This window comes from Carettochelys insculpta, chromosome 11, assembly GCF_033958435.1.
Source record: "Carettochelys insculpta isolate YL-2023 chromosome 11, ASM3395843v1, whole genome shotgun sequence".
Taxonomy (NCBI): Eukaryota; Metazoa; Chordata; order Testudines; family Carettochelyidae; genus Carettochelys; species Carettochelys insculpta.
Window position 1 is genome coordinate 18,196,465 of NC_134147.1, and position 66,715 is coordinate 18,263,179.

The 66,715-nt window shown below is 57.3% G+C and overlaps 6 protein-coding genes across 10 annotated transcripts in view; 5 read left to right on the top strand and 1 right to left on the bottom strand.

Annotated features, from left to right (window-relative positions):
• Positions 1–1,756: 1,756 nt before the first annotated feature.
• Positions 1,757–8,447, top strand: LOC142018949 (uncharacterized). 4 transcript variants are annotated; one of them, XR_012646964.1, is made up of 5 exons: positions 1,757–1,858; positions 3,011–4,207; positions 5,314–5,435; positions 5,977–6,086; positions 6,838–8,447. XR_012646964.1 is itself a non-coding variant. In XM_075005221.1 (2 exons), the coding sequence occupies exon 2, from the start codon at positions 3,069–3,071 to the stop codon at positions 4,005–4,007; it is 939 nt and encodes a 312-aa protein (XP_074861322.1). In that variant the 5' UTR covers positions 1,757–1,858; positions 3,011–3,068; the 3' UTR covers positions 4,008–5,296. The 4 variants fall into 4 exon arrangements, 2 of the variants coding, with proteins under 2 accessions (XP_074861322.1, XP_074861323.1); XR_012646965.1 differs by having other exon boundaries at positions 5,977–6,046; XM_075005221.1 differs by lacking the exons at positions 5,314–5,435; positions 5,977–6,086; positions 6,838–8,447 and having other exon boundaries at positions 3,011–5,296.
• A 7,098-nt stretch (positions 8,448–15,545) lies between these two features.
• Positions 15,546–20,151, top strand: ARL2 (ARF like GTPase 2). The gene is made up of 5 exons (XM_075005213.1): positions 15,546–15,658; positions 16,345–16,455; positions 18,111–18,273; positions 18,771–18,851; positions 19,504–20,151. The coding sequence occupies exons 1-5, from the start codon at positions 15,594–15,596 to the stop codon at positions 19,636–19,638; spliced, it is 555 nt and encodes a 184-aa protein (XP_074861314.1). The 5' UTR covers positions 15,546–15,593; the 3' UTR covers positions 19,639–20,151.
• A 3,026-nt stretch (positions 20,152–23,177) lies between these two features.
• SNX15 (sorting nexin 15) lies at positions 23,178–31,968 on the top strand. The gene is made up of 8 exons (XM_075005211.1): positions 23,178–23,316; positions 24,624–24,659; positions 25,133–25,253; positions 26,009–26,124; positions 26,640–26,883; positions 29,052–29,198; positions 29,477–29,752; positions 31,617–31,968. The coding sequence occupies exons 1-8, from the start codon at positions 23,218–23,220 to the stop codon at positions 31,721–31,723; spliced, it is 1,146 nt and encodes a 381-aa protein (XP_074861312.1). The 5' UTR covers positions 23,178–23,217; the 3' UTR covers positions 31,724–31,968.
• Positions 31,969–38,977: 7,009 nt separating this feature from the next.
• On the top strand, positions 38,978–42,893 carry SAC3D1 (SAC3 domain containing 1). Its single transcript, XM_075005292.1, has 2 exons — positions 38,978–39,883; positions 40,872–42,893. Exons 1-2 carry the CDS (start codon positions 39,085–39,087, stop codon positions 41,333–41,335), a joined length of 1,263 nt encoding a protein of 420 aa, XP_074861393.1. The 5' UTR covers positions 38,978–39,084; the 3' UTR covers positions 41,336–42,893.
• A 3,800-nt stretch (positions 42,894–46,693) lies between these two features.
• On the top strand, positions 46,694–54,803 carry LOC142019075 (prospero homeobox protein 1-like). 2 transcript variants are annotated; one of them, XM_075005454.1, is made up of 6 exons: positions 46,695–46,952; positions 47,745–48,022; positions 49,673–50,684; positions 53,058–53,159; positions 53,570–53,764; positions 54,032–54,803. In XM_075005454.1, exons 3-6 carry the CDS (start codon positions 49,686–49,688, stop codon positions 54,215–54,217), a joined length of 1,482 nt encoding a protein of 493 aa, XP_074861555.1. In that variant the 5' UTR covers positions 46,695–46,952; positions 47,745–48,022; positions 49,673–49,685; the 3' UTR covers positions 54,218–54,803. The 2 variants fall into 2 exon arrangements, with proteins under 2 accessions (XP_074861556.1, XP_074861555.1); XM_075005455.1 differs by lacking the exon at positions 47,745–48,022 and having other exon boundaries at positions 46,694–46,952.
• Positions 54,804–60,909: 6,106 nt separating this feature from the next.
• NAALADL1 (N-acetylated alpha-linked acidic dipeptidase like 1) overlaps positions 60,910–66,715 on the bottom strand; it is an 11,517-nt gene continuing 5,711 nt past the window's right edge. The window contains exons 8-19 of the mRNA XM_075005584.1: positions 66,469–66,554; positions 65,319–65,438; positions 65,065–65,150; positions 64,747–64,810; positions 64,127–64,194; positions 63,931–64,022; positions 63,464–63,554; positions 62,756–62,837; positions 62,473–62,651; positions 61,956–62,044; positions 61,433–61,525; positions 60,910–61,078 (exon numbers count right to left, since the gene is read on the bottom strand). Coding sequence (XP_074861685.1) covers positions 60,910–61,078; positions 61,433–61,525; positions 61,956–62,044; positions 62,473–62,651; positions 62,756–62,837; positions 63,464–63,554; positions 63,931–64,022; positions 64,127–64,194; positions 64,747–64,810; positions 65,065–65,150; positions 65,319–65,438; positions 66,469–66,554 — 1,219 coding nt within the window. The remainder of the gene's footprint in view (positions 61,079–61,432; positions 61,526–61,955; positions 62,045–62,472; positions 62,652–62,755; positions 62,838–63,463; positions 63,555–63,930; positions 64,023–64,126; positions 64,195–64,746; positions 64,811–65,064; positions 65,151–65,318; positions 65,439–66,468; positions 66,555–66,715) is intronic.

Consider the following 66,715-nt stretch of genomic DNA (forward strand, 5'->3'; position numbering starts at 1 on the left):
TACTGTGATGTATTTAACACTGCTCTTGCTATGAATCAGTGATTCGGCTCATGATGCTTATGAGCAGTGAAAAATTTCACACCATCCTCATTCTCGAGTGGAGACCTATTTCACTTGGGGCAAAGAGGTGACATTAAAACTGTTGGTCTGGTCTTCTCCAGCCTTGCCCACATTTTGCACTGTAGGGCTATAAGCCAATTACTTATTTCATATCACATGGGTGACAGGTGCTGATGTATTTCATACGGTGATGCTGTAAATCAGTGACTTATTTCATACACCCTTGAGGCTGCGAGGTGCCTTATTTCACACTGTGGTGCTCTATGCCAGAGGCTTACCTCACACATCCAGGGCTGGAGAGACATGGCCAGGAAAGGCACAGAGCTGGAGGGGACCAGGAGGCTGGGGGCAGGAGCAGTAAGGGATGGGCTGGGGGAGCCTGGAGGTGTGACAGCAGATGAATTGTGGGCAGGGGTGTGGAACTAGTACAGGGAAAAGGTGGAGAATAAGAGGAGACCTTGGGCAGACTAACCTGGCCTCAAGTCTATGTATGACCTCATGTTGTGGTTCAATTCCCATTTCCTGGGGAAGGGGAATAAAGGGACCAATATCACATCTTTTGCAAAGGTCCCTTTGCTGTCCTTAGAGCTTCACAATGCAATCCATTTGGAAAAGTGTGACTGGGTGAAACCCAGGGAATCCACAGGAGAGGACTCAGTCCTTGAAGCTGGGTTGTTCATAAGCTTAAGAGCCAGGGAAAACTTCTAAGTAGAGAACAAAACTCAGCCCTTTCTCAACCAATCACATTGCTGCTCTTTCTCTTACCTCTGTTTTTAAAAACACTATTATTAGGTACACATCAAACACTTCAAGGGGTTTACTATAGCTAACCCTCCATTGTACACAGCCCAGGTACTGGCTCTAACGAATGAGACATGTCTGAGTGTTGTGAAGGATGCTGAAAACTTTCCCGAGCTCACAGGTGAACTCCAGGCCTGTGGTTACTGGAAGAATATGTTCAATTATAGGCATTTCAGTTGTTTGAAGATAAATCAAAACTCTCTCTCTGCTAACGTTGCGCTGAGAGGACAGCTTCTGGGTACTCACGCTGTCTTTGTGTTTTACCCCAAGGCGGCAGCTTTCCTTCTTTGCTGCTCCACCTTTGACTGGAGGCGTCAAAAAAAAGTGGTGGTTTTGCAGCTGCTTGCTTCTGGCAACGAAAGGAGCAATTCTGACCAGCCCTCCACCTGGAGCAGACAGGGGCTAAGCAGCCTTGCTTGTTTACGCTCCCTCTCACTGGACGAAACGCATCCACAACCACAGCCTGGGCCTAGTCTGCTGCTGGCCGTTGGAGCAGGGCATGTGCTGGTACGGCTCCCTCCCCAGGCCATGCTGCCTCGGTAACTGCCCCTCAAGCCACCTGCCTCGTCCAACGCTTCCGCAGCGCGGCCCAGGGCGGCGGCAGTGAAGTGGGCAAAGGCGGGTCTGCCTGACGCACAACCTGCGCCCAGATCCTGCCCTAGCCTAGGAGCGGGCGGGCTGGCGCCTGCAGCCCGCACGAGACCACGATGGCCCCAGCTCGCTCGGCTTCAGCTGAAGGGGCGGGAGCCCGGACTCAAGGGCTGACTGCGCCTGAATCCCGCAGGCACGCGCCGCCCCTTCCCTGTGCGCCCGCGTGTCAGGAGAATGATCACGTGTCCCGAATATGGCGGCGCCCAAATCGCTTCCGCCCCCAGAGCTGGACTTCCGGCGGTGGCCGGAAGTGAGCGCCTCCATCTTGTTTCTGTGGCTTCGGTGGAACAGGCAGTCGGGTGCCGCGGCTGCTTTCGTCTCCCCGGCTCTTCCGCCCTCTCCCGCGGTGAGTCCTAGGCCAGCGGAGAGGAAAGGGGCCGGGGAGATCGTGGTCCTGCCGCTGCTCGCGCGTGAGGGCTGATGGAGCGGGTTTGTGCTCGCTGCGCATGCGCGGGTAGTGTCATCGGGAGAGCCGGGCTTGGGGGTGTGAGTGGCACAGCTGGGATGGGAGCGGCGAGGGAGCCCCGGAGGGCGGAACCATTGAGTGGCGGGGGGGGGGGAGGAGGAGAACCCTAGACTGCAGGGTCCCCTGCGTCGAGCCACGCCCCCTGACTCGGCTCCTGGAGGGGCTGAGATCTCTCCAGGGAAGGTCTGGGGTCCTGCCTGGGCCTGGCGCACCCATTGCTCGAGCACCCACCCCGGGCTGGGTGTCCCCGTAGAGCAGGGCAGATGCTACCAAAGCGAAGCACCTGCCTGCTGGGGAACAGACTTCCTCCTTGGCATTGGGTGCCCTTTCCCGCCCCAAACGCAGTGTTTCCTGATGTGTGGGGCGCAAAAGGATTTCAAGGGGTCCCTGGCAGGACATAAGTGACTGAATACCAGGATCAGAGGAGTAGCCGAGTTAGTCTGTAGCTTCAAAAGGAAGGAGAAGTCCTGCGGCACCTTATAGACTGACGGACGTTTTGGAGCATGAGCTTTCGTGGGGAAAGACCAAGCTTTGTCAGTTGAAACGGGTCTTTCCCCACAAAACTCTGGGCTCCAAAATATCTGTTTGTCTGTAAGATGCCCCAGGACTTCTTGTTGTTTATAAAAATCAGGAGATAAGCCGTGGGAGAAGGGATACGCTGATACGGCTGAAATCCCAAAAGGGGCATGCAAATTTTTTAAGTTTGGGAAACACTGCCCCACAGGCAGCCTGCTTCCACGAGCAACTGTGACTGTAACCAGAGGACTCCAAATCCAACTTTGGCCTGCCAGCCTCACCCAGGCAGCTGTATTTTCTGCTGGTCACTAGTACATCCGTGTTGTTGCAGGGTATTAGGTTTAAGGCCGTACATTTATGATGTATCAATCAGACGTGTCCCCTGCTGGTGGGAGCTTGGTCTAGGAGAGCTTAGAGAGCACAAATTGAGACCATCCCCGTCACTAGAGAGCTTGGTAACATTGTGGGTTGCTTGAATGTAGGCAGGAAGTTAATCTTCTTCTCTCTGTTTCTCAGTGGAGTTTGCGTGGGCGATTCCCAAGTACATTGCAGGCTGGAAGTGCAGCCCCCTGCCATGGTGAAGATCTTTGTGGGAGGGGTCTCCCCTTCCGTAACTGTGGATGAGCTGAAGAAGCTCTTTGAGCAGTACGGACAGGTGAATGAGTGTGACATCCTGAAGAACTTTGCATTCGTGCACATGGAGAAGGAAGACGAGGCCCACAAAGCCATCAGCGAGCTGCACAAGCAGGAGTTCTACGGGGCCAACCTGACGGTGGAGTATGCCACCTCCAAGATTCGCAACGCCACCAAGATCTATGTGGGCAATGTCTCCAGCAAGGCCACCACAGCCCAGATCAAAGAACTCTTTGAGAAGTTTGGTAAGGTCGTGGAGTGTGATATTGTCAAGAATTACGCCTTTGTCCACATGGCCAAGGAGAGGGAAGCCATGGACGCCATCTTGAACCTCAACGACATGCCTCTGGAGGATCAGAAGATCTTTGTAACATTGTCCAAGAGCAACAACTCACTCAAGACCACCAAGGGGACCTCTGTCACTGCTACATCACCCGCACTGTCCAGCTACTACTTCCCCAGGGGGCGCCTTCCCCTGCCATCGCTTCCTTACACCCCCTATGCTCCCCGATCTTGGTATGACCGGGAATATTATAACCAATATGCCTATGAGCTCTATGACCGGGCGATGACCACCAGGACAGCGTACGAGAGGGCCCTGACACCTGTGCCCTCCACCCCCACTGCTTACAGAGAGAGGAGTCCCGTTGGCAGGCGGACAACTGCTGTGGTGGCCCAGTATACTGACCCCTACGCTGCCGTGGCTGCCACCCAGACGTACAGCCAAATGTACAACCAAACAGGTTATGCGGCCGTGGCAGCTGCGGCAGCAGCAGCTGCTACTTACTCCCAATACAGCCTAGGTGCCACCTACAGTGCAGGGGAGTACTATGAAAAATACAGCAATGGGTATGCCACGCAATATACTCAGACCTACTAATCTCACTGTGCTCACAGTAGTAAGTAACCAGAGATCATAGCTTCCATTGGGGGAAGGCAGTGGCATGAGTTGGGAGTAACTAGCCCTAGAACTCTTCATCGGCGCTGTTTTTTATGTGATAAGAGAGTGCCACTCATTCCTAAGTTAGCTCGCCGATGCTACCTACAGTGGATGGAAGCTAGCATGCCTCCTGAAAAGCAGTAAGTAGGGTCCTGTGAACTAGAGAAATGTGTGTGTATGAGAGAGAGGGAGAGAGCGAGCGAGCGCCTAGGTTTCCTTGGAAGGTCACATAGCACTGATGGGAAGTGAGTTTGCCTCACCCCCTCCCTATTAAGAAATTTACCTGCTTTCTTGTTCCCTTCTGCTTGTCAAGGCTTGTTAGGCTACATCTTTCCTCTGTCTCCCCCTGCCCTTTCCCTCCTGCTTTCCCTTCCTCGTGTTTTATATTGTTTTGATTCGGTTGCTAAGAAAATAATCCCAGTTGGCAAGACTTGTTACCTGCCCGGACAAACCAGCCCCTCGTAAGCTTGCGCTGAAAGTTAAGACGATTCTGCTCACAGCTCAGAGCTGATTTGTAATTCCTCTCCCTCTCATCGGTTTTAACCATTGTAACTTGCAATACCCTTTTTATTTTTTTGCTGGCTTATTCCTGGGCGTGGTCTGCTGAGCGGAGCAGGGGTTTGAAATGTGTCTCTCTAGATCTGTAGCTAGGACCTGGGGGTGGGAGGACGGGCTGGCGTATGCTCTGTTTCTGTACCTCAGTATCCCCAAAGGAAGTGCGTTTGCTTGTGCGTCCGACGTCCGTCTGTGTCATGGCTTCTTCCCCCCCCCTTTTTCGTTTTTTACCTTGACGATTAAACGGCTTGTACAGAACTTCCCGGCGTCTCGTCGTCCAATCAGCTGCTGCGTCGCTTTCACTGTGCCCGGCCCTCCGCGTGGCTCTTTGGTCTCTGCCCCTGCCCTCTGTGCCTGCAGAACGGCAAAGCTGGCGCCCTGATTTCGCTCGACCATCTCGCGCTGCCTGTTCTGCTGCCGTTGCTTTGGTCAGTGCGGCGACTCTCTTTCCTTACCATCCCCCTGCGCCCTCCCCATGGAGAAAACCTTGTTAGCAATTCCATGGGCTGCCTGAGGTTCCCTTCTGGCTACAGCGTTCCTCCGCTCAAACTCTGCCAGTGCGCCTGTGACTCTGACATGTGGCAAGTCCTGTGTTGCCCTCTCCTCAACACCCCTTTCCTCACTTGGCAGGTTTCTAACATTTTAACCCTTTCTCCCCACCACTGATTTTTTTTTTTTTCTTCATACGCAGCCCAGTGGTCGGAGGTGTAAGGGGGCAAGGGATCTCGGCTGGAAAGGTGCAGGCAGAGCTGATTCAGGACAGCGCAATGCCTTTAACCACCACCCTGCTGAAGGAAGTGTGAAGCCTCCACTGTGAGCTTGAGTGAATATACCACCCCTCCCTTGCCTCCTCCCTGCGCTGCTTCCTCGTCTGGCTAGCCCCTCGGCAGTCCAGAGGGCACCCTCTGGTGGGAGTATGAGGCTAGCAGGACTCATGAGCTGTACTCCCAGCAGTTTCCTTCCCCTCCCTGTGCCTCAGTTTCCCATGGCAGAGATTGCATTGAAATCTTTGGGTGAGCTCATATTAGCAAAGAAATCTTGGCTTCTTGCTGGGGATGCTGTCTCCCTCCATCTAACGTGCTCCACCTTTTGCTCCCTGTCCCGGTGATGTCCTCTGGCTCATGTTCCTGCCTTGGCTGGGTTTGAAGTTCTAGGAAGAGACCCGCTCCTTAGCACATGCATGTCTCAGTGAGGGGATCGTTTTGATCATTCCAGATCCCCCTGCATGCATCCAGGTAGGGCTAGCACACCTCCACCTCCATTTGCTTGTTAGTAGCTGTAGTTAAGTGCCGGACAATAGCATAGGAATCCGCTGTGCTGCCGAATGGTCAGCTTGAGCTGCTTTCTCTCCTAGGAGCAAACCCAGGGCAGAACGTACTCATCGTCTGGGGCCAGGAATTGCATCCCCGTTGGTACAGCGTTGGGTAATGACGGCTGTTGGCGTACTGGGGGATACACAACCAGGTGTGTGAGAGGAGGGCTAGAGAGACCCTTTTGTTTCCCCCGGAGCACATCCGGAAGGTGAAGTGGGGGTGTTGTTAAAAAGAGCCACCCGGGTTACCATCTCACCCTGGAGCTGTCTGTAAGCAGAACAACCTCCACAGTGAGCGTTTGAGCTGTTTATTGAAGAGGAGGCCATGAGCAGGGGAGTGGGGTATGCGGGGGGGGGCGGGCAGGGGATGACGCAGTTGCTAGAGCAGGGGGATTGTCCCACCTCTCCATCCTTCAGTTTCCCTGTGTTTGACAGCAGGGGAACCTCTGGTGCGCAGGGCCGTAGAAGCACCTTTGCCATTCAGCTGGGCTCTGAGGACTGACTCCTCCCATTCCCTCACCAAGGGCTGTTCGGGGATGTGCCCCAAGTATAGAAGTTAGAAGAGCCATGCAGCTCAGGATCTGACCATAGGGGAGCATTAGGGAGAAACTATTAGTCCTGTAAGCATCCGAAGAGGGGGTGAGGTATCTGTGCTCAGCATAGTTCACCGTCATCTTGACTTGTGGGCCATGCTGTTGGACTGTCAAGGCTCCTTTGGAACTGGCAGCCCAGCACCATCTCATCTCTGTGTTTCAATCTGTGCTTTCCACGCTGAAGGCCAGCAGTTAACTCAAGCTTCTCCAGGCCAAGGGGAAACCAAAGGGCAGGGTGCAAAGCCCGTAGATCCTGGGAGACGCTCGGGAAAGGAGGAGCTCGTGACTTTAACTTGCCCATCTATTCTAGATTGACTCTATCCCAAAGAGACCTTACATCAAGGTACTCCCCTGGCCAGGAACTCTTTTGGCCTCAGCTGCAGTATCAGGGGAAGAGCAGGATTTCTGGAGGACCCACGCAGCATCTTGCTAGCAGAGGAGAGAGATGACTTGAGGGATTTCCTGAAGATCTCCCAGTTTCTCCTTTGTTACCATTATGAGCCTTAAACGCCCATGGGAAATCCAGGCTGAGATGAAGCAGGAGGTAAGCACTCTTCTCCCCCGCTTCCCTTTCTCTCTTCCCCACCTGAGAGGAAGGAACAGGTGTGTGCTTCCGTCACAGACAGCACAGGATCTGGAATCTGTTCCCTGGTGACCTAAAGGCAAGTCTGGAGATCTCCTCTATAAAAAGGGGAAGGGTCGATCCATGTTTGTTTGAGCTCTTGGCGTGGCACCGGCCAGTGGAGTGGTAGAAATCCCTTCTGCGGAACAGGTCTGGTCTGAAAGCACGTGCCTCCCGCTTTCCTGTGATCATCTAGGTTTGGGCTTTCCGTGGTCCCCACAGTGACTCGGGTGGGGAGGAGATTTGCGAGGAGAGAAAGTCTTTCATCTCACAGGCAAAGACCGAGCAAGAGCCAGTCACTGCATGTTTAAGGGAGACAAATTCTAATAGGAAATGAGGCAGATTTTTAACCCCAAGGGGAATTAGCCTGACGTTGTGGCTCCTCCATCAGTTGGAGTCTCTAATCAAGGCTGGCTGCACTCTAGCTGACGTCAGTTACAGGCTTGAGGTGGGAGTAGGAATTCTCTGACCTGGCATACACAGGATGTGAGCCTAGATGATCAGAATGGGGCCTTCCGGTCTTAAAAGCTGGTCTTGTTGCCTGTACGTGAGCACCCCAGTCGATGGATTTATCTTCCCAGTGCCTCTGAGGCAGGGCAGCGCTGGTCTCCATATTGCGCAAGCGGGGAAACCGAGGCACACAATGACTATGTGACTTGGCCATTTCAGCCAGGCAGGCTGTGGCAGAGCATGGACTCAAACCAGGTCTCCTGACTCCCGGTCTAGTACAGTTTGCCGTAAGGCCATCCTTTGCCGGAACACGAGGGTTGGCTGCCTGAAGAAATACATTGGATGAGCAGGGCGAGCTGCCACTGAGGCTGGTAGGTGTGTGTGCGGAGGCTGGGGCTGGGGTAGAAGCCTAGAGCGCAGTGCTTTGGGGGTTGGAGCAGGGGAAGAGGTTTTTGCCCAGGGCAGGGGTCAGCAACCTGTGGCTCCGGAGCCACCTGCGGCTCTTTGTGGGGTCACTTGCGGGTCCAAAAGCTGCCGCCACCGACTCCTCGTGCAGCCCTGGAGGCTGCCGCCGCTTAAACAAAAAGCTGAGTTCAGTTGTGCGCTGTCGAACGAGCTGAATTTAGTTTTGTTGTTTAAGCAGCGGTAGCCAGAGCCACTCAGCTGCCAGCTACAGCAGGGCGGAGAGCCTGGGAGGGAAAGCTGGCCAGGCAGGGAGCCACCCCACATGGGCGGAAGTCTAAGCCCTTGTCAAAGCTGTGGGGAGGGGCGGCTGAGCCTGCCTCTGCTGGAGCCGTGCCAAGGAGGCAGTGTGGGGAAGGCAGCAGCCGAACTGTGCGCTGAGGTGAGTTAAGCCTGGGGGGAGGGGGCTCAGAGGGGTGAAGCCTGGGGGTGGGGGGAGGGAGATTGGGCTCAAGGGGGTTAAGCCTAGGAGCGGAGGGGACTCAGAGGGGTTACTTCTGGTGGGGGGGGCAGGTTTGCATTATGGGGGGGTGAAAGCCTGGAGGTCGGGGGCGGATCTGGCGGCTGAGGTGGGTAAAGCCTGGAGATAGGGTAACAACTTTCTAGCTGGCACAAATCGTGTGCGCTGTTCTTAAAACGGGCGACAAAGCACGGATTGGCATTATTTAGTAAGGACCATCTTGTATTCACGTGCACTGTGGCTCTTGAAGGGGGGGGTTTGTAACTGAATTTGAAAAAATGGCTCTTCTCGCGATTTCATTTGCAGACCCCAGCCTAGGTTGCTCTGAGCAGGAGTAACTACAAAGCCGTCCTTGTTCAGAGAGCTGGGTTACACTTGACCTTAACTGGGTTTGAGTTTGTTTTGTTGCTCCCCAATGGACTAAGCCACCCCAAGCCAGCCACATTGGCAGTGTCTGGTCGGGAGAAGCCCAGAAATGGAGGGTGTTGCCACGGGACATAACAGAGGGTCATTGGCAGCTGTGTGGGAGGAGTCCAGGGCAGGGTGGCTGGTGGGCTGTGGTGGGTATTGAGAGGGATCAGCAGATCGGGGGGGGGACCCCAAGGAGCTGGGTAGAGGATCAAGAGGGCCCTGGAGAGAACTGTCTGGAGGGGCAGTTGGGTTGGGATTAAGGGGACTGGCAAAGCAGAGCCCAGCCTGGGATAATACGAGGGCTGCGTGCCGGGGCTGAGGGACATCCGCAGAGCAGCGTGTGGGCCCAAAACAGGATTGTTGGCTAGTCCCGTGCCTTTGGAGCCAAGCTGCCATGACCTTTCCCACTGGAAGTCCTTCAGCACAGGGCAGCCCCCTCTGTGGAGCCCTGGGGTCTCTAAGAGCAGCTGGCTTTCGCCGTCCCAGGGAACATTGGCCACCAGGCCGTGAGAGCTCCCGTCTCAGCCAAGGCCCAACCTGGACTTGAGTGAAGTGTGCTGCTTGGGGGAGTAGTGGGCGGCCTCACGAGGGAAGGGGCTCCACTCATGACCAATAAACATCCTTGCTGAAGTACAGTTCGGGCTGTCTGATGTTTATTTTGTGTCTGCCTCAGTCCCGGTTCCCCGCCAGTCACTGAAGAGTGCCGGCGAAGGGGCTTCTCTCTGAGCAGCCACGGTCTTTGAAATCTTCTTCACAGCTGATCTCCTGTGGGAGGAGGCACCAGCCTCTCCCCTCCCCATCTTTGTCCACAGAGCCGGTGGTAATGCTGCTTGCTTCTGGGCCTGGACAATGGCTCAGTGGCTAGGAGGACCTGGATTTAATTCCTAGCTCTACCACAGACTACTGGTGTGACTTAGTGGAGACTGAAAGACCTGACCAATGGGGATAATAATAGTATGGTCTTGCCTCACAATGGGGAGGAGAACAGGCACCCCATTGATGGCAGTCCCTGGCTCTTACCAGATCTCAGAGCACTTCACAAACCAGGTCAGCATCATCACTCATTCTGAAGCACAGTGGGAATGTGACTTGCTCAAGGTCACCCAGGAGGTCAGTGGCAGAGCTGGAGCTAGGACTCCTGTTTTCCTCAATCCTAGGCCAGTGCATGAACCCCTGGGCCACACAGGCTCTCCTGAAGGGAACTAGATAAGTGTCTGTAGATGGTTGAAAACAGAACAGCTGGTGTTAGAGTGCCACCAAGCCAGGAGTTAGGGGACCCCGATGTAATGGGAAAGATACTGCTCTATCTGTAGCTTGACTGACTCCTCATCCTGTAGCCTTTGGTTCCTTCCTATGGAAACATGGAGCACAGTTCCCAGGCTGTGGTGTCATCCTAGGATAGGGATCTTCCTCCTGTAATGACCTTCCCTACTCCTCGTTTTGTCATTGGTGTACCTGCAGATCCTTAGTAGAGCCATCCCAGCATGGAGCTGCGCCATATGTGCCCTTTAGGGGAGAAGGAGGATAGCCCTGGGGGAATGAAACCAGCCAGGGGGAGGGAGGGGGGATGTTCTCGCTTCAAAGCGCTGCAGCCAGATTCTCACATCATGGCTCCTTTGCCCCCCTCCAGTACAGGGACCACGTTGTGGGTGTAAAGCCACAATGTGGTCCCTGTACTGGAGGGGGGCAAAGCCAAGTTCAAGGGGGCCTTAGGCCCAGATCCTCAAAGGTATTTCAGCTCCTAATTTCCTTTGGAAGTAGTGGAAGGAACCTAAGTACTTGCAAGGATGTGGCCCTTGGACAGGACCTATTCTGAAACTTGAAGCACACCCTGGCTCTCAGATCTGGTATGATGTGACGTGGGGGATGGTATATCTGGGACCTGCTACTTTGCAATGAGCTGTAACTCTCCACTTCTTGGTTGGTGGTCTGGGGAGAACAACGCCCTCTACTAAGCCTCACATTGCCCTGGAAATGAGAAACCACACATCCTGCAGCCGAGTGGGGGGAGAGGTGTGAGTTAGTGGCTGTGGCACTGCTTTGGGGGCCTAGAGTTGCCAGGCTGTATTGCAGTGCTCTTGAGAACAATGTGGTCCTGTCGGTACCTGAGACTAGTGGAATAAAGAGAAATAGTTTCTCCTGAATGCATGTTAGAGATTCATAAAATCAGTGCCCTCCTAGGGACGGTTCCTACGGAATCTGGTTGCCAATGGCCTTACTCCCTTGTACAAACTGGGGGATTGTTTTGTTTTTGTTTAACCATTACTGGCCCGGCATTCAGCTTTGCACCCCTGCATCTGTGCCAGTGGTGCTGAGAACTTCCCGCTACTGTCGACTTCACAGCAGTGTGGGGCTGCTTTGTACTCCTGAAAAGCAGGTCACTTCCCTGCTCTGGCTCCTTTCTCCAGACTCGCTCCTGTGCAGGGGTGAAGAGCTGGTTGATCTGTAAGGCTGTGTCTACGCAGCAATGTTATTTCAGAATATCCTAGTCTGGTAGAAATTTTCCAGACTAGCTTACTCCAAAATAGTAACAAGAGAGGTCGCCATGTTGGTCTGTACTCCAACAAAACAAAGCAGCAGAAATGTAGCACTTTAAAGACTTAACAAAATGATTTATTCGGTGATGGGCTTTCATGGGACAGACCCACTTCTTCAGGTCGATTTCATTTCCAGTACAGAGAACAAAAAAAAAAAAAGGCAATAAAAACTGACAAATCAAATAGGATTGAAGGAAGGGGGTGGGGGTGGGGGTAATTGTCCTGGCTGAGATAATGACAAGCATTGAAGGAAGGGAAGCAGTCCTGGTAATACATGAGGTAGTTGATGTCTCTGTTCATACCACGTGTTAATGTGTCAAATTTGAATCGGAATTCCAGCTCACAAATTTATCCCTCTAATCTCTTTTTAAATTCTTTTTGCTCCAGGATTCAAATTCTCAGGTCTTTAACAGAATGGCCCACTCCATTGAAGTGTTCACTGACCAGCTTATGTGTATTGAGTTTCTTGATGTCTGCTCTGTGTCCATTTATTCTTGGGGTGAAAGTTTTGTCCAGTCTGTCCAATGTACATAATGTCAGGGCATTGTTGGCACATAATAGCATATATAATGTTACTGGAAGCGCACGAGAAGGTGCCTTTGATCTTGTAACTAACATGGGTAGGTCCAGTGATGGTATCCCCAGAATAAATATGTGGACAAAGTTGGCAGTGGGGTTTGTTGCAAGGAAAAGTTCCAGGATTAGCATTACTGTGGTGTAGCCTGTGATTGCTGGTGAGTCTCTCTCTCAGGTTAGGAGGTTGTCCACAGGAAAGAACAGGCCTGTCACCTAGGGCCTTCTGGAGTGTAGCATCCTGATCCAGAATAGGTTGTATGTTTTTAATGATGTGTTGCAGGGGTTTGAGTTGGGGGCTTTTGGTGATGACAAGCGGTGTTCTGTTGTTGATCTTCTGGGGCCTATCTTGAAGTAGCTGTTCTCTGGGCATTTGTCTGGCCTTGTCAATCTGTTTTGTGTCCCCCCACTTCTCCCGGTGGGTGGGTAAGTTTTTATGAATGTTTGGTAAAGATCTTGTAGCTTTTGGTCTCTGTCAGTAGAATCAGAGCAGATGCAATTGTGTCTAAGGGCTTGACTATAAATGATGGATTGTGTGGTGTGTGCTGGCTGGAGGCATGTAGGTAAGTGTAGCCGTCAGTGGGTTTCTGGTAGTGAGTGGTGTCGATGTGGCTGTCCGTGGTTTGTACTGTGGTACCCAGGAAATGTATTTCTTGTGTGGAATAGTCAAGGCTGAGATTGAGGGTAGGATGCAGGTTGTTATATCTCTGTGGATTTCTTCCAGTCTCTTTACCTTGGGTCCAAATGATGAAGATATCATTGATGTAGCATAAGTAAAGGAGGGGAAACAGAACGAGAGCTAAGGAATAGTTGTTCTAAGTCAGCTCTAAAAAAAAAATGTTAGAATACTGTGGGGCCATGTGGGTGCCCATAGCAGTGCCGCTAATCTGGAGATATAAATTGTCCCCAACTTGGAAATAATTGTGGGTGAGAACAAAGTTACATAGGTCAGCCACCAGATTTGCTGTGGTAACATCAGGGATGGTATTCCTGACAGCCTGTAGTCCATCTTCCCATGGAATATTAGTGTAGAGAGCCTCTACATCCATGGTGGCAAGGATGGAATTGTCAGGAAGGTTTCCAATGTTTGTAATTCCTCAGGAGGTCAGTGGTATCTTGGAGGTAGCTAGGAGTGCTGGTGGTGTTGGCTTTGAGGGGGGAGTCTACATAGCTGGACAGTCCGGTAGTAAGGGTGCCAATACCTGAAATGATAGGGCATGCTGGGTTTCCAGGTTTGTGGATTTTAGGCAGTCAATAGAATAATCCAGGTTGGGGCTCAGGTGGTGTGTCTGAGTGAATTTGGTCTAGAGTAGAGGCAGGAAGTTCTTAAGTAGATGGTGTAATTTCTTCTGGACTTCTTAGGTGGGATCTGAGGAAAGAGGTCTGTAAAATGTGGTGTTGGGTAGTTATCTCGCTGCCTCCTGTTCAGTCTGACTTATTCCAGAACAGCAAATCTACACAGAAAATGCATTTTGAAATAGCACTCAGCTACTCTTTTGAAACAGAGCATTCAGACCCAATAAAGCATATCTCAAAATAGAGCCCTTGGGTGCACTATAGCTTATTTTGAATAGCTCCTATTCTCTGTCTACACAGCCCCTATTTCAAAATATCCATTTCAAAATAGGCACTAGTTGTTGTGGAATGTGGTTTACCAAATTCGAAATAAGGCGTCCGCTCTTGCGACATTATTTTGAACTAGTGACTGCATTGTGTGGGCGCTTGCAAAGTTACTTCTGCATATTATTCTGAATATTTCGAAATAACTTCGCTGTGTGGACACACACGAAGTCCTGATGGTTGGACCCTGCAGTTGCTGTTTTGTTCAGGGGGAGGAGACTTTGCTTTCCAATCTTTGTTCTCCACTATCACTTGCCCCTGTGAAGTTCAGGCCCAGAAGGCAGGTGGCATGTCTTCACTCTGATCATATAGCTCAGTTTCCACAGCCTGGTTCCTGAAGGGCTTCTGTGGTGAGGGAGGCCTGGAGATGGGAGCCGGAACCAGTGAGGGGAATGGCTGTGCGTTTCCCTGCTATTGACCATTTGTGCTGAATTTATGTTTCTCGGCTGCTGGGTTGTGCTGGAGCATCTTCTTCCAGCTGAGGCAATCTGTACACATTGCATGCCACCAGCTAGGTGTTCTGCTGCACCCTCTTTCAATAAAGACAGACGTGTCTACAAGTAGTATCTCATCTACAAGGTATGCAAGTGACTGGCACTTTACAGAACCCCACAACAGTCCTTGCTCCCCATCTAATGCACGCAGAAGCTCTGAGCAGTGGTTGAGGAAAGGTGATCCCCAGTGACTTGGGAGGAGTTAACAGCCCTGAAAGCAGAGGTGTCATTACCCTGTCTTAGGAGACCTGGTGTGCAGGAAGCCCTGCTATGGCCTGTTTGCTCTTAGTTCTATCTCCAGCACCTGCAGCAGAAGAGCCAGAGAACTGCAATGACTCAAACTGGGCCAGGATGTGAACAAGCCACCGATGCACCTTCCCTTCTGTGATGGGGTTCAGGGGCCCCCATGCACTGCACCCTGGCCACAGGCAGGAGTGACTCTCAGCAGGTAGAACAGGAAGTTTATTAGGCAACAGAGGCCCAGTTTCTTACATAAGAGTCAGTGCAGCAGTCAGAGACAGTCATTCCAACCCCTGGGGAGGGGAGCCCGAGGGGTGCCCGTCTGGGGTGTAGCTTACCCCTCGCCCAGCTGGCTGCCTTCCAGCTCCCTCCAATTCAAACCCCTCAGGCTCCACCTCCTCCTTTGTCTCCAGTACAAAAGTGTTACCTGGTCGTCAAGGTTACCCTCAGCAGGAGACCCACACCCTCTGTGAGCCAGTGACAGAGAGGAAGCCGGGCTAGTCTGTACACTATCAAAACAAAAAGCAGTCAAGTAGCACTTTAAAGACTAGCAAAATAGTTTATTAGGTGAGCTTTCGTGGGACACCCACTTCTTCAGACCATAGGGTACACACAGGTATCCCCCACTCCATCACACCTTCTGCCCTGGGCTCTGTGCGGTTAGCACAGATGGCAGGAACTCAGCTGGTGGAGTCTGGGGCCAAGGCCAGTTGTATAACTAGCTTGGCTGCTGCGGTGGTCCCCCAGGTAGAATGGACCCAGTGCCTCACTCCCCCACTGTGGCTCACTTTCCCCTGACTGGGGGGCAGTTTGCTATCAGGCGGGGGCTTGGCTGGTCCCCTGGCCTAAAAGGGGTCCTTTTCCCCAGGCTGGCCCATTTTTGGCTTGGTTAGTCTCCCGTTGACTTATAAATGAACCCCCTTGGGGCTGTAGTACCACCCCCCGCCACCAGGTGACGCTGCGGGCTCTTGTTAAGGATTATTCAGCCCCGTCGCCTAGTGGGAAAAATCTAACGCTGTGACGAGTTCTCCTAGCAGCGGGGCTCATTCTCTTTGGTTTTCGGCGAGGGGGCGGGACTTAGTGAGTGAACCCAACAGAGATCAGCTCCGGGATGATTGGCGGCGACGGAGCCCTATGGGCGCTGGTTCGGGGAACGCGTGCCGGGCGTGGGCGGAAGAGGCGGCCGGATTGCTGGTGATGGGGCTGCTGACTATCCTGAAGAAGATGCGACAGAAGGAGCGGGAACTGCGGCTCCTCATGCTGTATCCTTGTGAAGGAGGGTGGACTGTACCAAGTGTTGTGGGGATAATGGGGGCTTCGGCTTTTAGCTGCGGGAGCTGACGGTTGTTTTCATGGGAGGCGTGCTTGTCTGGGCTGTACCAAAGGTTTGGGGGAGTGGTGTGCGCGGAGAGTCTGGGCTGTACCAAGCGTTTGGGGGAGTGGTGTGCGCGGAGAGTCTGGGCTGTACCAAGCGTTTGGGGGGGGGGCATTTTTTGGGGATATGGGCTATAGCAATAATTTTGGGGGGACGGGATCCATCCTGGTGGTCCGGGCTGTACCATTGGTTTGAGCGGGGTCGAGCCTGGGCTGTACCAAAGCTTGGGGAGAGATGTCTCCTTGGAGTCCGAGCTGTAGCAATAGTTCTGGGGGGAGGGGTGCTTCCCGGGGATCTGAGTTGTACCAGTGCTGGGGTGGAGGGGGACACATCTGATCTGGGCTCTACCAAGTGTGCTGGAGGGGTTCTGTATTTTGTGAGGGTGGGGGTGGGGTGCGCCAGCTGTTCTGGGGGGGGCTGTATCCAGTGAATGGAAGGGTTGTACCAGGTGCCTCAAGGGGGTGGTGGAATGGGAAGTTTCCCTTTTATAGGCTGAGCCACCATCCAGCGGTAACACCAGCGTCTCGCCGCCCGATGTTCTGCACTCACGTCTCCTTGACCCGTCTCCCCCAGTGGCCTGGACAACGCTGGCAAAACCACCATCCTGAAGAAGTTCAATGGAGAGGATATCGACACCATCTCGCCCACTCTGGGCTTCAACATCAAAACCCTGGAGCACAGGGGGTGAGCACCCAGGAGCAGGCCAGAACCTGCCCAGCCCATCCAGCCGCTGCAGAGGCTTGTCCCTCCAAAGTCTGCCCCTGCCCCTCACTGCAGACTCTCAGCTCAAACCCCCTTAGCCAATGGCAGTAGCAATGTGGAAAAGCATCTCATGGTTTGAGTGGATCACAAATTGCTTGTCTGTTAAAATGGGTTGCAGGTGCAAAAAGGCCATTGTTATTCTCTATTGTATTAAGAGGAGTGGCATTTGTAATACACAGGAGGTAATTGTTGCATTGTACTTAGCTCTGATGGGGCCTCTGCTGGACTACTGTGATCAGCTCTGGGTGCTTCACTGTAGGAGAGATGTGGACAAATTAGAGAGTCCAAAGGAGAGCAACAAAAATGATAAAATGGATTAGAAAACCTGACCTGTGAGGAAAAGTGAAGAAGACGGAGTATGTTCAGTCTTAAGAAAAAAAAACACTGAAGTGGCTCTGATAAGTCTCCAGCTATATTAAGGGCTGTTATAAAGGGGGCTGTGGCCAGTTATCTTGCCTTCAGTGGAAGTGGATAACAAGAAGCAATGGGCTTAATCCGAAACAAAGGAAAGTTCAGTTTGATATTCTGAATTTTTTTTTTAATTCTCGGGCTGTCTACACTAGCCCCCTCTTTTTCGAAAGGGGCCTGGTAATGAGCGAGGTTTGAATATGCAGTGCCTCCTTAGCGTAATAAAGGCCACAGCAGTTTGAAAGTGCTGCTTTTGAATTGCCTGCCACCCGTGTAGACGGGGGCCTTCCGAAAGGACCCCCCCAGTCTTTGAAAGCCCCTTATTCCTATTTGGTTTTAGGAATAAAGGGCTTTCGAAGACTGGGGGCTCCTTTTGAAAGGCCCCATCTACATGGGTGGTGCACGATTCAAAAGCATCACTTTCTAATTGCTGTGGCTGCTGTTATGCTAATGAGGTGTTGCATATTCATGTAGCAACTTGTTAGCATCTTCTGACCTCGCTTATTACCATGCCCCTTTCAAAAAGAAGGGGCTAGTGTAGACATGTCCTCAGGGTGGTTAAACCCTGGAGCAGGTGTCCAAGGCAGGTTTGGGGAATCGCCACTGATGGAACTTTTGAAAAAAGAGGTTGGACATATACTAGTCATGGATGGCCTAGGTTTGCTTGGGCCTGCTGCAGTGCAAGGGGCTGAGCCTGATGACATCTCAAGGGCCTTTCAAGCCCTATGTTTCTGTACTGCCCCACTGGAGAACTGATTTCCCTCCCTAATAGATCTCAACAGCCCTGGTCTCCAGCTGGCTTTGTGTTCTTTATTCCAAGTCCTGTACAGATCTCTCACCCCATTCCCTAAAGAGTTCCTGCTCCCTCTTGAGTTTAACCCCCTTCAGACCATGGAGGCTGGTGGTTCTACCCTCACAAGCTTTACTTAAAGAAGATGAGGCTTTTTTGACAGACCCTGTGCCTCCTACCCCACTTCCAGACCAGCTCCTTGCTCACTTTCCATGGTTATTAAGGGGTTTGGAGCCAGGAAGGTTTGGTCTTCACACAGCCAGAGGCAGAAGAACCATCTCCTTCTTGCTCCAGGATGCCCGCGCCTCATTGCATGCACAGATCTTGCCTGACTGCCCCTTTACCTCCGCACTCTGTGTCTTTTTCTCCTGCTCCCCAGGTTCAAGCTGAACATCTGGGATGTAGGTGGCCAGACATCCCTGCGCTCCTACTGGCGCAATTACTTTGAAAGCACAGACGGTCTCATCTGGGTGGTGGACAGCGCCGACCAGCAGCGCCTGCAGGTCTGCAAGCAGGAGTTACAGAGCCTCCTGGTGGAAGAGGTGGGAACTGCATCAGTCAAGGAGGGAGGGCGGTCGGGGAGCTGTACCAAGTGTCTTGAAGAAGGGTGTGGGGGCTGTAGCCTGTGAGGGAAAGAGGGGATGGGATATATGCGATGGGTTGTGTCAAGTCCCTTGGGAGAGGGGTGCATCTTTTCAGCACGGGAAGTGGGCGGTACACACTTTATAGGGCTTCATAGGGCTGTGTGTTATGGGGAGGTGGGAGATCTCGTGGCTGAACTAGGCTTTGGGTCGGGCTGCCTGAGCAGCCTCCTTTGGCGTCAGCCTGCTTGGAAGCAGCACCTGCCTCTGCTGCAGAGAGGATCCCCGTCCCCTTGTTCCAGATGCCTCAGGACTCAGAACCAGCCCTTGTCTGGGGCAGAGGAGGAGAACCGCAGCCTGGCTGCGCACTGGATGGGAGGGTGTTTGGGATTAACAGGAGAACGAGGGGCCAAGACAACTGGCCCAACGAAGCTCACCCTGTGCTCCCCTCCCCGCAGCGCCTGGCCGGAGCCACCCTGCTCGTCTTTGCCAACAAGCAGGACCTGCCAGGAGCACTGTCTTCCAATGCCCTCCGTGAGGTGAGAGCCACAGGGACATTGATTGAAGGGAGTGGGCATAGTGTGGGAAGTAAGGGTACCTCCATGTTTTGGACCAGGCTGCCAGCCCTGTGCCCAGGGACTCGGCTGCTGTCAGTCCAGCTGCTGGCTGCACATCCAGGGCTCCACAGCCACCCTTGCCATGGCAGTGAGGGGCATAGACAGAGTAGGATGGGGTACAGCTCAGCACCCGCGCCCTAAAAATTGTTCCAGCCCCACTGGGAATGGGGTGTGGTTGTAGGGTGGGGAGCAGGGACCGGGAGTCAGTTCTTCTCTTCCCAGCTCTGGCCGGGGAGTGGGGTAGAAGATTACAGGAGATGAATGTCAGCCATGAATCCTGGCTTGTGCCCAGTGTATCACTGACTCACTGTATGATCTTCCCCACTCCATGTCTCAGTGTACCGGAACAACCCAGCAGTTCTTTAGCACTTTCAAGGCTAACACAGTAATTTATTATGTGATGAGCTTTGGTGGTGCAGACCCACTTCTTCAGATCAAAGTTTTCCGGGTTATGAGTAAGGAGCGAACCTTCCTCCTTCCAGGGAGGAAACCAGGGGTCGGGGGTTGTGATGCTAGTGCCGGGAGATGTCGGCTGAGACCTCAGGCCACTCCGAATCCTCTTGTGTCCCTTCAGGCCTTGGAACTAGACAGCATCAAAAGCCACCATTGGTGCATCCAGGCCTGCAGCGCCTTCACTGGGGAGAACCTGCTGACGGGGATCGACTGGCTCCTGGATGACATTTCCAGCCGGATCTTCACCACAGACTGATAATGCCCCAGATGTGGCTCTGTCGTGGGAGCTGAGGGGAAAGGTCTGGATCCAAGCTTTGAACGCAGCTCCCCAGACCAGGTGGCTGCAGTTTCCACAGCCCCTCCCATCATGCTTTCTGCCAGCAGTCAGTCACTGGGACAGCAACTCCCCTGGGACTCAGCCTGGATCCCAACTGCTCCCTGGACTGAGTGCCCTGACCCCAAGGCCTGCGTCTCGCACGTGTGTCAGGGTTTGAGCCTCCAATGCTGGCAATCCGTTGGACCTAAATGATGGGGGGGAGGGGGAGGAGCAGCAGAGGGGCCAGGCCATTTACAGTGGAAGGAGAGCTGATCCCCATCAGGGGAGCCCGAGGCCTCTTGAACTGTGTGCATGGGTGGGAGTGGCAGAGAGGAACACCACCTCCTCCTGCGGCCCCAACAATCGCCTGCATGAAACATTCATTCGCAATTTTCATTTCCTGCGCTAATAAAACCAGTGGTCTGTGGCCTGGCGACGCCCAGGTTCATTGACTCTAGGTGGGTTGCCTTGTGCTTTTGGCTCACTCTGCCTGCCTTCTGGGAGATCTGGACTCTTCCTGAGGGGTTGCCCCAGCGTCCAGGCTTCCGTTTCTGTTTCTAATAGATGGGTTGCAGACGGGCAGGGGTGCCCAAGAGGCCGAGGGAGGGCTCTGCAAGGCCCTGTCATTCTCTCCCTCAATCCTGCATCACCTGTGGTTTTAAGCAGTGAAAGATTCACTTCCTGTTCTGTACTGTTAGTGGGAGCTGTTAAACAGCCCCCTCTGTCCCAGGGGCTACATCTCAGAGCCTAGCAAGGGATCACGGAATAAACAGCTCCAGCTTTACACCGCAGGGGCCTATGTTTAAGCACTATGTGAGGGATCCCTGCTGTAATAACCCTGGTGCCCCACCCCACACGCAGCACGTTTTAGTGATCAAAAACGTTAACCTCTCTCAAATGCATTTTAATAGTTCACCTCTTCCCAGTGCATTTACTTTCCCCTTGCTTTGTAAACTCTGTACTTGCCATTGTGCGGCAGCCACCTCTGGGGTGGAGCAGAGATAGCTGGGCTGTGAGAGGTGCTGTTTTGGCCAAGGTCCCTGAGGCAGTGGGAGAGTCAGCTATGTCCATGCAAAGATGGCAGGAGTGCTGACCTGTGAGGGCTGGAGCAGCTGCCGGAGGTTGGACTGAGAGGTGGGGAGGGAGGCCTTGAGGAGCATCAGGATTTCAGCCTTATTCCCTGCTTGTGGAGTGCATCAGCAGTAAGAGAGTTGCACCATCTTTCTCCCTAATCTCATTTTCCTTGTCATATAACCTCCCTGGGCCCCACCCTGTTACCTTCCGTCCTATGGTGTTACACTCCTTACACCTTGCTCTGGAACCTAGGGGTTTTTAACCTTTCCAGACAACTGTACCTCCTGCAGGAGTCTGATTTGTCCTGTGTACCCACGTTTCACCTCATTTAAAAACTACTTACTCACAAAATAAGACATAAAATACAGATGTGTCCTGGCCAGCTGTTACTGACCAGCTGCTTGTTTCTCATTTTTATCCTGTTACAAAATAACCCCTTGGGCTGTGTCTACACTTACGAAAAACTTTGACATGGCCATGCTAATGGCCAAATCGAAGAATACCAATAAGGTGCTGAAATGAATATTCAGCACCTCATTAGCATAATGGCAGCCACGGCACTTCAGAAGCGCCACGTTTTGCTCACACGCGGCTCGTCTGCACGACGGTCCTTTTGAAAAGGACCCCCTGTGGAGACGAGGGATGGGCAAGTGAAAGGCAGCACTTTCGAAGTGATGAGGGGCTGATTTCAGTGCCTCATTAGTATTCTTCAATTTGGCCATTAGCATGACCATGTCAAAGTTTTTCGTAAGTGTAGATGTAGCCTTAGAATATAAATATACTGACATTTCAGTCAAAACAAAAAAGCAGTCAAGTAGCACTTTAAAGATGAACAAAATTTATTAGGTGAGGAGCTCTCGTGGGATAGACCCACTTCTTCAGCCCATACCCAGACCAGAACAGACTCGATATTTAAGGCACAGAGAACTAAAAACAGTAATCAAAGCTGACAAATTAGAAAAAAATTATCAAGATGAGCAAATCAAAGAGCAGTGGGGGAGAGCGGGGGGAAGTCAAGAATAAAATTAAGCCAAGTATGCCCAAAGAGCCCCTATAATGTCCTAGAAAATTTGCATCCCGGTTCAAACCACGTGTTAATGTGTGGAATTTGAAAATGAAAGAGTTCAGCAGCTTCTCCTTCTAAAGCAGACTGAAAATTCTTCTTCAACAGAATGGCCCACTCCATTAAAATGTAGACTAACTGGTTTGTGGATCAGGAATGTTTTGGTAGCTGTTTTGTGCCCATTAACTCTCTGTGGCTACGTCTACACGTGCCCCAAACTTCGAAATGGCCATGCAAATGGCCATTTCGAAGTTTACTAACGAAGCGCTGAAATGCATATTCAGTGCTTCATTAGCATGGGGGCGGCAGCGGTGCTTTGAAATTGACACGCCTCGCCGCTGCGTGGCGCGTCCAGACGGGGCTCCTTTTCGAAAGGGCCCCGCCTACTTCGAAGTCCCCTTATTCCCGTGAGCTCATGGGAATAAGGGGACTTCAAAGTAGGCGGGGCCCTTTCGAAAAAGAGGCGCATCAATTTCGAAGCGCCGCTGCCGCCCGCATGCTAATGAAGCGCTGAATATGCATTTCAGTGCTTCATTAGTAAACTTCGAAATGGCCATTTGCATGGCCATTTCGAAGTTTGGGGCACGTGTAGACATGGCCTGTCTGAGAGAGTTTGAAGTCTGTCTGTTTGGAATCTTCTCCCTGCCCTCCCGCCTCTGATTTGCTCACCTTGATCATTCTTTTCTGATTTGTCCTCCTTGCTTACTGTTTTTGGTTCTCTGTGCCTTAAATATTGAGTCTGTTCTGGTCTGGATATGGTCTGAAGAAGTGGGTCCGTCCCACGAAAGCTCACCTAATAAACTATTTTGTTAGTCTTTAAAGTGCTACTTCACTGCTTTTTTGTTTTGATAGTGTACAGACTAGCCCGGCTTTCTCTCTGTCACTAGGAAATTGCAGTTTCTACTGACGTGACTCTTGCTTTTTCTGTAGCCTGTTGGAACAGTAGGCAAATACCCAGTGGAGTCAATCTACCTGCTGGAAGTCCTGCAATGTTCCCCCCACCCCCCAGTCAGGGTTTGCGTAGCCCTGCTTGGCAACCTGCTCCCTTTACCCCAGCTCTGTCCCAGGTCCCCTTTGCTGCTCCCAGGCTTCATCTCTGCACTGCTGTTCCTATCCCAGGCTCGACTCCTGGCTCAGCCTGCCTGGGACAAGAGGCCATTTTCCAGAGGATCCCTTAACTCTTCAGCTCGCCCTCAGCCTTGAACTTTACATACGCTCTCTGGGCTGCGAAAGGAGACCCGGCCGCGCGTGCGCAGTGGCTGTTTGGCAAACCCATGCTCCCAGGCGGCGGTCCTTGAAGCCGGGGGCTTGGGGGGGGCGGGAGAGTGAAGAGAGGCGGGCTCAAGATTTAAAGGGGCCGCAGCCCCAGTGTGCGGAGGGTGATGGCCTGCAGAGTGAAGGATGAGTACCAGCGGTATTACACGGTCACGGAGCCCAGGAGCCACCCCAAGGGCCACACCGAGTACAAAGTGACAGCCAAGGTGAGGGGCAGCTGCTGGAGCCCTCCCCAGGGAGCTGCGTATGGCCCCTTTAAGGTGAAAGGCTCTTCGTGGACAGAAGGGCCGCACGTACCCCAGGGAAGGGGGCCTCACTTGGCCTCCGTAAAAAGCGAGCACCGCGAGCGGGCTGAGACCTGCTACTGTTTGGGGAAAAGGACACTGCGCAGCCGCTTTAAGGCGGGTGGCCCCCCTCGGATCTCCGTGCTGGGGTGGCGAGGATGTGGCCCCTTTAAGAAAGAAGCGCGCTGCCCGGGGAGCCGTGGGTCTCGAAGACCCACGTGGGTCGGGCTGTGTCCTGCACCTGCTGGAGCGCTTCGCTCCATGAGCCCGGGCACGGGGGTGTCTCAGGGGGTCAGCGGCTTGTCCCGCATTGCCCGTGTCACATGGAAGGATCTCCCACGGCCCGTGGCTGTCCCGGCTGGGTGACCCCCTCACCCCCACCCCTACCCCGTGGCTGTAACCTGTCTCACACCCACCCTCCACACACACGCACGCCCTGTGGCTGTGACCTGTTTCACGCACGCGCGCGCACAGACACACACACCCGCGCACGGACACACACACACACGGCCCGTGGCTACCCCAGCTGGGTGACCCCCTACACCCCGTGGCTGTGACCTGTCTCTCACACACACACGCCCTGTGGCTGTGACCTGTCTCACACCCACCCTGCACACACACGCACGCCCTGTGGCTGTGACCTGTTTCGCACGTGCGCGTGCACACACACACACACACACACACGGCCCGTGGCTGCCCCAGCTGGGTGACCCCCTACACCACGTGGCTGTGACCTGTTTCACGCACACAGACACACACAGCCCATGGCTGCCCCTACACCCTGTAGCTGTGACCTGTTTCAGGCACACACACACAGAGACACACGGCCCGTGGGTGCCCCTACACCCTGTGGCTGTGACCTGTCTCTCTCTCACACACACACACACGCCCTGTGGCTGTGACCTGTTTCTCACACACTCCGCCCGTGGTTGTGATCTCTCTCTGTCACACACAGACACACAGCCTGTGGCTGCCCCAGCTGGGTGACCTGCCTCCCTCCCCACACACAGACACCCCACAGCTGCCCCAGCTGGGTGACCTGCAACCTCCCCCCCCCCACACCCCTCTGCTAGGCGAGCTGGCACCCCACGCCACACCTTATGAACATCACATTTCCTCCATCCTAGCATGATGCCCGGTGCTCTGCTGGTCCCTCTGTCAATTCCGAGCCTTCCCACTTCCCCCTCCCAGCTCAGAAGTTACTGATTCCTGGTCTCTTCCCTCCTTAGTTTGTTTCGAAGACCAACCCAGAAGATGTCAAGGAGGTGACTGATTTAAACCCATCTGCTGGCTTGTGCAGGGGAGAGCAGTGAAGAAAGGGTGGGACGAAATCCTTATCCATCCCTCAGGGGGAGCAAAGAATCCGGGGGGGGCTACACTCCAGGCTACCCCACCTCCACACCTGCACAGCAGCAAATAGGCAAAGTCCCGGAATTTGAGGTCTGGTGGAGCTGAGTTTTGGGACAGTTTTCTGGGGGGACTTGGAGTCGTGTGGCAGCAGCTGCTGGGGGCAGGGGCAAAGTGACTGAACTCCGGAGGGCTTTGGGGGACAGAAATCTGGGAGGCTGAAGTTCTGTGTGGAAGGAGTGGGGTCTGTGGGTTTGGGTTTAGGGAGTTGAGTTGAAGGGTTGCAGTTTGAGGACTAAGGGGAGAGTCACTGAGACAGTGGGAGCTGTGGGGTTTGTGTGCCTCTGCAGCAAGCTAACTGGGGTGCCTGGCGGGGGCCTGTGTCCTTCAGATCACGGTGTGGAAACGGTACAGCGACTTCAAGAAGCTACATGGGGACCTGTCCTACATCCACCGCAACCTCTTCCGGCGCATGGAGGAGTTCCCTGCCTTCCCCAAAGCCCAGGTCTTTGGTAAGCCGCTTCCCAGGGGAGGGGAGAGGAGGGGCGCAACAGGCTTTGGAGCCTCTCTCATGTGGTTATCCCAGAGCAGGTGCAGTGTCAGAGGGGGATCCCCTACATCCACAGCTGTACTCAGCTCCCCCTTCCACCTACCTTCTCCTCCAGCTCCCTCTCCCATGCGCAGCCCCCTACCTCACAGCCTTTTCCTCCCCACACTGCTCTACCAGATCCCATAATGCTACCCACACCCCCGAGGTCCCTCCACACAGCCCTCTCCCTCCCCTCCACCATCAGCTCCCTTTCATGGCCCCCCTTATTGCCCCTCCCCCATGCTCCGATGTCACCCCCCTTGCTCCAGACACTGCGGTCTGTGTCCCCAGCCCACTCCCAGGGACTGCTGGGGTGCAGCACTTGGTCACTTCACACCAAAGTCGCCAAATGAGCCGCAGATGGGCCTGACTCTAATTCTTAGGGACCTGGACCGGATCAGAGCTGGGAGACCCCCTGTATCCCATTTCCTGCCACCCTGAACCAGCCAGTCCCCTGCCCTGGGGACAGACTGGAGCTGGTGTCCCCAAAGGGGAAAGGGGATCATGCTGCAGGGAAGATTCCCAGGCTGGGGTACACACTGGATCATACCATGCGAAGTGACTGGAGGTGGGATGCCCAGGCTCCAGGGTGGCAGGGCTGGGACGTCCCACAGGGCTAGAGGTGGAGTGGCTGGTCTGTCTGGAGAGTCGGATGGGCCCAGGAACTCTGTCCTGCAGGCCGCTTTGAGCCTGAGGTGATCGAGGAGCGCAGGAAAGCGGCTGAGACCATGCTGAGGTTCACGGTGCACATCCCCGCGCTGAACAACAGCCCCCAGCTCAAGGAGTTCTTCCGGGTACGTGGGATAGGGCTGGGCTGGGCTGGGCCGAGAGGGCCCCGGGTGGTCGGGGCCATTGCAGTGGTCCACTCAGTTACTCTAACACCCTTCCCCCTGAAAGCTTGGACTGAGATCCCCCCTGAAGGCCGCAGTACAGCAGAGACTCCTGTGAATGGGGGCAGGACTGAGTGGGTGTAAAGGGCTAGAGCAGCGGGATTCCTGGGTTCTCTTCCCAGCCCAGGGGGGACGCGGGGTCTGGCGGGTTACAGCAAATGGGGGGTGGAGGGCAGGTGTCTGGATGTTGGAGTTCCCTTCCCAGTTCTGCCTCTGACCTGTTGTGTGGTTCCGGGCAGGTCACATCCCCCGTTTGCGCCCATCTTCCTCCCTGTGCATGTCCGAACACCCCAGGGCACGTCCCTGGCTGCTGCCAGGGAGCGGTGCCAGGTCAATACCCCTCCTTGCAGTCTAGCCCCCTCCCAGTCTAGCACCCCGGTCCCTACCTCCCTTTTCACCATGCTGCTTCCTCCTTCCAGGGTGGGGAGGTAAAGAGGCCCCTGGAGGCCTGTGACCTGCGCATCCTGCCCACTCCTCTGATCCCTGTGCCACAGGAGGGCACAGATGCTGGGGACAATGCTCAGCCATCTGTAGCAGAGCTGGGAGTGCAGAGCCTGGAGCCGCACAGACAGGGGCAAGTGGGACCACAAAGCCCAGTGCCCCAGGGAGTTGTGAGGGCAGCGGGTGAGGCACAAAACAGGGCAGATGAAGAAGAGGAGACAGGTATGAGATTCCTCCTGTGGGTTTTGTGGCTGAGAGCAGGGGGCTGAGAGCCAGGACTCCTGGGTTCTGTTCCCAGCTCTGGGCGGGGGACCCAGTGACCAGTGCTGGTTTTTCCAGGTTCAGTTTCAGACCCTTCCAGGAACTCCCAGTGTGACCTTGGGCAAGTTGCTTCCCCTTTTTGAGTTGCTCTCCCTCATTCTTCGAAACGGGGCTAATTACACTGAGCAGCCGCTCAGCAGGGCTGTGAAGGGTTAATTAATTGCCGTGGGCAAAGCCCTTGGCTTCTGCAGAGGAAAAGCGCAAAAGAGACGCAAAAATCTTATTGCTCTGTTAAGCTGTGGGTGCGTGAGGGGCACCCGTTTTGGGGTGCACCTTAGCAGGAGTATGAAAGTTGAACCTGCAGAATCCCTCTCCCCTGTATTGGGGTCCTGATACGATGGGCACATTATGACCAATGGCATTTACAGGTTGCACCTGAGCACGGGGCTCATTGTGTTACATGGTTCTGATCTGGCATTGCTCACAGACAAACGGGGGAAATCGAGCCATGAAGGAACACGCAGCTGCGTGGCTGGGACTAGAACCTAAGACTCCTGGGTCATACCCTTGTTCTCTAGCTAGTGGACCATGCTGCCTTTCAGCCTCTGTGAAACTGACCAGCCCAGTGGTCAGCTGTCTAAGGTGGCATCACTAAGAGCCACTCCCTGGCAAGGAGGATTGGAGGCCTCTGGGGTTGGGAATTAGGTCCCCAGCTACCAGAGGATTGTAACATTTAAAACAATTTACAAATCCCAGCCTCGATCTCCGAGGAACACTCTGCCCTTGCCAAGGGCTTGGTTTCCAAGGGCAGCTGACTCTCCCTGGCTGTGACGGGGGCAGCAGGCGCATCAGGATCACAGTCCTCCTCCTCCCTGCAGGCCCGGGAGTGGGATTAGGGGACAATGCACCACGAGCCCGTGACATGCAGCTGATTCAGGGGGCGGGGGGGTGAGGAGTGATGCATCATGTGGTTGGTCGGTGGGGGTGAGAGAGGGATTCCTCTGCGACAGCAGGCGAGTCAGGGGAGGGGAACAGAGCTGTAATCACAGCCCAGCACCGCAGAGGCAATGGGCAAGAGGCTGTCTTGTGAGAAGCGTCACTTCCAGCATTTGCCAGTGAAGAGCACCAGATCCCAGGCTCTGTCCTGCCTCAGGCAGAGGTTCCTCAGCTGACCCAGCGTAGACACACACACAGCAGCCCAGTCCCTGTGATGGGGGCTCCTTTTATGGTGTGTGCTAGAGAGTACAGCACCCAGAGGCCCCATCCAACATAAGGGGTCGTGGTAGGGTGTGTTAATTAGTAGCATGGTCACAGCAGAGGCCCCAGCTGAGATCAGGGCTCTGTTACAATGTTTATTATTAGTAGCATTATGGAAGCACCTGGAAACCGGTTGAGCCTGGACCCCATTTCTACAGCTGCACATTAGTAGTGATATCATCTTTCCCACAGACTCCCTTATGGCGTGTGCTTTATTATTAATAGCACAGGCTGTACCTCCCTGGGCTGGCACCTGCGGGACCAGAGTGGTCCCGAGCCAGGGAATCTGCTGGAGCAGGGGGGAGCCATATTGGTCCCTCTGCTGCCGCCGGCTGCGAGGCCCCACTCCAGCAGCAGCAGAGGGGCTGGAGTTGACAGAGCGGGAACCCACCACCGGGACCGACTCAGGACCCCACTGAGTCCTGTGGCTGTCGGGCTGCAGGGCCCTGCAACCAGCTTGCCTCTAAGCATCCCCCAGAGCCTACTGTTCCCCAGCTTTCACGGTGGGAAGGAGCTGCTGAATGCAGGGCTGGGCTTTCCCCATGGGTGCGTCAGCTTGGAATGCCAGACCGCAGGTGTTTCTGGACTCTAGAGGACCCCATTGTCTGGAGGCCCCAGCCAAGACTGCAGTCCCATGGTGGTGGGTGCATTGTTAGAGGCACCATCACACCCAGAGAGCCAGTCCCAGCCCCAATGAGCTCACAGACAAAAGGTGATTTTTCCTGGTTGTAGAGACAGGGAAACTGAGGCCTTGCGAGCTAGCCCCTCAGCTGACGGGGCTGCTCCCTGGGTGGGCGGGCAGCCCGGCTTCTCCGGGTAGGCTCCGGATCAGACAGCCACACTTCTTCCTGTGCTTCCTGCCTGGCTCGCAGGGGACCCTGCGCTGGCTGCTCAATCAGAGGAGGATCTGGATCTGCTCTTTGCCTCGGTGGCGGAGGAGGAGAAGGAAAGTGGGTCACCTCTCCGCGGCCCCCTGTCTAACCAGGACCTGGCCCTCTTTGACCCCTTCATCAAGGAAGGTAGGAAGGGGGTTTGGATGGAGTGTGGGTCATATCTAGGGTGCTGGCTCTGATCCAGTCCCAGGGTAGGGGGCATAGACTCCGTGTCCTCTCCTCGGACCCAGCCTTTCTCCTCGGGGAGCTGAGCGGGGTCAGGCCACGTGGAGCGTCCCAGGGTGGGGAGCTTGCCTGGGGCGCCACAGAATGGGAGGGGGGAAATGGAGGGGTTTGTCTTACAAAGCTGGCGTGGGGTCCCAGCTTCCTGCTAACACTCCTCCCCCAACACACTGTACTTTCAGAGCAGGGCCCAGCCAGCCCTTCCCAGGGGACGTTGGCTGTGGGATCAGAACTGCTCCACGGCCAGAACATCGAGGTGGCAGCCGATGCCCTGTGGGACCTGCAGATCTCTCAGCCCGCGGAACAGGAGGCTATCGAGGGCCTGGATCCCGGAGGGTACCTGGCTGTCGCCACGGAGGAGATCACACTGGCCTTGAAGAGAGAAGCAGCCAAAAACTACACCGGGGCCCTCTCTGGCTACCGCAACGGGGTGGACATCCTGCTGAAGGGGGTGCAAGGTACGCGGGGTGAGGGGGGGAGGTGTCAGGGAAGCACACTGGTAAACTGGTACTTTCCAGAGCACAGAGGGGAAACTGAGGCACGGAGCCCGTTAGTGACATCCTCCACGTGCCATGGCACAGCACGGAGGCTGCAGCACAGCCCAAGCAGAATGCAGAAGTCCTGGCTCCCATCTGCCTGCTTTAACCCCAGGGCACCACTCCCCTCCCAGAACCTGGCATCAACCCCGGAGACCTGCCTCCCGTCCGCCTCCCCTGCTCTCACAAGTGTGATGGGCACAGCAGGTAGCTGCCCCCTCAGCGCCCCCGCTTGGAACCCTCCTGCCAGCTGTGTCATGGTGTGCACCACCCTCTGCTTCCCCACCCCCAGTGGGGACCCAGCCTCCATCCACCAGGCCACGTGGGGATGGAGGAGCTACATCGCCCCATGCAGGGACTCGGGGGCGCTCCTGCAAGCTGCAGTGGAACTGCCCTCCCCATCTTGCAGGAGGAAACCAGCAGCTGCCACGGTCGCTTCCGGGGATAAGTCAATCCCAGGACTGGCCTGGCTCGGACTCAGCACTCTTATTACCGGAGCCGTGTGCCCCTCCTGGCATTGCCAGGCCAAGCTGTACTGCCAGCAGGACTCTCCCTATTGCTAACCACCCCTTTGCTACATGCCAGCTGTGTCCAGCCCCCTGCCAGCCAGGGCCTTCCCGCCTTGCCCACCCCTCCACCCTGGCCAGCTGCACCCCCTCAGCAGCGGGTCCCCCATAAGAAGTTGGATAACAGCAGCTTGGCTGGTCACAGCTGCCTGGGATCCATGAGGGCACCAGCAGAGGGCACCAGAGATTCTCCGACGGCTCGGCTCGGGGAAGCTGGGGTTCGCTGGTTGTCCCCAGCACCCGCAAGGTGCTGCTGCCTAGCCTGTCTCTGGAGACCCCGGCTGGCGGTGGGGCGAGGCAGTTTTCCTAAGTTCCCGCCTTCCAGCCAGACCAATAGAAAGGCCCCAGAGTTCAACCGGCCCTCGCTTCTGTCGGCCAGAGCCAATCGCGAGGCTGCGCCCGGCCTCTGCAGTCCTGGAGCAGGAGCGTAGGGTGCTAGGTGCTGCACAAACACAAAACAGACAGGCCCTGCCCCCCTCCCCCAGAGGCCCCCAACTGAGGAAGGGCATTGCCAGGGAGCCAGGCTCCCTCAGCCTGCTGCCAGGAGGGAGGAAGAGCCACCAACACTAAGGTCACCAAGATGTAAGATCGTCCCTTGGCCCGGGCTGCCCCTTCCTCTCTGGCTCAACCACAGATTTTACTGGAGCTTTTAAACCATCTTTTCCCAGCCCCGATCCACGGGGGGGGAGCTAAATTAACACAGGATACCTAACGCCTCCCTGCCCGCCATTCCCCACAGGCAGGTCTTCCCTGCGGAGTTAACTCTGACTGCATGAGCATTGTCTCTGAGGTTAGCCTAGGCCCAGCTGGTGTCTCTTCCCCCTGCTGGAGGGGGCAGGCCCATCATTTTTAACACCGCAGCAGAGTGAGGAGCGTCTCTGACTCTTTCCCACAGAACTGGGGCACGAGCCGGTCTGTCCTTTGGGGCGCGTGGCTGGGGTGGGACTGAGAGGGCATGGAAGGCCGAGCTGCCCTCAAGCAGCACTCGCCCGCAGGTACGCTGCAGTATTGTCATGCTAGCAGCTGGGGACGCTCGCTCCCCTGTCTGGGGCTCGCCCGCTTGAGTTCAAACCACATTCCTTCAGCAGCTGAAGATGAGCCCTCAGCGCTGCACGTTTCACTCCCGAGAGGAGTTGGCTCCCTCTGTAGCTCAGTGCAGGGAGCCAGTGCGTTGCCTCCAGGTGTGGGCCCATCTCCGCTTTTCTCTTCTTCCTGCCCAGGCGACCCTGATCCCGCCCGGCGGGAAGCAGTGAAGAAGAAGACGGCCGAGTATCTGCAGCGGGCTGAAGAGCTGGTCCGGCTGCATTTGACTCATCTCCAGCCGTGATCTAAGTGCCAGGCCGCGATCCGAACCCCAGACTGCCTCTCCACGGGGCTCTAGGGCCTGCACATTCACGCACCAGTGACTTACCAGCAATCCTTCCCCCACGTCCCCCAGGCTCAGAAGCAGGACTACAGGCCCCAGCTAGAAAAACACCCTGCATCCGGCCTCTCGGGTTTGCTGTAACACAGGACTGTATGGCAAAGGGGGAATCTCTTTCTGCACTGCTAAAGATATTTGTCTCCAAAAGCTCTCCTGCCTGTGAGTGATTCTTCCTCTGCCCCCTTGGTTTGTGCTTTGAATAGTCGCCAGTCAGGAAGCCTCTAGCTCTTTGCAAAGGTGAACAAGCCCTAAGCCCCCAGCCCACAAGGGAGAGGGCAGCAGCCCTGGTTTGCAGAAACAGAGGCACAAAGAGACATGCTTCTTCCCAATCTCCTGTAGGAGTGAGGTGGCAAAACTGGGCATAGAACCCAGCAACCTGGGCCCACAGCCCCCTCTTGTTCTTTAGACCTTGCTCCTTGCCCACAGCAGGGACTAGAAGCCCCGGGGCCCAGACCACGCCCTGCTCCTACTTCCCTCTTAGATCTGGGTGTAGGATACAGGCAGCCAGAGACTTGAACATGGTTAAAGGGTTGGGCTTCCCCCCAGCGAGCTGGGCTAGGCTGTTCTTCAGCAGGTCCTTCATCCTCTGTGTTGCAGCCCCTGGAGCTGTGGTATTCAATGCGCCAGCCACATGTGGCTGTTTGGCTGGTTGAGGGTGGCTAGTTGGCTTGAACAATAAATACATTTTCAGAATTCAGAGGCTGGTTGGCTAGAGCGGTAGCCGCTGTCGTGGTAGAGCTGATTGGACGCCACAGCGCTAGAGGGTGGCTAGGGGAGGCACCTGTGGCAGGAAAGGAGAGGGGAGAGGAACAGAGGAGCCTTGTGGCCCTAGTGCAACTGCTGCTGGGCTGGCTCAGCCTCACAGCAAGACTGGTGCCCCAGCAGGGTATTGGCAGAGCCCAGCGTGTGGCAGGGCTCCATCCCCAGTGGGGAGAGGGGGAGCAGAAAATTGCATCACGCCTGTGGGGCTGGGACCCACTTGTCTTCCCACTGAAGGCAGGGTCAGGATTTAATCCTCAGCCCTCCCCTCCCCCTCCTTCAGGGGCCAGTTGTTTGGGACAGTGAGCGTGAGACCTACGATAACAACCCAGCCTATATAACCACAGGGGTCGCAGGCCATTCCATAGCAGGCTTCTGCCAACAACAAACCTTGCAGACATGAGGCTCTTGGGGTGCGTCCACACTTGCAGTCCTCTTTTGAAAGAGCTATGCAAATGAGGTAAATCAAAAATGCAAACGAGGTACACGTTTGCATATTTGACACCTTGTTTGCATATTCTAATTTCAAAAGAGCTTCTTTCGAAAGCGAAAAGCCAGTGTAGACGCTGCTCTTTTGAAAGTAAACCCACCTTCAAAAGAATCCTTCTTCCCTTTATTTAATGAAGATGGGTTTACTTTTGAAAGAGCAGCGTCTACACTGGCTTTCCGCTTTCGAAAGAAGCTCCTTTTAGAATATGCAAATAGGGTGCCAGATATGCAAATGTATACCTCATTTGCATACCTCTTTTGAGAGAGGGATGCAAGTGTAGACACACCCATTGGGTAACCGGGACCAGTGGAGATGGCCTCGTGCTGAGCCCATTGAACACAACATGGGCTCCTTGTCCTCTGTCCCCTGCACCCCACACAGCTCCCTGGGTGCAGCCCTCCCGTTCCTCCTGGGCAACGCTCCCTCTGCTCCATGTGTGGAACAAGTTTTGTTATGTGCCCCCAGGCACGTGCTGATGTGCACCACCAGTAGCAATACCTGTGGGTGCTCTGCTAATCAACTGGCGGCACCTGAGTCGTGGGTGGCCGCTTAAGCGCTCAGCTGACAGGGTATGCTGCTCATAGAAGGCTTCCCAAAGGTTCTAGGGCTACAGGGCACCACACTGCCACCTGCCCATTGTCTCTGCCAGCTGTGGAACACCCCCCTGCCTCTGGCAACACAAGCCCAGCCTCTGCAGGTCTCCCTCTCTCTGTGGAGGTCAGCCCTAGGCACACGCCCACCCAGTCTCCCCCACCTGAAGCCTTGGAGTGCCCGACCCATGCTCAGCTTCGCCATGCCCACAGGACAGCCACGCAGCAGCTCAGCTCCCTTCACCACTGAGCCCCCGGCTCTCAGCCCATCCAAGGGAAAACTAACCACCTTTGTTAGCAGAGACTCAAATGGTGGACGGAAGAACAATGGAAACCAGCAGCGACACAGAAAGCAAAGTTATTTGTTCACTTAACTCAAAATATGTTGCCCCATCTCCTGCAGGACAGCTGGCGCCAAGGCCTTTTCCCAGCCGGTATGGCCGAGATCCCCCTTTGGTAAGCTCAAGCCTTCTGTCAGCCTGTCTTCACAGATTGAGGGCTGCCAGGGTGTCTCGCTGCATCCCTAGAAACACGAGCCAACCTTGCAGCTTGGTCTGAAGCCATCTCTTCCGGCTCCCTCCTTTCCCTCTTCCTGCTAATCGCCTTGTGAAGACACCAGGAGCTCCTCATTTGACTCAGCGTATTGGCCGACTTCTCCTGGAACACACACAGGTAGGTAAGGGCTCACCGGGTAGGTAAGTGCTTCTCATGCTGGTTTGAGTGCCCTGCCTTTAATTACAAGGCCTAGAGAAGGTCAGTTGCAGCAGAGCCATGATGCCTCATGTTTTCCATACACCCATCTCACAATGATTATGGGGATCAGTATGACACAAGCTTCCAGTAGAGACCTTTTGGGTCAACTCAGGATTCCCATATCCCAATGTACCAGATTACGCTCTGCCAGCTGGCAATGGTCACAACCGTCTATTTCAAGGGCTCCTGGTATCTTCCCTCTTCATGCCAGGTGCTCTGTGTGTGACGCCCTCCCCTTTGTCTTTCCCCATTCCAGAATATGGGCATGCCCTCCACTCTGCCCTATGCCAAGGGCTGTGTGTGCCTTCGTTTCCCACAAGCCAGGGCCTCTACATGCCCCCTGCCTCCTCCCCACATGCCAAGGCTCACCATTTCTCCCTATGCCAGGAACTCTCTGTATCCTCCTCATTTCTTCCACTTCCCTACACACCAAGGTTTTACAGCTTTACCACATGACTAGCCTCACTCGCCTCTGTCAATCTACAGTTGGACTAGCAGCTCACATCTATTTGTAAGGTTTTAGCCCTACCCAACCAGGTAAATCCCACCTATAAATACACTATCCTCCATCTGGAACCCCTTTAACTACCCATCAAACAGCTTTTGGTTCCAAGAAGCAGGTAAGTCTTACCCAGAGATGGGGAAAGGCTGGATGGGGCATGTCTCTAGCTTTGGGAGCTGAAGATAAGGGGGTGAATTACTTACTTCAGAGGCCATGTTTCAGGATTTTTTTTTTAGTTAAATTGGATTTTTTTTTGAAAAATAAAATCCTAAACTCATTTAAAAATAACAGGTACAATTAAATCTCATCACAAACGTGCTACACATACACTTAGGCTACGTCTACACTAGCCCCAAACTTCGAAATGGCCACGCAAATGGCCATTTCGAAGTTTACTAATGAAGCGCTGAAATGCATATTCAGCGCCTCATTAGCATGCGGGCGGCCGCGGCACTTCGAAATTGACGCGCCTCACCGCTGTGTGGCTCGTCCCGACGGGGCTCCTTTTCGAAAGGACCCCGCCTACTTCGAAGTCCCCTTATTCCCATGAGCAGACGGGAAAAAGGGGACTTCGAAGTAGGCGGGGTTCTTTCGAAAAGGAACCCCGTCAGGACGAGCCACATGGCGGCGAGGCACGTCAATTTCGAAGTGCCACGGCCGCCCGCATGCTAATGAGGCGCTGAATATGCATTTCAGCGCTTCATTAGTAAACTTCGAAATGGCCATTTGCGTGGCCATTTCGAAGTTTGGGGCTAGTGTAGACACGGCCTTAGAGTCACATAAACATGAATTAATGGAACTAGTCTGTCCAACCTACCTACTAGCTCTTGCTTCTTGATCATCCTGGACTTTCAATCCCAGATTCTCAGCAGACTAAACATGTGCAAAGACAGACAGGCTGGCTAGGATTGGTTTTGTTCTGTGCTTCTATGGTAGTGGACCTTGGCCACACATGGCAGAGGAGCGAGTTAAGACGTTGTCTGAAGATAGACAACATATAGGAGAGGAAGGAGGCAGCAAAGGAAGGAAAAGTGGAGTGAACTGCAAAGAAAAACAGGGAAGCTATTATTCAGTGCACACACAGCTTCCTATAGTTCCCCACACTTTTGCCACAGAGAAGCTGTGTGTGTGTGTGTGTGTGTGTGTGTGTGAGAGAGAGAGAGAGAGAGAGAGAGAGAGAGATCCTATCTGGGAATACTCTGAAGAAATTAGTTCCCTAGGTAAAAAAGGCAAATGTGTGAGGTGTAAGCAATGCAAGAAAATGATACAGGGCCTCGCTTCAAGGATGAACCATCATAAGGAAAATGTCTTATTATGAGATGATTACATGGATGAAAAAGTGGCTATGGCTCAGTGGGTCAACGGGTTAGTAATTTAAGTAAGTCAATTTGCAATGCATCATTCTTTAAAACTCGCTCGATGTACCTTTTAGCATCAGTGTGATTTAACAAGTAAATTCCCAAGATGTTTGCTGTGCTGAATGTTGCTGGGGGAAAAAAAGTTCCTTAGTCTAAACCTAGTTAACTAATTAAACAACCATTAGGATTAGCTATCACTCAAGTATACAATACAGAAAGTAGCAGTGAAAGAATTCTAGAGTTGCCTGTTTGTTGTCACTGAGAGTAATTTTCTTATTTTATATGATAAGGGTTGAACCTCTCTCATCCAGATCTCTCATGACAACATCTGGAATACAGCATCGTTTTAGTTAGCTGAATGACCGCTTATCATTGGTGTGGCCAAGTTTCCCATGATCCCATAAAGTTTGTTTACAGCCATCAGTCCTGACTCAGTGTTCTGTGCTGTTATTTAGCTGTAATTCACCCAAGTGTCTTCTAAGAGTCCAGTAATAGTGTTAGTAATGTGCTAGACAATATTGACCTCTTATGGTCTAGCAAATACTCTCATCTGGCACCAGTCAGGTCCCTAAGGTGCTGGACAGGAGAGGTTCAACCTGTATAATATATGCCTCCTATTGTGGAACATCATGGTCATAGACCCTAACGGTGATATAGACCAGAATGGTCTACTCTTTATTTTATTTTGGAAAATTCCACTTTTCCAAGGGAGCCCTGTTCTAGAATTGTTTTCCCAAAAAACAGAAGTGCCAGTTACTCCAAAATTAAGTGTAATCTAAGCATTGTCAGTCTTAGCTTTTCTGGTAAAATTTGATTTATATCAATTGCAGGGGGGGGTTTAAATCTGCTCGATTTAAATCAATCCACCTGGTATTTTTCATCCGTAATCTAACTGTTTGCGTACCATGGGTAAGAATCTACTGCTGCCAGCTGATATTTCTCTTGTGTGGTATCTGGTAGAGGCCTGTGTGGCTCACATTGAAGGGTCTGAATTCAGTCGCCCTCCAGCTGACTGCGGTCACCATAGAGTAGGACTGGGTGGACCCTTTCTATGAGCTTTTTTGGTTGATCTTTGATACTGTTCTGTCTCAGACACAGGTCAACCATGGGCCAAGTTGCAGAACACCTACAGGGTACAGAATCATAGGGCTGGAAGGGACTTAGGAGTTCATTGAGTCCAGCCCCTTGCTTCAATCAGGATCAACCCCAACTAACTCATCGCAGCCAGGACATTGTCAGGCCAGGACTTAAAAACCTCCAGGGAGGGAGATTCCACCACCTGTCCAGGCAACACATCCCAGAGCTTCACCTCCCTCCTCGTGAAACAGTTTTTCCTAATATCCTACCTACTCCTCTCCTCCTGTAACTTCAGCCCATTGCTCCTTGTTCTGCCGCCTGTCACCCCTGAGAACAGTTTCTCTCCATCCTCTTTAGAGCCCCCCCCCAGGAAGTTGAAGGCTGCTATTAAATCACCCCTCCGTCTTCTCTTCTGCAGACATGGGGACATTGCGCATTGTCCCTACTCCCATGAGCTGCTCCCAGCCCGGGCAGCGGCTGTCTGCGGGATGCTCAGGGGGCCTGTCTCTTCACCCCAGACCTCGCTCCCCGAGCTGGGAAGAGGGCACAGGAGACCTGACTCTCTGGCCTCCTCCCAGCCCTGCCTCCATTGCACACGCTGCCTGCACAGCTGGGCACAGGCCTCGCTCCCCCTCCAGCCAGGTCAGAGCCACGTCGCCGCCGCCGCCTCCCCCCAGCCCCAAACGTTCGAGGGGCAACACGCCCCTCCAGGCTGGGATTGGCTGATGGTATCACGTGGTGACGTGCTGGTCATGCAGCAGGAAGCAGCCTGGCGCAGTGCATTGTGGGGGAATTGACGGTTTTTTTTGGAAGTGTGTGGGGGGGGTAGGTCCGAGGCAGGGCAGATCCTGGTGGGGAGGAGCAGCTGGGCTGTGTCCCTGGCACTGGGCCGGGCCGGGCTGTGGGGTGTAGGGGGGAGAGCAAAGGGGCCTGTGGGTCAGGGCGCCTGGGCTGTGTCCCTGGCACCGGGCAGGGCTGGGGGGTGTAGTGGGGAGAGCAAAGGGACCTGTGGGTCCGGGCGCCTGGGCTGTGTCCCTGGCACCAGGCAGGGCTGGGGGGTGTAGTGGGGAGAGCAAAGGGGCCTGTGGGTCAGGGCGCCTGGGCTGTGTCCCTGGCACTGGGCCGGGCTGGGGGGTGTAGTGGGGAGAGCAAAGGGGCCTGTGGGTCCGGGCGCCTGGGCTGTGTCCCTGGCACCGGGCAGGGCTGGGGGGTGTAGTGGGGAGAGCAAAGGGACCTGTGGGTCAGGGCGCCTGGGCTGTGTCCCTGGCACCGGGCAGGGCTGGGGGGTGTAGTGGGGAGAGCAAAGGGACCTGTGGGTCCGGGCGCCTGGGCTGTGTCCCTGGCACTGGGCAGGGCTGGGGGGTGTAGTGGGGAGAGCAAAGGGACCTGTGGGTCAGGGCGCCTGGGCTGTGTCCCTGGCACCGGGCAGGGCTGGGGGGTGTAGGGGGGAGAGCAAAGGGGCCTGTGGGTCAGGGCGCCTGGGCTGTGTCCCTGGCACTGGGCCGGGCTGGGGGGTGTAGTGGGGAGAGCAAAGGGGCCTCTGGTCAGGGCGCCTGGGCTGTGTCCCTGGCACTGGGCCGGGCTGGGGGGTGTAGTGGGGAGAGCAAAGGGGCCTGTGGGTCAGGGCGCCTGGGCTGTGTCCCTGGCACCGGGCAGGGCTGTGAGATGTTGTGGTGGGTGGGGGCGGTGCTTTAGGAGTCCTGTCCCAGACGTTGGGCAGGGCTGTTGGGGGAACGATGTCCAGTTCTCCCACAGGGACAACCCTGATCCCCAGGTCTCCTAGGCCCCAGTGGAGGTGTACTTTAGATCACCCACCTAACAGGCCCCGCAAGAAGGGGCCCATGCCTCTAACCTGCCCATCCTCAGAGACGCCGCAGACAGGGCCTGAACCTTCCTCATCTTGTCTTGCACGCTGTGGGGGGGACCAGTCCCCCCCAGATCCTCACACCCTGTCTAGCTCTGCTGTGGATGCCTGGCGAAGGGGGGGCTCAGATGAGTTCCCTGTGGGCACATGCCCAGGGATGTGCCCCGCGGATGAACTGGCACAGCGGGAGCGCCAGGGTCGCCTGCACCGGCTGGAGCTGCAGGAGGGGACACGGCAGGGGGATCCTGCCCGGGTAGTGAAGGAGTATTCCCGTCCAGCTGCTGGCAAGGGGCTGCCTCAGCCCCAGGAGTTGCGCCCTGCCCCAGTGTTGCTGATCACTGTGCGCTACCTGCTGGGCCAGGTGACACAGCGAGCCGACCTACCCCTGGCTGAGGTCTATGCTTTTGTCTCTGACCGATTGCGTGCTGTGCGCCAGGATGCCACCTTGCAGCGGCTGCAAGGGGCTCCGTGCATGGCTCTGCTGGAGCGATCGCTGGGCTACCTGCTCCATGCTGGCTACCAGCTGTGCCAGGAACCCCTGGCCCACTTTGACCCCCACCTCCACAGCACCCAGATCCAGGAGTGTTTCAGCTGGCTGCGGCGCTGCTACCGGGACAGCTGCCACAAGAGGGAACCAGCCTTCCAGGCCCTTTTCCTCCTCTACAACCTGGGTGAGCAGCACCGGAGGAGGGCGCTGTGCTGCAGGGAGTGGGGGGGCTTAGGAGGGGCGCTGTGCTGTAGTGAGCAGTGGGGGGCTCGGGAGGGGGCACCGTGCTGCAGGGAATGGGGGGGCTCGGAAGGGGGCGCTGTGCTGCAGGGAACGGGGGGCTCGGGAGGGGGCGCTGTGCTGCAGGGAACGGGGGCGGGGCTCGAGAGGGGGCGCTGTGCTGCAGGGAACGGGGGGGCTCGGGAGGGGGCGCTGTGCTGCAGGGAACGGGGGGGCTCGGGAGGGGGCGCTGTGCTGCAGGGAACAGGGGGCTCGGGAGGGGGCGCTGTGCTGCAGGGAACGGGGGGGCTCGAGGGGGGGCGCTGTGCTGCAGGGAGCAGTGGATCAGGCTCCGGAGGGGGCTTTGCTGCTTGCATTACTCAGCAGGGGGCGCTGCCCTACAGACAGTGGGGCGCGTTGGTCAGCAGCGGATGCTGCAATACGAGGAGTAGTGTGGTGGCTTAGGAGCGGGCGCTGTGCCGCAGGGAGGTCAGCAGGGGCTCTCTCCCCGGCGGTCAGTGCTGCGCCGAGCGGTGCCGGGCTCTGTGCCGCAGGGAGGGAGGTGGGTGAATCAGTGGTGGATGCTGGGCTCTGGAGAGAGGACAAGGGCTCAGTCGTACGTGCAGGGAGATGAGCAGGGGCTCCCTGGGAGGCGCTGCTGCAAGAGGCAAGACGGAGAGCTCCGTAGAGGTTATTGTGCTGCAGCTCAGCTGCGGGTGCTGGGCAGGGAGCAGAGTGGGATCTCAGTAGGAGGTGCAGAGGGCTCGCTGGAGGTGCTGGGCTGCAGAGAATGGCACAGGACTCACCGCAGGGAGACCGACACAGGGAGAAGGGCTCTGTGCTGCAGAGAGCAGGATGGGGGGGTCTCGATAGGCTTCGTGCTACAAGGAGCAGCCGGGTGGGGGGAGCTCCTCAGAGGGCGCTGCTCTGATTTGCCCTTTTTTCCACCCTAGGCCTCCCAGAAGCCCTGTGCCAGGTCCTGCAGCTCCCAGACTCTGTCCGGGCCTCCCCTGAACTCCGCACGGCGCTGGCTGTCAACTGGGCTTACCTGGAGCGTGACTGGGCCCGCTTTTTCCGCCTAGCACAGGCCCTGCCTTACCTGCCGAGCTGTGCCCTCCATCGGCACCTGGGCCCTGCCCGGCGCCTGGCACTGCTCACATTTAGCCACGGCTTCAGTGCCAAGAACTGCCGCTGCCCCCTGGCCTGGCTTGTCCGGCTGTTGGCAGTGGACAGCCCTGAGGAGATGGAAGAGCTGTGCCACCAGCATGGACTCCCGGTGCAGGATGGAGCCGTGGTCTTCCAGAAAGCAGCTTTCAGGGATCCGGGTGTGCTGGTCCACAGCCACTCGCAGCTGCTGGTGGACAGTAAACGAGGGGAGGCCCCGCTGCTGGGGGTCATTGAAGATTGCTGTAGCTAATGGTCTGGAGGGACTTGGGGGGTTGGGTGGAAGCAAGGACTCCCGAGTCCTGACTTGGAGAGGGCTGAGGGTCTAGTGGGAGGGGCTGGACTGGGAGTCAGGACTTGCTGGTTTTCCTGCTGGCACTGGGAAGGGCTGGGCGCCCAGCTTCTGGCCCTTGCAGGGAAAGAGAAGTCAGGTATGAAGCAAGAGAGGTAGCCAGGACGCTTGGATTCCCTTCTCTTAGTGGCTGCATCACTGATTTCCTCTGCCAAGCTGCTGCCTTTGCCTCACTTCCCCCCGGCGTAAAATGGGGCTAAAGGAAGTCACTCACTTGTGCCTAGCGCCCGGGTGGTCTCTTTCCGTTGATGAGCTCGGCTTGCTGCATTTAACCCCCTGGTGTTGGATAATTTGCCTTGGCCAGTCGTGTTCCAACACCCCCCACCCCCGGCTTTGCAGCTCAGGAAGCTGGCTCAGATCTTGAAGTGTTTGGGAACTGGTTTGGGCCTGAACCTTGGTGTGATGCTTTGGGGTCTCTGACCCACACGCTGGGGAGCTGTATGGAATGGCAGCTGGTATCCCCTGCCCAGCTGGGGTGTAGGAGGAGATGCAGGGCAGAGCCCAGGGTGCCCCTGGGATTGTAGGTTGTCTGCAGGGAGTAGATGTCAGGCTTTCAATAAAGGTTGGCTTGTTAGCAGCTGTGGGGCTGTGTGACATGGCTGATTAGCCAATGGGGATGTGGGGCCCATGGTCAGGGTCCTTGGCCAATTGGGGAGCCCCACGCTAAAGGACAAGTGCTGGGAGAGGGGAAGACATTATACCCCAGCCTATCTCATGGAGCTGGAATGGACCATGAGAGGTCATCAGATCCAGCCTCCTGCACTCACAGCAGGACCTAGAACCATCCCCCACGGATCGTCTTCAGTCTATTTGCCCGGGATCCCTCACGGATTAAACTCACACCCTGGGTTTAGCAGGCCAGTGCTCAAACCACTGGGCTGTCCCTCCCCCTGGAAGTGCCAGGCCCAGTGGGGAACCCCCCCGCAAGCAGCAACACTGTCCTGACCCTGCTCCATTCCCCAGCATCCTGCCCCCATGTGTAGGCCCAGGACTGGCGGAGCTCTGACTCCCAGCCATGGCCTCTGGAAGCTCTCGCTCATGGCTGCAGACTCGGGGATCTGGTGAAATGAAGGGATACAGAACTTCCCTGGTCATGGGGTGGAGAGGAGAAAGCAGGGGCTGTAGGTGCTGGGGTGGAAGGAGGTGGGATCATGGATGGAGCAGGGGCAGAAGGCGTGGGAGGAGGTCCCCTATTTGCTCTGGCCCAGAGACCCAGGAAACCCGAATGCATCTGTGATGTGGGGCTGCCATGCTGGAGTGTCGTGTTAATGGCGAGGGCGGGATGGCCAACCCGCTGCGCTCAAGCTGTACGGGGCTTTTTGCGCCATTCCGTACAGCTGCTCCGCAGGCCGGGCCACACGCACGCCCCAGCGCGTCGTGGCGGCAGCAGCAGCTCTGATGAGCGGCCGGCATCGAGCTGGAGTGGGGCTGGGGGTGCCTGCCTCTGGGGGAGAGGGAGGGCATTGAGTGAGAGCGGGGGCGTGCTGGGGGTGCCTGCCTCTGGGGGAGGGGGAGGGCATTGAGTGAGAGCTGGGGGGCTGGCAGGGGTGCTTGGCTCTGGGGGAGGAGGGGGGGGCATTGAATGAGAGCGGGGGGGCTGGGAGTGCCTGCCTTGGGGAGGGGAGAGGGCAGTGAGTGAGAGCTGGGGGGCTGGCAGGGGTGCTTGGCTGGGGGGGGAGGGCAGTGAGTGAGAGCTGGGGGGCTGGCAGGGGTGCTTGGCTCGGGGGGGGCATTGAGCCGCGTATTATATATTTTAATCTATCTATAGATACTACGTCTATATGTGTGGTTGGATAGGTAGATAACAATAAATTTATAATACATGGCCCATTGCTGTCTATCCGTGGGTCTTCACCCCCAACTGGTTGGCCACCCTGCTCTTGTGTGTGTGAGGTGTTGAGGTGGGGTGTGGGGGAAGGTGAGTGAACAAGTGGGGGGTTGTGTTTGTCTAGGGGGATTGCGTGTCTGCATTGTGTATATGCGGGGAATCGTGGTGTTGACGGGCTGGGTTGTGTGTCAGATTTCACAAATGAAGGTTGGGGTGGTGACTTGTGGGAGGTGCCGGTCACTGACAGGAGCTACCCCAGGTAACTGCAGCCCTTCTCACCTCCTCCTGCACCCCAACGCCCCGCCCCAGCTGCCACATCCAAACTGCCTCCCAGAGCCCATACCCCTCCTACACCCCAACTTCCTTCCCCAGCTCAGAGCCTACACTCTGCACCCAATCCCCCTCCCAGAACCTACAGCCCTCCTGCACCTAAACTCCACCACAGAGCCCTAGGTATGTGCGGGGAGGAACTTGACCCATTCTGGGCACCAGCAAAGATTCTCCAGACGTGCTGCCCCCGGCGAGGGCTTTGTGAGACTGTGCATGAGAGAGAATTGGAGTGTGGAATGGGGCAGTGGGGGTGGTGTCTGAGGCCTGGGACACACACCCCCTTTGCACCTTGCTGGAGGGTTTCAGAGAAGAGTTGGCACTAGCGGTTTAGAGTTAGGGAGGGCTGAGCTGGGAGCCAGGACTCCTGGGTTCTTTCCCTAGCTCTCCTGGTGGGAATGCAAAGTCTTGGGAGGATTTAAAGCCCCATGGGGCAGCAGCAGCTAGTGAATGGGCTGCATGAGCGGCCCTCCTGCTTCTCAGGGGTGGGCCATAAACATGTAAGCAAGACCATCTCCTGGGTTAGGGCCATTTAGCTGACTGTGCTCACCTGCCTAGAACGTGGGGGCTGTGCTGATTGAACCCTAGCAGCGCTTTGATTGGTGCTGTGTGCAACCTCACCCATGTGGCCTGGCGTTACCTGCATGTCGCTTTAGTAATACAGATGGGGAAAAACCTACATGGATAAAAATCAGCAGAATCTGGCAATCCTGCATGTGGACAATGGTAAACATGTCTTGTGGGCCGCACATGGGGCCCCAATGGCCTGTATGCAGCTACAGGCTGCCCACCCCAGATTTAGAGAGACCCAGGGCTGTGAGCCCAAGGCCTGCTCTTGTGGAGGTGTGGGGGCAGTGTGCACTGCCAGGGGGCTACCAGAAGTGAGGTTAAAGGCCAGGAAAGAGAGTCCTTGCCCAGGCCGTTGGCTGGGACAGAAGCTTTGCCTTTGTGCTCTGTTCCCATGGTTCAGTAATCGGTGCCTGGCTTTGAGGAAGGCACTTGGGGTGTCCATGAGCCACATGTTCTGTGCTCCCAGAGGGAGGAAGTGTGGGTGCCTGAACCCAGCTGCAGCTCAGTACGTAGGGCTGAGAACAGGGGAATCCCATGATTCCTCCCTGAGCGAGGCAAAGGTTGGGTACCTGACGGGGGGGGCACTGAGAGACGAAGGGGTGCTACTAACTCTGTAACCAGGACACCCTTTCTCCCAATCCCCATGCCACTGAACCAGCCTGTCTGTCCTAGGGCCGGAGCTGAGCTAGTGGTCCTCTAGGGCAAGGCCCCGCGTCCCCTCCCCAGGCCCTGGGATTGGATTAGAGATGGCACCCCTAATGGGGAAAGGCCCCAGGCTCCCTTTCCCACCATATGACTGGATTGGAGCCTATGTCCCCTGGGGGGAAAAGGACCCATATCCCATTCCCTACCCATCTAAGCCAGCCAGTCCCCTGACCTGGGGCCATATGGAGACCAGCACCCCCTAGAGGTGAAAGGTGCCGTATCCCATCTTAAGGCCTCCAGAGCCAGCCAGTACCCCACTCAGGCCAGACTAGAAAAAGCACGATCTAGACAGGAAAAAAACCCATGTTCCATTCCCAGGCACCTTCTTGTATGCCCAGGATGGGTGGGGGGTGTCTATAACTCAGAATCCGACAGCCTGAGAATCTGGGTTGTGTTTATTTCCCTCCAAGGCGCCTCTCCCTCCCTCCCCTTTATGATGTCCAATTAAATCTTAAAACAACTCAGGCAAACACACAGCAGCCTCTCAGGAGGAACTGGAGGCCCACATTCTCACGGGGCCAAGCTGGGACTGATAAGCTGGGACCTTCTAGCCCCTGGGAAACTCCTGCCTGGGATGTGTGTTCCGGGGTAAGTGACAGATCCTCAGGTAATGGATGAGGGGCCTGTCTCTCCCAGGAGATTTATGCATCTGCTTATCTGGAGCTTTTAATGGGCAGGGGAATTTTGCCATCACTAGAGCAGGTGACTGTTCCGTAATGATCCAGATGGGTTACGTCTCTGCTCCAAGGGCCAGGCTTCTGGCCTGTGACTCAGGGTACCTAGATTCAGTTCCTGGCTGTGTGGCAAAGTCCCAGGGTGATTGTCCCTCTCCGACTCAGGCTACCTGTCTGACAGATGGGAAGAATAATAGTGCCTTTGTGCATGATTGCAACCTCAGGGCAGGGACAGTCAGTCTGTGTCTGTGCGGTGCCTGGCTCAAGAGTGACCCCAGGCCCAGCTGGAGAGTGTGCGGTGCTCAGAACGAGGGGGTTTCAGGCACGCTTCTGTGCAGCAACCAGCATGACAAGGGCTCTGATCTCCATTGGGTCTGTACAGTGCCTGGCACAATGGGGACCGTGTGTCCACTGGTGAAAGCAGCTGGCAGATCTCTGGCCGCATGGGCCACCTACGTTACTGGTCCCAGCAAAGAGGCTCTGTATGCCAAGAGGCGAAGGAGTTTGCGTGCCTTCCAGAAGTGCCCCAGGGTGCAGGTGTGGGGGGCTTGGGACGGGGAATAGACACTCAAAGACCTTCTGGGCAGGCGAGTGGAGTCAGGCCTGTTCCCGGGTCTGTGTGAGGAGAGGGACTGGGAAGAGCCCAGACTTTTCCGCCATGCCTCCGGGGGAACAACTTCCTGCACTGTGCGTCCCTGGAACTGCTGCGTCAAAGGGGCATGAGAACAGGCCCTGATAATGCCAGCAAGCACAAAACAAGAGGCACAGAGTGGCTGGGGCGGGGGCTGGAGATTAAGGGCTGAATGAAGGCAGTGAATGGGCTCGGCAGTGCGGGTGGGGGGCGCAAATCCTTTGGACGCAGTGAGACGTGAATAGAGGAGCACACGCAGCACTTGTGCTTAAGCCCTGGCCTGCCACACGCCATATGGGGGCAGGAGGTTATTGCAGCAGCCACAGGCGTGGACTAATCCCACCCGCATTCCTGATGAATTGGCTAAAGGCTTCGCAGGGTTAGCTCATTGCACCAGTCCTGGGGTGAGAGGGAAAGACCCTTAAAGACCGTGTGGGCAGGGGGCAGCAGAGAGGGAGGGGGGACTCCTGGGCTCTGTCCCCAGCACAGGGATGGGAGCAGTGTTCCTGTAAGCTGGGGGCTTGGGTGGCCTTCCAGGAGAGAGTCAAATGCCGCCCAGCTGCTTGGCCGAGCAGCCCCACTGCCTGCAGCATTTCTCTCTCCCCCCAGTGGTGCACATCTGCACATGCATCAGGGCACATAACATTTATTCTGCACATGGATGGAAAAAATGAGGAGGATCCCTGGATAGGAGAGATGGCGGCGGAGCAGCAGGGCTTGGGGGCCAGGAAGCCTGGTTCTAGTCCCATTCGGGGAGGGGCGTGGCGGCAGCTGCAGCGTGAGGTGAGGCGCTCTGAGTGCTGGGTGCGGTTGTGCATGAGGTGGGTGTGTGAGTGCCAGGGGGGTCCAGTGTTTAGGGGTGGGGGAGTGTCTTCGAACAGCTGCCTCATAAATGGCAGAGTCTTAGGTTGTAATCCCCCGTCCCCTGCCCTTCTGGGACTGCACAGATCCCAACCATCTAGGATCAACCAGCTCCCCTCCTCCCCACCAGGGGCTCATTGAGTCCTTCGCCATCCCCCCCCCCCGCCGCCCCACAGCGGCCCCTTGGCTTCTGGTACATCCCCTCCTGCTCTGAGGCTGTCCCGGCTGCCAGCTGCCCCGGGATCGTTGGATTTATGGTGTGATTTACAGCACCACAGGGTGGCAGCTGGGAGGCGAGGGCTGTAGCCACCTGACGTAGCCAACGGTTGGGGATGGGGACAGCTGGGACAAAGGATTCTTGGGTTCTGTGCCAGCTCTGGAAGGGCTGTGGGTTGTGGTGGAAACTTGGGGGTGGGGGAGACTCTGGGTTCTGGCCCCAGCCCTGGGAGGGGAGAGGGGTGGAATAGACTGCGGGGGAGTCAGGATGCCTGGGTTCTGGCCCCAGCCCTGGGAGGGGAGAGGAGTGGAATAGATTAGAGAGGTGGAGGGGGGAGTCAGGAAACCTGGGGTCTTGCCCCAGCTCTGGGAGGTGGGGGAAGAGGGGTGGAATAGACTGTGGGGGGGAGTCAGGACACCTGGGTTCTGGCCCCAGCCCTGGGAGGGAAGATGGCTCTTGTGTTCCCTTATTTCCCAGCATTTCCTTCTCCCTTTCAGGTCTCTTCCTTTTGGCATCTGGGTCCAGCTTGCCCACTCCCTCCCACTCTGGCCCAGGATTGACAAGGGGATAACCCTCTGTCCAATCATGGTCCAGCTCCTCCCCTGCTACTGGCATTCCCCCCCTCCAGCCCCACGTGGGGCTGTGTCCCCGTGGTGTGATGTCACGAGAGGAATGACCCAGGTCCTTCCTGGCTCTGTCAATCAGTGTGCAGAGACCGGCTGGCACCAGGGATCGGGGCTCTGGGGCTCTCCCCAGGGCAGGCACCTGCCGAGCGGTGAGTCAGAGCATCACCTGCCCCGTCACCTGGCTTCAGCTGCCAGCATGGCCAAAAGGGAAGAGTCCACTGGGGGCTTCCAGGCACCCCCAGCAAACCAGAGGGCTTGGGGGGTTCAGGAGCAGGTGGGGAGAGCTGCAGGGAGGAAGGCTTTGGGCAAGGAGCCCCAGAGCTGGACTATAAAGGGCAGCATGCAGCAGGCAAGGGAAGGCTGCGGGTTCCCCACAGGGTTTGGATCGGGATGCTCTGGGTTCAGGGCTGGGGAAGGTCTGGGGATGGGATGTGGGCATTGGTCAGGGTTGCAGAGGGATTGGAGTGATCAGGGGAGCCAAAGGGGATGCAGGTCTGGGTGGGAGGGTACAGGAACACACTTGGTGGTGGGGTAGAGGGAGGTGGAGTGGGAGAAACAGAGAGCAGGGAAGGTCAGGGTGGAGGATGTAGGGGGCTGAAAGGTGGCAGGATCTGGGGGTGGGGGATGCAGGGGGCTGGCTGAGGGGAGATGGGTGGAGGATGCCAGGAGAGGCAAGGCCTGGTTTGGGGTACAGGGGATGCCAGGGAGGCAGGAGGTCTGTCTGTTTATATTAATATAGAGTTTAGCTAGAACAAGAGCCACAGGTCCTGGGATCCTGCTCCTGTCCCCTCCAGCTGCTACTTCACAGCCTTTGCAGCCTGTTCTAGGAATTGCTCCAAGGGTTGGGAGGGGGGTGGCAGGTTGCACTTGTATTAGGGTAACCAAGTGGGGAGCAGTATTCTAGCCGGGGGGAGTGTGGGGGGAGGACAGAGGGAGGGAGGGGAGAGCTGGCTGCCTCGCCAAGCCTGCGGCTTCACTGGGGACCAGGGATCTCTACCAGAGGGATGTGAGGGGAAAGCCTGGACTTGGGTGGGGGGATCTCCGCAGGGTGTCCTGCCACAGCCTAGGGCAGAGAGGGAGGTCTCAGCGATGAGGCCGGATAGGGGCTGTGTAGCCTAGGCCTGGGGGGCAGGGTTCGCTCAGCAGAGAGGGCCAGGGAGGCCATTGCCCAGGTGTGGGAGCAGGGCTCTCAGCGGGGGACAAGGGCTCGGGTAGTGGAGGATTGGCGCAGAGGCCCTGTGCCTTGTGGTGAGGAGCAGGGGGCTGCTAGGTTTGCATCAGCCCCACACGTCTCTCCCAGCTGCCTTCTCCGAGCAGCTGGGCATGTTTGCATTGGCTGGGGACCATGGGGGGAGTGTGCTGTGGGGAGGAAGGGAACCTTTGCCCCAGTGACACCTCTGCCTATAGCCTTTAAATGGCCGTGCCCCCTCCCCCAACCTGCCAGCCCAAGGTCCAGCAGCTGAGCTCTCTGCCTGAGCCAGCTGCGTTAACCCTTGTCCTGTCCCTGCCCAGTGCTTAGGCTGGGGTTCAGCCCAACCCCTGCGTGCAGAGCAAGTGCCACTGAGGCAAGGCAGAGAAGGAGCAGGTCTGGGGAGTCAGTAGGTGGCACTGTCCCCTTGTCGCCCCGACCTAGTGTGGGGCGGGAGGCGCCGTGCTGCAGGGAGTGGGGCGGTTCTCAGTAGGAGAGCTGTCCCCCTGCATTCAGTGTTGAACCCAGGGCTGCCCCGGCACCGTGCTGCATGAGGGAGCAGGGTGCACTTCAATCTCCCAACTCCCCTGCCTCCAATCTTCCCCTGCAGCCTCCCACCAGCAATGTCCTTCTCCGGTGCCGGTCTCAAGCTGGAGCAGCTGGAGGAACAGCAGCCAGAAGGCCCCAGCTACCAGCTCAGCTTCCAGAACCCAGCTAGGGGCCGCGGTGACCTGGCGGCCCCTTACCCTGACAGCGATCTCCTTTCCCAATGGCTGCGCAGTAGCATGAAGGCCAAGCTGGCAGAGGCCTGTGACCTGGGCGAGTCCTCCCAGGGGGCCAGGGAGGTCCCAGCAAAGAGGGGTGTGGAGTCAGAAGGTGCCAAGGAGTTTGCATGGGCCAAGCGGGCCCGAGTAGAGAACATTGTTTGCAGCATCAGCAGCTCGTACCATGACAGGGGCCTGGAGGAAGAGGGGACCAGGTACAGCCACTCCCGCCAGGCCCGGGAACGGAACCAGCTCAAGCAGCAGTTGGAGAGGATGCGCGAGCAAGTGTTCCAGCTGCAGGAGAAACTATGCCAGATCTACAGCGGGGTGGCCCAGGAAGAAGGCAGCCACGTGGGAGCTGCCTGGTCCCAGGAGCCAGGCCCAGCTGGCTCCAGCACCCGGCACCCTGGGGAAGGGAGCAGGCACCCTGGCACCCTGGCTGAGGCCCTGAAGGAGGAGCTTGGGGCAGCCATGACCCAGGTGGTGGACTCTGTCGTGCAGCTGTTTGCCCGCCAGCAAGCCCCACCAGAGGAGCCCCCTGGCCACTACCCAAGCGACCAGACGGAGGCGCTGCCCCTCGTTGTGAGGAAGAGCCTGCCCCGGGCGTCCCCTGAGCTGGTGGCGGGCTCCTTCCCCCAGCCCACGGCTGCGCCTCCGTACCCAGCTGCCTTCAAGGACAGAGCCGCGGGCGAGGCCTACTGGGAGGGTGTGAGCCTGCGCACCAAGCTCGCCTCACGCCACCTGCTGGAGCCGCGCTGTGCCCTCTTCCAGCTGGCCGGGCCGCCTGAGCACCAGCTCCCCAAGAGCCAGGCCGCTGAGCCACACCCGTGCCTGGAGCCAGCCCTCTACAGGCCCTCGGTATCCTTTAGGAGCCGGCCAGGCCGGCGGAGAGCAGCGGCACTCGGCTCCCCACTGCTCCCACGCCCTGCCCCTAACACAAGCCCCCTGCACACACTGTCCTGCACACCCCCCCCCGTCAACACCTTCACCCCTACACACCCAGCCCCCGACCCTCCCCACACTTCCCCATGCCTTGTCCTCAACTAACCCACCCCACTGTCCTCACACCCTGCCCCCACCAACCCACACCCACGGTCCTCACACCCTGCCCCCGCTAACCCACCCCACTGATCTCACACCCTGCCCCCGCTAACCCACCCTACTGATCTCACACCCTGCCCCCACCAACCCACACCCACGGTCCTCACACCCTGCCCCCGCTAACTCACCCCACTGTCCTCACACCCTGCCCCCGCTAACTCACCCCACTGTCCTCACACACTGCCCCCAGCTAACCCACACCCACTGATCTCACACCCTGCCCCCGCTAACCCACCCCACTGTCCTCACACCCTGCCCCCGCTAACTCACCCCACTGTCCTCACACACTGCCCCCAGCTAACCCACACCCACTGATCTCACACCCTGCCCCCGCTAACCCACACCCACTGTCCTCACACACTGCCCCCAGCTAACCCACACCCACTGATCTCACACCCTGCCCCCAGCTAACCCACACCCACTGATCTCACACCCTGCCCCCAGCTAACCCACACCCACTGATCTCACACCCTGCCCCCGCTAACCCACACCCACTGTCCTCACACCCTGCCCCCGCTAACCCACCCCACTGATCTCACACCCTGCCCCCACCAACCCACACCCACGGTCCTCACACCCTGCCCCCGCTAACCCACCCCACTGATCTCACACCCTGCCCCCGCTAACCCACCCCACTGATCTCACACCCTGCCCCCACCAACCCACACCCACGGTCCTCACACCCTGCCCCCGCTAACTCACCCCACTGTCCTCACACACTGCCCCCAGCTAACCCACACCCACTGTCCTCACACCCTGCCCCCGCTAACCCACACCCACTGTCCTCACACCCTGCCCCCGCTAACCCACCCCACTGTCCTCACACACTGCCCCCAGCTAACCCACACCCACTGATCTCACACCCTGCCCCCGCTAACCCACACCCACTGTCCTCACACACTGCCCCCAGCTAACCCACACCCACTGATCTCACACCCTGCCCCCAGCTAACCCACACCCACTGATCTCACACCCTGCCCCCAGCTAACCCACACCCACTGTCCTCACACACTGCCCCCAGCTAACCCACACCCACTGATCTCACACCCTGCCCCCAGCTAACCCACACCCACTGATCTCACACCCTGCCCCAGCTAACCCACACCCACTGTCCTCACACACTGCCCCCAGCTAACCCACACCCACTGATCTCACACCCTGCCCCCAGCTAACCCACCCCACTGACCCCACTGTTCCCACGCCCTGACCCCACTAACCACACCCACACCCACCCGGCCCCCACCCCTGCCCCCTGCTAACCCACACACATTCCCCCGGCCGCTGTGGGGCTTCCCCTGCCGGCATGCGCCTGCTGACCTCCCACACACCGACCCAGCCGGCCACGCACAGCCTCCGCCTTCTCCCACCTGCATCCACCCAGCCGCTTCCCGCTTCCCGTCCCACCACCTCACGCCCACTGAGCCCTGTGATCAGCTCGGCCGGCCCGGCCTGGGGCCCAGCCCCCCTGCACACCTGCTGGCTGCCACCTGTGAGGCGTTGGCGGGGCAGGTGTTCGTATCACCTGCTCCCCCCCCTCCAACGCCACCCACACGCTGAAGCCCTCTGGGGCCTGGCATAAGTTTAATGGTTAACCCAGCTGAGCGGCTCCTAAGCCGATTGCACCAGCTGGGGTAGGGCTTCCGCCTGGACCCCACCAGGGACCTGCTGAAAATAATCCTTGGGATTAGCGGGGGGGGGGAAAGGCAAAGACCCCCCCCCCCCGCCGCTGCCCCATCCCCTGCCTGTCCCCTCTCACTGCACTGACCCTACACACTCCTTTCCCTCCTCCTCTGTCCCCTGCCCCACACGCTGGCGCCTCCAACTGTCCCCCCCGCACAACTGCTGCCTCCTCCCTTAGCTGTCGCCTCCCCATGCGGCCTTCACTGCCCCTCCCACTGCGCTGCACACCCTGCCCCTCCCGCCACAGGTGAGCCGAGCTGCCAGGGCAGGGCCACGAGCCTGAGCCTGGGGGGGTACAATAGGGCGGAGGGGTCGGCAGTCAGGACTCCTGGGTCTACTCTCGGCTCCTGGGGGGCTCAGCTGGGTGGGGGGAGGGGAGAAGTGCTGTTTCTGGAGTGAGGTGGCCCCATTATAACTTCCCGTATTGCTCCTTAACCACATCATTCCCAGGAGGGCCTCACCCCTGGGCACCTGAAAAAGGCCAAGCTAATGTTCTTCTACACTCGCTACCCCACCTCCGGGACACTCAAGACCTACTTTTCCGACGTCAAGGTGGGTCCCTCAGAACCTCCCAGTTCTGGGACCGTTTGGCCAGGGACCCTGCATATGAAGCCAGGCCCCCTTCAATGCGGCTTGTGCGGGGCCTCTGGCACCATCCGTGTCCCTCGCCCCACTCCTCAGTAGCCAGAAGCAGACCCCTAGGTAGCGCATGTGGCCAGGAGATGGGTGGTGGTAGTCACAGCCCCTCCTTGCCAGGGAATGGGCAGAACAGGGATCAGCCACCTCTTTTCCCAGACAGTGGGGAACAACATGGGCTGGGATGTCCCTTTTCCAGGAAGTTGAGGCAGGGACAGGCAATTGCTCCCTCCCTTTCAGGTGACGTGGGGGGCCGGGAAGGGGTCTCAATGCTGCGGGCCGGGGCTGTGTCGTGAGCAAGGTCTCACCTTGTGCCGCTCCCTCAGTTCAATCGCTGCATCACGTCCCAGCTCATCAAGTGGTTCAGCAACTTCCGGGAGTTTTTCTACATCCAGATGGAGAAGTTCTCCCGCCAGGCCCTGAGCAATGGGGTGACCAGCGCCGAGACACTGACGGTCACCCGGGACTCGGAGTTGGCACGCGTCCTCAACCAGCACTACAACAAAGCCAATGACTATGAGGTGTGTTCGCAGGGCGGGACGGCAGCAGGCAGGAAATAGGGTGCGCGCAGGCTGGGGATCAGGGGAGTGAGTGGTAAGGGGGAGGTGAAGGCTGGGGAGGGATCCCGGCTGAGTTGAGGCGAGCAGGCTGGGGGGATCTTAGTACTATGGGAGGACCTGGCAAACGGCACCTGACCTCGAGGGAGGAATAAAACAGCCATCCTGGGCTCCTGGCTTCATCCGTTCTGCAGGGTGATGTTCTCCTGTCTTTTTGCAACCCCCACCCAGATCCCCAACAAGTTCCTGGAGGTTTCCCAGATAACCCTGCGCGAGTTCTTTAGGGCCGTCTCCCGGGGCTGTGATGCTGACCCCTCCTGGAAGAAATCCATCTACAAAGTCATCTGCAAACTGGAGTGTGACATCCCCGATGCCTTCAAAGCTCCCCTGTGCCAGCTGGACACGGTGCATGAGTGATTGAGGGAGGGGCACTGCCGATGCAGGGTCCTGGGGGTGGGGGACTCTGATGATGTATTGTTTATGTGATTCACAATGTTGCTAAATTGCTGGCTGGGTAATGTGGCCTTGCCAACCACCCATGTTTCAAAATTGTCCTCTCCTGACTGAGCACAGGAAGTTGCACTGGGAGAGTGTGGGGTGTGCAGGCCAGGGAGGGATCCCAGCAGTGGGGCAAACAGGTGACCCAGGGAGTGCAGGTCAGGACTGGGAATGAGAGGGATCCGTCAGGGAGGGAGAAAGGTGGCATGGAATCATAGAACACTAGATCGGAAAGGGACCACGAGTGGTCACTGAGCCCTCTCCTTGAAGCAGGACCAAGCACCATCTAGATCAGTGGTTCCCAACCTGAGGTCCATGGCCCATTGGGGGTCCACGAGGGTTTTTCAGGGGATCCATGAAAAAAAAAAGATAAAGTGAAAAATAAACATAAAAATGCTCCCGAAAAGTAAGTTTTAAATAAACTGCAAAGTTACAATCCGTTATTGTTTTTAAATTAAATAGTGTTTTAAATGTTAATTATGTGTGTTTCTGCTTTCATTTAATGACGTGTACCTAGTGGTCAGAACTGGGTTGGATGGGGGTCCGCAGATGCTTTGGGGGGGGTGGGAGGCCGCACTAGTGAAAAGGTTGGGCACTAGTGACAAGGTTGGGCACCACTGATCTCTATCATCCCCGAAGGACGCCCGTCTAACCCGCTCTCAAATCTCGCTAATGCTGGAGATTCCACACCCTCCCTAGGCAACTTATTCCAATGCTTAGCCATTTTGGCAGGAAGCTTTTCCTAATGTCCAGCCTAACCCTGCCTGGCTGCAATTGCAGTCCCTTGCGTCTCATCCTAGCCACAGAGGTTAAGAAGAATATTTTGTCTTCCTCCTCCTTTTAACGCCCTTCTAAGTACTCGGAAGCTGCTGTCAAGTCTCCTTGGGATAGAGGAAGCCCGAGAACGGCCTGGGGCCTGGGGAGGGCTCCCAGCAGTGTGGGGGCAGTCAGAATGGGCAGCACAGCTGGGGGTTGGCGGGGGGGGGGAGAGGTGGCAGCAATTGGGCAAGGGAGGTGATGTGGGAAGCACAAGCTGCAGGTGGGCTGGTGGTGAGCTCCCAGCAGTGGGACGGGGCGGGGGGGCAGCTATGGGGGGGAATGTGGCCTGGGAGGGACCCCAGCAGAGGGGGAGCTGGGCAGCAAAGGGCTAACAGTCAGGTGCAAGGGAAAGCTTCTCCTTGAGGTGGGAGCCACAGCTAGGAAGGGTACCCAGCTGGGGCCCACCCCCACGCTGATCAGAGGGTGGTTGGTGTTAGCGGCTGTCCTTGCCCACACCCATGGGTCTGAGGCCTGTGGGGGAAGGGAATGGGGCGGGGAGTGGGGCTGGGGCTTACCCATGTGTGTATTGCTGAGACTTGCTGCTTCCCTAGGACCTGGCCAATAAAGACCCATTGAGAAGCTGCTGTGTCCGTCTCCTGGGGCTGGGACCTCCAGTTAAATGCCCGAGGGGGCAGGAGCTGGACTGACCTCTGCGTGAGCCCAGAGCAGCAGCAAGTCATGCTTCCCTGCTCTGGGGGCTCTGACTCTGGAGCAGTTTGGAGACAGTGTTGGCCAGTGGTTTGGGCCCTGACTTGGGAGTCAGTACACCCGGCTCTGCCAGACTCCATGTGACCTCAGCCAAAGCACAGAACCATTCCATGCCTGGCTTTCCTGTGCACCGGGGAAACATTCCCTCCTCTTGGCTGCTTATGCTCTGTGGCAAAGGACTGTCTCTTGCTGTGTGTTTGTGCAGGACCAGCAAAACAGGGCCTCTCATCTCAGCTGGGGGTCTCTGCAGCACCCGGGGGGGGGCAGTCTCAGCTGCGGGCTGTGCGGTGCTGGGCAGGATGGCGCCCTGCTCAGGGGGCAGGGCGGGGGTTTGCCTCTAAGCGTGTTGTATGCAAAGAGCACCCAGCCTGGGATGGGCCACAGACCTGAGGTGACTGCTATGGCCTCTGCAGTGGCCCATGGGGCTCTGATTTCCTGAGCCTGCGAGGCTGAGTTGCCGCTAACTCACCTGAGGGTTGGGAAGTGCAGAGCGAGACCAGAGGACGATCCCCTCCCGCCCCAACCCACCCACCATCCCCATTAATTAAATTGCTGCCCAACATGGGTGGCTGAACAGCTGGTGGAGCCGTTTAAAATCCCAAATCCCCTGGCTGGCCCAGCTGCAAATGGCCCGATTAATGCCCCTGATTAGCCCTGGGGATGTTAGTGCGATGGCCTCTAAGCCCAAGGTGCTGCAAACCTCTCTCTCTGCAGGCAGCCCCACAAGCCTGGATCCCCCTTCCCCTCTAATGCTGCCGGATCCTGTCCCTGAGGCCCTGGGGGGAGGATTTCTCAGGGGAAATGAAAGGTGACCTTGGCCTGTAAAATCACTGCTGGATTTTTTCCCAAGCTTTCTGCTGAAAGACATGAGGCAGAATCGGAGTTGGGGGGGGGACAGATGAAGAGCCTGGGGAGACAGACTAATTTGAATTAGATGTGGTGGCGAGACGACCTGAGGGCTGGAGTCTGTGTCCCAGAGAGAGGGACCCAGAGGCCGGGAAGCGTCTGCTTCCCTTCTTGCCGGGGAAGGGGGCAGGGCGTGGAATTTGCTGAGGACTCTGAAAAGGCAATAACTGCTGGTCACTCCACAGGGAGTGAGGGTGAATGTGGTATTAGGGCTGTCTGCGCTGGGCCCCAATCCCTAGTTAACCCCGGGGGGGGTGGGGGGGGAGGCATGGGGGCGGGTATGAGCAATGGCTGCTGCCTATACAGGGGTCCCTGGCTCAGCATCAAGATGTGGCAGCTGTTTATACAGGGATCCTTCACCTGGTGCTGCGATGTAGGATGGGCACAGCAGCTGTTTATACAGACTGGAAAAGCAGCTGTTTAGACATGGCCCCCGCCCTCATCCGTGCTGAGCTGCAGCCACCTCGGGGGTGGGGGCCAAAGGAACTGTTGCTACGGCAATCTCTTGCTCAGTGCTTCAGCTGCGGCCACCTCTGGGGAGAGATGTGGAAGCCGTTTATAAAGGGATCCTTTGCCCAGTTCTACGCTCCAGCTGCCTCAGAGGGTGCGGAGTGCACAGAGAGGCTGTACCACAGTAGGTCAGCAGAAGCAGCAGCAGGCTCCTGCGATCGGCTGCTATGGCGGGAGGTGAAACTGAGTTGGCCAAGCTGGAATTGGGCCAGCTAGTGAGCGCGCTTGGGAAATGTGCTAGGTGGGTTAGTGACCAGGCGGCATGAATCAGCCTCGTTTTGCAATCTGACGTGAAGGTTATCAGCCCAGCACACCCCAGCCAGAGCACTGGGATCAGCCCCTGCCCGCCCCTTGCGCAGCACTGCCACAGCCTGCTCCTGCCACACACTGAAAGGGGCAGGGGGGGTGGGAACCCGGAGCTGCTGGGCCGCAGCGAGCATGAGAAGGGGAGAGCAGAGAAAAGGCTCCCTGCCCGGATCCAGGGTAGCAGTGGATGAGTCCCATTTCCAAGGGGCTGGAACTAACTCTTCTTCCTTTCATGTTCCCAGTCTTGATCCCAGCAAGAAGGAGTGAGAGACACCTGGGAGCAGCTGTAACCACCCGCAGGTGGGCTTGAACCTGGCCCAGCTGGAGCTTAGTGCAGGAGCTGCGACTGTTTGAGGTAAAAGGCTGGTTCTCAGCTGAGGCTGTAAAGGGCACTTATTCTTCTGCCATGTAAGCGATCAAGGTACCACTCCAAGGGACAATGAATCACACCCAGAAGGTGTGTGGGTTACACAGCCATTGCTGGGAGGCCACTGATACTCTGGGGGGGCTGAGGACAGAGACCACAGGGCAAACAAGAGCTACCGGTTTGATACAGGGCCCCCACTATGTGCAATTGTTCTTGCAGCCTGTGCCCTGTTGTGGGCTTCCTGGGCTGGAGGGTGTCCCCTGCCCCCTTGGTGCGCCTGCCTGTTGCTGTGTTTGGCACCTGAAAGCCAAGGGCCAGTGGTTTCCTCAAAGCCGTGCAGTCCAAGGTGTCCGTCATGCCATGGCAGAAGGGCCCCATCCATATGGCCTCCATGCTGAGACAGCCCGGCCCAACCTGGACGGGCCAAGATAGTCACTTGGTAGCAGGACCTGACCCGTGGAGCCCAAGAAACCTGCCATGCCACTGGCAGCGGGACCCAAACTGTGTGGTCCAAGGTGGCTTCCGTGCCGTGTTAGCTAGTAAGAGGGCCTCTTGCCCAGGTTTTCCCAGGACTGTCCTGGTGCTCGCTAGGATGTCTGTCCAGGAGCTCTGCACACTGCCAGCTCTTCAGTTTTATGGGCACCGGAGGCTCATCCTGGGGTGATGGGCTGACACTATCCAGACTGAATGTTATTGAACTGAATGAGCTTTAACATCCTTGCACTTTGTTGCCTTGAAAATGCTATGGCCCCTGTCTCACTGCAGAACTGCATATATTGCCACCAGTTGGGTCAATGGTGTGGTGAAGTAAATGCCTCCCGGGCTGTGCTATCTCCAGAGGGGATACTTAGATGACTTCCAGCTGGATTATCCCAGGCCCAACAGCCACAGAAAACAGTTTAGGATAAACCGCCCAGTTTTAAACTGACTCAAGGCCTTCTTCCTGCTCCAGCAAACAGACAGGAGCCTGGTTCCGAGAGAGCTCATGAGGGTTGGAAGGATGGGGCCTGCTGAGACCCCATACGAGTAGGGGCTTGTTCTGAGCTGTGATGCAGTTGTAACCACAAGGAAACCCCTTGGGTGGGAAGCGTGGGGCAAGAGGGGTTTCCTGCCAGAATCCATGATAGGATTCCTGGTAAATGCGTTAGCATGTGAGCCGGTTCTTGCATTGTCTCCAGTATGTTTGTTCTGCATTGCTTTTTATTTAAGAATCATGTAGGCCTGCCTAGCAGGTGCTGGGTGGCACCTTAAACCGGTGTTAACTCGACTCTAACGAGGAAGCAAGCAGGGTTGGCTTGGGCAGCTTGCAAATCGCCCTGTCAGATGGGAGAGCGTGTGTCTCCTGCAGGGGAGTAAAGAGCTGGGGAGCAGGAAGCTTGTGGGTGGGGGCCTTTGCAGGGAAATACAGCTGCAGTTGCCCTGGGCTGTGACATCTGGACGCTCCAGTGGTTGCACCTCGGTGGTAGCAGCCCTAGTGGTGCAGCCCAGGCTTCTGCGCCAGGGTGGCAGCTGGGCTGTGCAGCTGGGAGGTAAGGGAGCGCTGTTATTGCCAGTTTGGAGCGGAGGCAAATGAAACGCAGAGCAGGAACAGGACTTGGCTTTGTGGCGGTGGCCGAGACAGCGACAAAACCCGGAGCCCTGATGTCCAGCACCCCACCCCGCAAGGACCCATGCCCATTCCAGAAGTGGACATGCTCTCCTCACGCTCCGGTCTGTGGCCCTAGGACCTGTAATAGCCATGATGCTTCAGAAACAGGACCCACCAGGCCCAGGACGGTCGCCACGTGGGTCTGTCCCACGAAAGCTCATCCCCTAATAAATTATTTTGTCATCTTTAAAGTGCCACAGGCCTGCGGGCTTGCTCTGTCCATGCACTGTGTTCCTGGCTCACAATAATTAAGTGAGTGACATGGTGGATTTGCAAGGGCGGTGGAGCCTACCTGAGATGTTACAGCCCCCATATGAAGTTCAGCCTGTCTGGAAGCCATCAAAGAGCCCAGCAGCATAACACAGCTCCACTGCCTCCTTCCCCGGGGACTGATCCTCACGCAGCTTGGGAAGGGGCAGAGCCCCTGGAGATGCCCTTACCCTCCTGGAAGAGCGGGGGGATCCACTACAGCCCCCTAAGCCTGAGAGAGGGAGCGGAAGGATCCCCGGGGGGAGCTGAGGCCAGGCTGAGGGTACTGAACTGAGGAAGGGACTGGCTGGCAGGGGACAGGTAGACATGGGGCTGACAGCTGAGACAGAAGAGCCAAAATCCCATACCCGTTAAACTTGGTAATGTGGGTGATACACTGGGGAGGGGCTGGAGGAGTTTCAATATTGAGACAGGCTGACGAATCCAACACAGTCTTAGCTAATAGCTCTCTCCGGATCTGGGCCGGTCCCAGGATGGGCAGGGTCCAAGTCGCCAGGTTTGAGCTCGGGGTGACAATACTGTGGATGTAAGGCCCTGGGGGTCCCGCCACAGCCTGTGGGTCCAAGGGCCCTGAGCCCGTCCGAGTGTCATCTGCTGCTCTCCAGGGTTGCCAACTCTGACAGAAGCTACTCCGGGAGGGGTTTTACCCAGCGTGGCCTAATCTGAAACTGGCCTACGAGCATCTCCAGGCTGGCTCTCAGTAGTCACAAGGAGACTGAGGCCAGTCCTGAGGGACGCCAGGCCAATCCTGGAGGGTTGGCAACCATGTTCTTCTCACCAGTCACGTGGACAAAGGGAAGCAGCCGCTGCTGTCATCTGCGGCTTTAATAATCCAGGCTTGGGCAGCAAGGCGGGATAGCGGGTAATCAGCTGAGGGATCCCAGCACCAAAAGGCCCTTGAGTGAGCAAGTTACCTCACTTCACTAGTATTTGGGGGTATCTTAACGGTCTCAACACAGGGTCCCGAGCGGGGATTTGGCACTGAGAGGACAGGAAAGTCCCCTGTGCAGGAGAGCTGAGCTGCGTAGGCTGCTGGGTTTTGAGCAGCGGGATGGGACTGGAGTGGACCCCAAGATTTCAGGCCACAGCTTCCAGGGTGGAGGCAGCGCTCTCCACAGCCTGCACGACAATTGTGAGGTGCTTCTGGACTTGGTCCCAGTCCCCTGTCTTCAGGGCGCTGGTGTAGGCATCGGCCAGTCCTGGGAAAGTGGCCTGGGCAGAGGATTTGGAGGCCCAGACCACGTGGCTGAGGGGTTGGAAAGAGGATGGGAGTGGTCAGTCTCGTGTTAGCCACATGATACGCATGGATGGGAGAAGGGGCTTACCCAGGGAGTCAGCAGCCAAGCTGGACGCTGCTCCCCTTCCAGCTGTGGGGATAAAACCCAGGCGTCCCATCTCCCAGCCCCTGGCTGTAACCCCCTCATCCGCTCACTAAACCCCTCGTCTCTAGCCATGTGGCCCCGCACCCCTCCTGCACGCCCGTCCCTTGCTGGCGCCCTGCCACCCAACACATTTCAGTCGGGATCCAGCAGAGACTGGTGCGGGCGGGTCCTTGGCCATGGAACCCAGGTGTCCTCCCCAAGCCCCCAAGTGGCATTACCTGTAATAGTATTTGCTGGGGAAAGCCAGTGGGTTGAGGAAGGCCCTTTCCAGCAGCATTATTTGGTCATTCACCATCCGGATCTGGAGCGGACTGGGTGGGCAGGAGGAGAGACCAGAGTAGGATCAGAGCCCCTCTTACATCAGATGCCCTGTGAGGGACGCCATCTTCTCAGCCTGGCCTACTGCTCTCCAGACCTTAGGACAGGACGAGAGCCCCCACTCCAAGCTCCATGCCCAGAAGGGTCTCCAATAAGGACTTCAGACACTGCTTCCCTGGGTCCGAGGACCATGCACCCACCGTAGCCAGGACAGCGGAGATACCCCGACCCCCACAGGTGACGTGTTTGCACAAACATGGCCACGCACGTGTCCGTCAACCCGCTAGCACATGCCCGGCGGCTCTCAGCAGCACAGGGCCTCCTGGTTGAGCACCCGTGCAGCTGTACAGCGGCAGGCCAGCAGAGGCAGTACACCCGCCGGTGCAGGGCATGGACAGGCACGTGCAGTCAGGGCCGTCTCACCTGGGCGACGCCTCTTCCTTCAGCTTTGCTAGCCGCTGGTTGAAGTCAGCTGCTGCTAATTTGAACCGATCGATCGCAGCCTTCAAAGGCTCTGCAGGACCAAGAGGAAGGCGACAGGTCTGCAGCCCCGTCCCTATACATCAGTAGCCTCCCCACACCTGCCTGGGCTCTCCAGGGGAGCCGGACTACAGGCCCCTAAAGCACTGGGGGCCGGTCTGCCTGAGTGAGGCCAGCACCCCGCACTGAGCGCCTGGCCCTGCTCTTTGCAGCTAGCATCCGCCTTGTGCCAGGGTTAGCAGCGCCTACGTGGGGGAGCATCTCCTGCTGAGCTCTCAGCCCTGCGGCACAGCGCCCCGGAGTGAATCAGGGTAGGCACAGGAGGGTGCCCGCCACGGCGCATGGAGCTGGCGCTGCCGGAGAAGGGTGAGCCCCTGCGCCCCTGTGCCTGCACCCTAGTCCCTGCACCGAGACAGAGAGAGAGAGAGCGCTGGGGGTACGAGCCCAGCATCCGGCCCGCACCGAGAGAGAGTTCGTTGGCACTGAGGTTTGCCAGGAAGTCCCCTTGGGCGGCTGCTCCATACAGCTCCTCCAGCTTCTCCCCATAGTCGCTCACGTTGAGGGGGAGGACGAGGCTGTCAGCCAGTCGCAGCAGCACGTTGCCAGCCGTCCGGGCCACAGCCTGGTGGCTGGTGAACCCTGCAGACAAGTGCGGATAAAGGGATCAGACGCAGCCTAACCCGTCCCCCCTGCCCCGGCCCCAGTGCCCAGGCCTGCCCAAGGGTGACCGCCTTGCCCCTCACCTGGGTCGATGAACCTGTCGGCGTAGTCGAAGGTGTCGAAGGCCGTGTGGTAGGCGGGGTAGATCCGAGCAGAGGTCTTGTTCTAGGGCAGGGAAGGGGCAAAGCAGCTGGAACCGAAGGGGGCGCAGCTCCCCAGGCCCACTCAGCAAGGTGCGGCCCCCCACCAGCCAAACCTCACCTGCCCTGCTCCCTGGCCCAACACGGGGGGTCAGCACCGCCAGAGAGAGAGCCCCTGCTGGGCCCCCCCAGTAACACACTGCCTGCCGGCCCAGCACTGCCAGGGAGAGAGCCCCCTGCTGGGCCCCCCCAGTAACACACTGCCTGCCGGCCCAGCACTGCCAGGGAGAGAGCCCCCTGCTGGGCCCCCCCAGTAACACACTGCCTGCCGGCCCAGCACTGCCAGGGAGAGAGCCCCCTGCTGGACCCCCCAGTAACACTCAACACACTGCCCACTGGCCCAGCACTGCAAGGGAGAGCGCCCCCTGCTGCCCCCCCCCGTAATACACTGCCTGCCGACACAGCACTGCGAGGGAGAGCGCCCCCTGCTGAGAGCCCCCCAGTAACACACTGCCTGCTGGCACAGAGAGCCCAGTGCTGCCCCTCACAACCAAGTTTCCAGTGCCCAATAACTGCCCCGCCTGGGCAGGGGCCTGGGTCCAAAGCTGCACCTGTGGGGTGGGGGCAGCACAAGCGGGCAGGTGTCCTTACCCTGTCATAGGTGTAGGCGATGTCCATGGAGGTGATGCCCAGGTAATGGAGGAAGGGGGCATAATCGCTGCCAGCTCCCAGGGCCCCTAAGCTGTGCGGGGGATGGAAAGGGGTGAGTGACTCAGGGCCAGGCGGGGGGGCAGGCTCCAGCTGTGCTGAGGTAGCCCCCCCCCCCCGCCCCCGCCTACAGCGCAGCTCCCCGCAGCCCCATGGCTTGGTACGCTCCGCAGCAGGGGGCGGGGGGGGGGGTGTCACAGCTGGCCAGCACCTGGTCTTCTCCCGCTCTGCCACCCCAGTGCCCCTCTCCTTGGGGCCAACCAATGGGCCCAGCCAGTCCAGGCTGCCACTCCCCGACCGATGAGCCTTTCGCTTCAGCCCAAGCCGCAGAAGGGGCTGGGGCAGAGAAGCTCTCGTGCACGTTTCCTGTCCCTCCCCCTCCCGCTGCTGCCCCCCACGGGGTCGCTCACTTGGGGATGACGCCATAGGTGGGGCTGACGCGGTTGAAGTGGTTTCTCCAGGTGTCATAGACGGACCCGGAGGCGCTGGCTGGGGACTGAACCTAGAAGAGGAGCAAACACGGCAGACTCCCCTTTGGGAGGAGGGGGGGGCCACCCGGCCTTCCCTCCCCTCCCCTCCCCTCCCCACACCGGTCCATCCCGCTACCTGCTTGGCGGCTGCAAAGACGACGCTCTGGGCGGGCGGCGTGCCCTGGGCCCGCAGGGTGGCGTTGGCTGCGGAGAGCACAGCAGAGGCAGAGTTAGGGACTGGGCTGGAGCAGACAGGGCAGCCCAGCATTCCCCAGGGCTCGGGGGTGCCCCCTCCCACCCAACCAGCCCACAGGTGGCACCACCTTGTTTGTGGGTGGGGGGAGCAGGCCCTTTGGCACGTGAGCCTCTTTGCACGCTTGCACGCCTGCAGGCCGGTGGCTTTCACGTCGTGATCCTGGCACGGCCTGATTACACGCTTCTAGCCTCGTGCCCAGCTGCCTGCTCTTGCCTAGGTGTGCTCACTTGCACGTGGGGCCGTCGCACCCTCTCGCACATCTACTCTCACCCTTACCACTCAGCCACACCCTCTTGGCCATGTCATCAGTTGCGCACGGGTGCTCACACTTTTGCCGGGCTGCTTGCACGTGGATCTCACACGCACGCTCGCTTCCTCCCCACGGACGCCCCACCCCGCCTGGGCCGATGTCAAGAGCGTCTGCCCCCACCCCGCCCCTCGCAGAGAAGGGGACAGTGCAGCCAGGGGCTGGAGGGAAGGCAGGAGCGCCAGCCACTCACCGAAGACGGAGATGTCCACGTTGATGTAGGCCACGCTCCGCTCCCGCAGGGTGCTGTAGAATTCCTGAGCAAGGGAAGGGACCCAGCCCTCAGCACATGGGATGGGTGAGTTCCGTGGCCCCTGGTTCTGAGCTGGGCTCGTGGTTTGGGGCAAGGAGTTGGTGTCTCAGCGTGACAGTCCAACTGTAACTGCTCTGACCAACTACTGCACCTTCAGTGTATGTACAGGGGCTGCGGTCCCAGCCACCACCCTCCCATCGTAACCCCTCCAGAGGGGAGCCGCCAGCTCCCCACTCCCTCGCTTGGGCAGGTTTTTACCTCAGTGTACTCGGTGGAGCCAATCAGACCGAACTCCTCAGCCCCCCAGCTGCCGAAGATAATGGACCTTCTGGGGCGCCACTTCCCTGTGGAGAAACACCCCCAGGAAATTCAAGGCAGGTGGTTTTTGGAATCAGGACTCCTGGATTCTGGCACTGATGTACTGACCGACTGACGGGTCAAGGCCAGGCTGTGCCTCAGTTTCCCCAACTGTGCACTGGGGTAGCTGCAACCCCCTCAAGCCTCACACTCACCTTCTTTCAGCATCTTGCCCAGCACACGCGTGATCTCCAACATGACAGCCGTACCGCTGCTGGGGTCAATGGCGCCGTGTACCCAGCTGTCCCGGTGGTTTCCGTACAGGACGTACCTGTCTGGGGTGGAGGAGAGAGCTGGAGCCCTGCTGCTGACTGGGGTGTTGGAGGGGGCTGTGGGGGGTTGCTCAGGATGGAGTCTTGCTGGGCGTGAGCCTATGTGGTAGAGCAGCCCTGTAGGAGGGTGGGGTGGGGAGGCTGAGGGTTGTAGTGAGATGAGGGCCTCAAACACAAGCCCACGTACCACAGGCCTGCAGGGGGTCTTAGGCCTAGGCACAGTGGTTCAGACTTTGCTGGTGTAAAGCGAAGGGAAGCTGGGCGAGAGAGGCAGGCCCTGCTCACTTGCACAATCTGGCACGAGCAGCGTCCATAGCGTGAAACACTGACCGGTGCTGGGCACAAGCTGGGAGCATGGTCCCAAAAGCGGATGAAGAAACATCTTGGTACCCACGCCCTAGTCCCCACAAATAACAGACCGACCGGCCCAGGGGCCGGAGAGGGTCTAACCCGGCAGAGACCGAACCCCACGTACGAGGTAAGGGCGAGATCTGGTAACATCAAAGGGTCACCAACTGGTTGCCAGATTCCTTGAGCGGTGCCGTGCTTGCCCACAGGTGGACTCAAACCTGCGACCTCAGCGCAGGAGCTCCGCCAGTGTGAGCTAAAAGCCAGCTGCCTCGGCCTGCAGAGGAGAGTCATCGTGTCTCTGCTGAAGGGGGCGAGGTGGCCCCCTGACCCACACCTGAGGTGTGTGGGCTATGCTTGCTCCCAGCTTCCCTTTGCTTTACATCAGCAGCGCCTTGGGCGTTGTGCCCCTGCCTCAGGCCTGTGAGACAGGGGCTTGTGTTTCTGGCCCTCATCTTACCACGTGGCCCACCGGGGAGCACTCTTGGGCATGAGGGGAAGAGGAGCTCCAGGACATGATGGTGGGGGAGCGAAGGAGAGGTTGGGGAGAGGTGTGGTGTAGGGAGAGGTGAATCCACTGTGGGGAGGGGGGCAGTGTGGGGGCCATTCTTGGCTTGGGGGTGGCTGGAGACGTGGGAGGTGCTGGGTGGTGGTTCGGGAGGGCTGGAGAGACCCACACACTTACCAGGTTCCTCACTGCCCCGGATCAAGCCCATCACGTTGGAGGAGTCCTTGATGACTCGCTGGTTGTAGACGTTGACCTGGACGTCGCTGTGGGGAGAGCGGGAGGAGCTGGGGTCAGCCCTGTGGGGGGCTGAAAGGGGCATCAGGGTCAGTGCAGTGGGAGGGTTGGTCTGATGGGGCCAGTGAGGGAAACAAGGGTGGGGAACTGGGACCAGCATGAGAGGAGCTGGGCGGGGCTCAGGGTCATT

Coding starts and splice junctions, on each gene's coding strand:
- ARL2 (XM_075005213.1), top strand. CDS start 15,594: ATGGGGCTGCTGACTATCCTGAAGAAGATGCGACAGAAGGAGCGGGAA. Junction 15,659..16,344: donor GAACTGCGGCTCCTCATGCT/GTATCCTTGTGA, acceptor CGTCTCCCCCAG/TGGCCTGGACAACGCTGGCA. Junction 18,852..19,503: donor CTTCCAATGCCCTCCGTGAG/GTGAGAGCCACA, acceptor GTGTCCCTTCAG/GCCTTGGAACTAGACAGCAT.
- SAC3D1 (XM_075005292.1), top strand. CDS start 39,085: ATGTCCAGTTCTCCCACAGGGACAACCCTGATCCCCAGGTCTCCTAGG. Junction 39,884..40,871: donor TTTCCTCCTCTACAACCTGG/GTGAGCAGCACC, acceptor TTTCCACCCTAG/GCCTCCCAGAAGCCCTGTGC.
- SNX15 (XM_075005211.1), top strand. CDS start 23,218: ATGGCCTGCAGAGTGAAGGATGAGTACCAGCGGTATTACACGGTCACG. Junction 25,254..26,008: donor CCCCAAAGCCCAGGTCTTTG/GTAAGCCGCTTC, acceptor TCTGTCCTGCAG/GCCGCTTTGAGCCTGAGGTG. Junction 29,199..29,476: donor TGACCCCTTCATCAAGGAAG/GTAGGAAGGGGG, acceptor CTGTACTTTCAG/AGCAGGGCCCAGCCAGCCCT.
- LOC142018949 (XM_075005221.1), top strand. CDS start 3,069: ATGGTGAAGATCTTTGTGGGAGGGGTCTCCCCTTCCGTAACTGTGGAT.
- LOC142019075 (XM_075005455.1), top strand. CDS start 49,686: ATGTCCTTCTCCGGTGCCGGTCTCAAGCTGGAGCAGCTGGAGGAACAG. Junction 50,685..53,057: donor CAGCCCTCTACAGGCCCTCG/GTATCCTTTAGG, acceptor CATCATTCCCAG/GAGGGCCTCACCCCTGGGCA. Junction 53,160..53,569: donor CCTACTTTTCCGACGTCAAG/GTGGGTCCCTCA, acceptor CCGCTCCCTCAG/TTCAATCGCTGCATCACGTC.